The 72,089-nt window shown below is 39.4% G+C and overlaps 3 long non-coding RNA genes across 9 annotated transcripts; 2 read left to right on the top strand and 1 right to left on the bottom strand.

Annotated features, from left to right (window-relative positions):
* The first annotated feature begins 23,876 nt into the window (after window positions 1-23,876).
* LOC127386327 (uncharacterized) lies at window positions 23,877-56,452 on the top strand. Of its 7 annotated transcripts, none has more exons than XR_007889858.1 (12): window positions 23,885-23,928; window positions 26,060-26,243; window positions 27,739-27,866; window positions 33,872-35,309; window positions 37,738-37,917; window positions 43,039-43,167; window positions 49,424-49,527; window positions 49,920-50,004; window positions 50,752-50,969; window positions 53,843-54,048; window positions 54,139-54,304; window positions 56,367-56,452. It is a non-coding gene; the product is annotated as an uncharacterized LOC127386327 (long non-coding RNA). The 7 variants fall into 7 exon arrangements; XR_007889857.1 differs by lacking the exon at window positions 50,752-50,969 and adding an exon at window positions 36,904-36,985; XR_007889856.1 differs by lacking the exon at window positions 50,752-50,969 and adding an exon at window positions 30,136-30,191.
* Window positions 56,453-58,449: 1,997 nt separating this feature from the next.
* LOC127386329 (uncharacterized) lies at window positions 58,450-60,403 on the top strand. The gene is made up of 3 exons (XR_007889861.1): window positions 58,450-58,536; window positions 59,193-59,332; window positions 60,317-60,403. It is a non-coding gene; the product is annotated as an uncharacterized LOC127386329 (long non-coding RNA).
* Window positions 60,404-60,492: 89 nt separating this feature from the next.
* Window positions 60,493-70,532, bottom strand: LOC127386328 (uncharacterized). Its single transcript, XR_007889860.1, has 5 exons — window positions 68,202-70,532; window positions 66,951-67,074; window positions 66,145-66,270; window positions 64,716-64,804; window positions 60,493-64,438 (listed from the first exon to the last, which is right to left on the bottom strand). It is a non-coding gene; the product is annotated as an uncharacterized LOC127386328 (long non-coding RNA).
* Window positions 70,533-72,089: the final 1,557 nt, after the last annotated feature.

The raw sequence follows: 72,089 nt of genomic DNA, 5'->3' as shown, positions 1-72,089 counted from the left end.
TAGCACTTTGTGCAGAACCCCATGCTTAGAGGACAGAATTGGAAGATAGTGGCTGAAACTATTAGAGGAAGGCATTAGTCCACAATAACAACAAAGAAATGGCATAGAAAATATAAAATCTTGTCCAGTTGCAGTATGCATTTTCTTATTTGCTCTCTGCTTCCAAAATACTGTCTTAGTGTAAAAGAGCATTAACATTATTTACCAGCTTTAACTTTGGACCAGTGAGAGCAGCTGAGAATTACATGTGCATGAGCCATGTTTGTGCCTCCTATATGTATACAGCTATATGATACAGACAGCCAGAATTCCTGTGAAACCTGTGTTCTCAAGGAAAAAAAAACCCACCACATCATCAGTCCTTGCAGATATACAGACAATACACAGGCACCCATTAAAACTGCTCACTTAGAAGGCGGCTGTATCCTGGCATCTGCATTATTCAAGATCATGGCTTTACTGACTGACAGTCCTCTCTAGCTCAGGTTTTCTCTCAGTATTCTTCAAGCCCGCTCTTATTGCCAGCTTTGAGTTTGAAACTGAAGAATAAAGGTACTTCTCTATTTGATAGTTTCAGCAGGCAGACATTGCAAGTATTCCATTATATTTATCTAGATACAAAAATACAAATTATACTCATTTACCGTATCATATGAAAGATCATTCAATCCTGCAGCTGAATCAGAAAAATCTTACTGTATCAATGATTTGATTTATAAACTCAGTAGTGGCTCTTTTTTGCAAATTGTGTACAAAAAAAATTATATATAGTGTATATATCAACTCAAGTTTTACCATTATAATCAAGATCATTTTGATGCTTATTTCTTCTTTTTACTGCCCCCCCCCTCCCCCAAGCAGGAGTGTTTTAGTGCTTTTCTTTCGTTCTGTCTCGTTGTTGTCTGCAAGTCCTGCATTTTACTAGGAAATGTAATGATCCTAGAAGAAAATGTTAGTGATAGAAAGTAGTTCATTATTATATAAGGGCAAACAATATAGTTTTATAGTGTAATCAGCAAGCTGCTCTGAAAACAAAATGCTTGCTCACGTTTTTGGGTAGCAGTCCCTGTCTTTGTGACAATGGCTGCAGCTTCCCATTGTTAATTGCGTGCTGCCCCCTAGGGATCCCTGCCCGGCCGCTGCCTCCCGCCCGCGGGACCCAGGGCTTCTGAGCGCCTGCCTTTCGCATGGGCAGCTCTGCTCTCCTCTTTGCCTTCTTTGACCTTGATGGTAACTTTTAATTTCTTCCTATTTCAGCTAAAATGACGAGTTGCTTTTTAATTCCTTCCAGGTTAGTTCTGTTGTTTGTTTTTTGGTTGGGTTTTTTTGGTGATTCGGTGGGGGGATGTGGGGTGTTTGTTTTGTGGAGTTTTTTTGTTGGTTTTGTTTGTTTGTATGTTTTGTGTTTTTTTGGTTTTTTAAGTTGATTGTTAGTATCTGTGGGTTTACAGCATTCTGTGTATTCTCAGTGCATGCTTATTTGGTCTTATGCATGAAGTTTTCGCTGCATTATTTGAATGTGATGGTAACATTTTTAAACAGTCTTTTTTAGGAGATGGGTTTTCTTTTTATTTTTTGTTAAAAATTAACTATGTTAATTTCCTTCTCAGAGAAGTTCTGAAAGAAGGAAGCTGGAAACTCCAGTGTTTTACACAGATGTCAGATACCTGATGAGTGATTTCTTATGCTGATTGATGACACGGTTATTTCAGGTAAGTAATAATAAACATAATGCAAACAGGGTAAGGATGTTTCCTTTTACATTGCTCACATAGTTGAAATGAGATGTCCACAGAAAGTTTTTGTCAGAGGAGAGAAGGATTTTGCCAAAGGTATTTATGATCAAAACAGTTCAGAAATAAAAAATGACGAAATGAGCAAAGAGCAGTAGGTTTTGAATAGGCTTCATCAGCAGAGGGGAGAGGTCATCTGGGAAGATTAGTTATAGGAGCTATTAAATCACCTCTGTGACACTGTTAGAAGAAGCTGCTTAACATAATCATGTGCAATCAGTAAAAATGCTGTTTATTATAAAACGTTTTTGATTTTCATATTTGATATTGTTATGTAAGAAGGTGTGGTGTAAGCCCATACATGTTTTCCCGGTCCAAATTACCACCGTTAATGATTTGCGGTGCTTTTCCTGACAACTTTCAAAGCAAAACCTATTTTCACTAACATATGTAAAGGCTTGCATGTAAGTTTTTCTTTATAGTGTAGTTGTAGACACTTGCAACTGATAACAGTGTTTATGTGTCAACTAGTCCTACATCCTCTGCTTCTGTCTGAGGCTTATTATGCTTCTTAATTACACAATGCTAGCCATGTCTTTGAAGTGCTTATCATTTAGTGGTAAGAATCTACAAAAAGGGATTGTCTAGTAATCTTGTCTCTTCAGTTTGCAGTTAGACTGCTCTACGCATGTTTTGATCTCATGTTTGATGAGGACTAGTTTGAATATCTGAAAGTGATGTAATCAGTTTTTTTTGGCATAAGTTTTGGTATAAATTGGTATCTTGAAAGATACCATTTTATAGTTTTCCTTTAGTTTCCCTTTACTCTGCATCATAATCCTGTGAGGATACATGTTCTTGTTCTATCACCATGAACAATATCTAGATTGCCTAAAAAAATCCCCATCTTTTACATTCAATATGGATGTGGAAAGTGTTTTACAAGTGGAACTGGGCCAGAGTTGCCCAGTGAAATGTCTGGATGCCATCTGGTCCTGTGGGTGCAAGGGCAGAACTCAAAAGTATCTGGAGACTTAGCCAGAGGGGAGAGAGTAGTACCTACTGTGTTAGCTCTGGCCTTATTTTTGTTTATAGTGTTAGACCTCTGGCAGAAAAGGAAACTAATTTATGGTGTTCTATATTCCAGCTCTGGGAAGGCAGGAATCTCTCTAAAGAGCCAGGATAAGGTGTATGAAGCATTGTTAGTCACTGTCTTTCTTCACTATAACGCTGCTCATTATTTCAGTGGAATTATTTTCGCCTAGGACTTAGATATAGCTTAATTTCAGGTCTTTTCTTATATTACAATATAAATTAAATCTGTGTATATTACAATTTTACAGCCTACAGAGTAGTGTATGAAATCTCCAGAAAGCTGCTAAATCAAGAACAAGAATTTATATGCGAACTTCACTGTATGCTGCAGTAAATTCTCTTGAGCCAACCCACTCACCCCAACACCAGTGGTCACGTTCTTCCTCTTGCTGATCTCTTTGCCTCGAGCCATATATCAAGTAGTGACATATTGTTGGGACGCTTTGTCAAGCACCCTTAAATTTCAGTTACTGATCTTAACTGGGACGCTCACAAAGCACAATAAATTTCCGGATAAGCTGAGTCAACAAGGGGATGGCAAAGTATTTAAAAATCAGTAAACTTCACTTAGCCTTAACTGTTGTACTGCTTCCCATGCAATATACTCTTGTACCAAGCCCCTTCTAGCAAGCTACCAAATTGCAGAAGACATTGATTTCCACCATCAAGTCTGTACTCTCACTTTTTAATTATTTTCTAAAGTCCACCTTGTCCATAAAAAGTATTATCAGGTCAGAAATGTAGAACTGTATTTCTAAATTTTTACTTCCTCATTATGTCTTCTTTTGGTTATACTCAAAATATTCCTACACATTTGTTTCACCTGTTTTTTGGTGATTTATTAGATGCTTTAGCATGTATTAGGTCTTTCTTTTCCCCTCCTTATCTGGCAGCCAGAAAGAGCTAGAATGAGGTACAAGTGCTAGTAGAGTACATGCTTTTGGAAAGCATTTTGGAAAATAGAATATATTGAAACCTTCTATAATGAATCCTTGTTTGCCAGAAAAAATACTCAACCATGCCAAAAAATTATCTGTGAGGGATAAGCACTTTTCTACCTCCTTCTTTCCTCCCCCATTCCCCATTTGTGTTGCTTGGAAGAGGAGAGGAAAAACGGCACAGATGCAGGCAGTGCTGCACAAAGAGTATATATGGACATTTCAGTCACTGATATTTCCCCATTTTCTGATGCTAATGTAAGATATGTTGGGTTTGCATTTATAATTAAGATGAACAGATGGTGCAGACTTAGTTTAAAGTAATACTGTACATCCATTAAAATAATCTCTGCTGACAGTGATTCTTCACTATAGCAAGACTTAATTGCATATACAACACATATACATCAGAAAGAGCTCGGTCTTTAGCCATTTGCTGCATTAGGACAATATTAAGACAGACGTCACCAAAACAGGATTTGTCCTGCAGATTTCTAAGAGTAACAGATGCATCTCTGGTGACAATATTGGGTTGCTTTAATTAACGAACACTTTATGAATAAAGAAAGCATAATTTCTGAAAATATATGATATTTCTCTTTAAAAAGCACCCATGTTTTGAGGAAGTGTGGCGGAAGTAAATTTTTAACAGATCAGTTTGAAGTTACACTCTTTCTCCCATGGAGAAGTACACATAATTTGTAGTGTGCTTTGGCAAGCTGTAGAAGTGTGTGTCTTTGTGGACTGCATTTATGTTTTAAGTTAGGTATGTTCTTAAGAGTCTGAGTGAAGCAAGTCTTTCAGCTGATATGAAGCAGGAGCAGATCTCTGCATGTGTTCATTTTTCCACAGAAATGATACAAAATATTTTGCAAATTGTTTATATATGGGTTATGTAAAAATAAAACACTGGATTTTCACCTTAAGATCTATACTTCACATGAAATGGAAATTCAGGTTATATCTTCAAAGTGAGTATCCATCCTTCACCAGTTTTATAGAACAGCAGAAGAGATGTTAAGCAACAACAGTTATTTTTCACTAAAGACGTCAGTTACAGAGGTGGTTACATGTTTATAACTCAACTCCTTTCTATTCACTTCTTGTCTTGCCTACCATCCCACATTGGTAGCTATTTTCTATGACAATAAAATTTACTGAACTCTTACCTCCAAGGTAAGGTTAAGCAAAAATATCTCCCTTCCCCCAAGCTTCTTATTTAAGGACATAAATTTTACTATCGTTGTGATCACCAAAAATGAAGTGTAATTAGAGTTTGATGAACATTTTTGCAAGTTTTTTAAACCAAAATACATTTCCTAATCTGTCGAAATGATCAGCAAAGTTATTGTATAGTGGCTGAACAGTACTCAACTGAGAAAAACAGTTGGCCCCACTAGTTTCACAAAATCAGTGAACCCCCATCCTTTGTTGTGTACTTCCATCTGTTGCAGACCTGGGCTCCGTGTTCTCTGCTCCTTAGTGGTTGTCACTGTCCATGAGAATTCCTTGGAGACTGTGTTGTGTGATACTTTGGTTTATTCCTTAATTTTTTTTCCTGTGAAAGTTCTGCTTTGTTTAAAAATATTTAGTTATTTGTTGAAGCAAGAACTTGAACCCTGAGGTCCCATTTTTCACATGAGTACCTCAAACCTCAGGTTAGCAAGTAATTTTTGCTGTCTCTCAGAATATTTAAATATATTAAAACAGGTGGAATAGCACCAGCAGGAGAGATTGAGAGAGTCTTTATCCCAGAATATGAAAACTCTGTAATATGGTGGTTAAACATTCTTCCAGGAGATGCTGTTCAAAACCCTTCAGGCAGAAGAAGGAAGATCTAAAATTAATTTGAACAGAAATTTTGGGTTGGAAAAGGATACAGTTTGGCAGCCAAACTGACAAAGTTTTTCATTTGCATAGACTTCATTCTGGTGACAAAATTAAGACGAATAGTCTTGTAAATATGACTGAGGCATATGGGTAGTGCTCAGTGATAAAGGAAATAAGAAAGGGGAGGAGGAGTGAGACAGGCTGGGAGCCAAAGGACTGAAAAAGGCAGCAAGTTTTACAAAACATTCATTTGACTAATTTGCTTAACATAATAAAGAAAGGATGGTTTTATTTGGGGAGTTAGCAGTAATGATTGATTAGAAGAGTTATTATATTTGCTGCATATGGGATGAATAATGTCTGTGAATGGATATAAAAAATATCTCTCCAAGACTGGAATAATCCATAAGTCTTAGGATGCAGAGCACAAAATACCAACACACTAACATACTAAGAAAGGCTTTAAACAATAACTGAGCAAATCTTGGAAGAGTTCCAAAGAAACGGGGAACAGAAAAGGAACTCTATGCAGAATAATGGGGTTTAGACAATAGAGATAGTACAGCAGACATTTGTGAATGGAGTATTAGCTCTTTAATTATAGTAATTACCTAAGTTTAAGGTCAAGGCACCTGTGCATTGCTGTCGGTGAGAAACTGATTAAAAAATCAGAAGTAACATTTAATCTCTGTGATACTATTAAAAAAAATTCTTAGAGATTTGGATATTGCCAAGATCATTACTTATTATTTATACTGTACCTAGAGAGTTTGACTGAGACAGGTCTCATGTTGCCACTCTGAGATCATTGACATCAAGATTGTCTCTCTTATCACTTAAAATATAAAATTTAAATCATCCACAGGGAGGAAAATCATGAAAAATTAAGACTCACATCCTAATTTATTTCCTTTCCCATTCATACTGACCATGGAAATGAGAGGCTCCATATTTCTCCAGTTAGTAATTCAAACAAGAATATTCCTGGCCTTCTTAGCTGATCCGTTGGAATAACCTCAGATTTGCTGCAAGGGAACCCTATATGAGAAGCAGCAAAGGTGGATTTTGTCACCTGGGCAGGGATGAAGCACAGAGTGTTGCAAAGCGTCTCTGGCTGGGAACAGCCCTATTCTCATCATGCCAGTATGTTCCTTTCTTTTGGAGGCTCTGTGCTGATTTCTGAGCAGGAAAATCCAACTGAGTAGCATTTGCTTCTGCAACACCACCTGTAGCCAGTGTGTCCCACCAGTTTCTGCCAGCAGTGTTGCACTCTGGTTTTCTGCTTGCTGTCTGCCATGTCAGATAAACTTGAATTTGAAACAGAGCAGACACAGATCAGCGAGTTGCATGCACAGCTTTCTTCTCACTTTTTCTTCCTCCCCCAATATTTGGATTTGGATTGCAGATCACAAAGGAGAGCCAATAGGAATGGATATGGGCATTTTCTACTGAGAACAGAGAGGAGACTCAAGTGAAGAATGAGTGTTGAGGGAATTAGGGAGTCAATACATGAGTAAGGAAGAAGGAATAAAACAAAGAGAAGCAAGAAATACTAGAGGTGATGGAGCAAAGGTATGAAGAGGTATTTTAAAATCTCACAGAGATGAGAAGCATAAAGTTATTTCTAGAAAGAAGAAGCAAGTGAGGGTGAGAAAGGAAGTCATAAGAAAGGACAAGAAAAGGAAACCTGGAAACAGAGATGGAAAAAGAAAAGGAGATGCAAAAGGAAAAGTGGAAATTATTTGTTGTACGTTTGTTCTAACTATTGCTCTGCAATGTAGTTTGGGACAGAAAAATACTCCTGTCCCAGTAAAAATTTGAGATTTTCATAGGTATTTTTTAAAGAATTAGGTTTTTTTTCTAAGGAAACACATGGAAATTTTACTTTACATTTTTGTTTTAGAAAACAACCATGATTCCAAGATTTTAGTTTGCTGTTTCTTACCTTTCCCTGTCTTTTTCTTCTGCCTCCTTTTCCTCTATTCTAACAACTTGATTTTGTATCATCTTCAAAAGAAGAGTGTGCTAGAACGAACAACTGAAATGTAATTCTGACAATCTAAAAATTAAGAAAAACAAGTGCACTTGATAAGGAGGAAGGATCTGGTTTTGGAAAAAGTCATCCCAAAAGATAGAAGATAGTTTAAAAGAAACCCAGTATCATTTTCTGATGAAAGCATTTAAGTCACAATTCCAGAAAAGCTTCACTGGGGAAACAGAGGTGTTTTCTAGTTTGTATTTCTTGTGCTTCTGAGCTAAAAGGAAAATGTTGAAATGGCATGTTAAAACAAAAGGAACATTTGGATCCCTTTCTGACCCTGAAGCAAGTGTCAGTCATGGCTATCATTGCAGAGGCAGGTGTCTTCTCTCCACCTGTGGCCTGTGGGTGATAACCAGACCTTTTACATTTCAGTTGTAACTGTTAGGGATAAAGATGTCGTGAAAGAAAGAGAATTAATGTGTTTTTTCACCATTGTAGGTGCTCACTCCCTCTTGTGCTCTTGCTAGTTCAGGGGTCATTGTTTGCATTCACATTTGAGGTAAAATGTGCTAGTGATGATTAGGGGAAAAAGGTGGTCATGGAAGATGAACTGAGAAAATGAGGTGTCTGTGGTAGAGTTCTGGATAAAAGCATGAAATTAACTGCCATCCAAGTCCAAGAGGGTGAGTAACTCCAGTCAGTACCAGCATCACTCTGATTGAAGTAGTGAAAGAACATTGAAGGAGTCTGTTCTAGGTGAGAACAAGCCTGCAGATGAGGAAAAAGATAAGAGGATGTGAGGATGGAAAGCTTTTAGTGAATCAGAAGCACCTATTAAAAATAAATAAATCAATAAATAAAAGTGAAGAACAACAACCCTTCTTCATTTTCTTGACATTTTGGTCAGTGAAATAAAGTTTTGCTTCATGTTATTTTATGAAAGAGATGGCAAAATTGTGCAAACTATGGCAAGGAAGTCAGAATATTTTACCATTAAATTACTTTTACAGTGAAAACTGGACCAGGGCTGATTGTTTTCAATATTATTAAAATATGATAGTTTAACTAGAGCAGTAAATTAAGAATAAAGACTACTAGGATTCTTTGTTTTATTATAATAGAGTTTGGAAACTTCAAGTGTGGAGGTTCTGTGAGTTAATATAGAAGCATAATTAAAAGCATTTGCTGCTTTGAAAAACTTGTGATTTAGAAACATAAGGAAGTATAAAGATGTGAGAACGAATGGAAAAGGAAGTTAATATAATTTATAGCAAAAGTCTAGTCTGGGAATTATTAAAAAAATCTGATTATAAAAGCAACTTGACGATATCCCAGGCTATCTTAAGAACATTGGCAAAGCTTTACTGGTAACTAGATAAATATGTCTTGCATGATTATCTGTTTTGGTCAAGTGACTGGACTACACTATCTTTTTAGGTTATTTCTAGCACATTTTCTGACTGGATTAAAAAAAAAAAAAAGTCCTGGTTGTCTGATTCCAGACCAGCCAATGTTCTTCTCATTGCACCACACTGGCTTTTTAAGGAGGTAACGTGGAACTTTGGGTGTCATTGCAATCAAATTGTGAGCTGCTTATCCCACGGGTATGCAGCTACTTGCTGAAATAGTCCAGTTAATTTAAATATATCTGTGCAAATAATTTATACTAAAGGCAAGAACAGATTCATAACATGGCCATTAGTTCAGGGTTGCCTGGTTTGGGTTTTTTTCTGTCCTAGATGTTATTTTTTTCTTTCAGGTAAGAATTTAATTTGCAAGGATCTTGTAGGGCAGAATTTGCTTATTTTTGTAGAGTGCTCTGAGATTCCGAAGTGGGAAGTGCTAAAACTTCTGAAAGGTCTTTTTACTCTTCCCCATCACTGTAAGCAATGGGATGTAAATTTGCAAAGTAGGCTGTGACTTCTATGCAGTGATCTTACATTGTAGATGACAATACTTGTGCTTTCTGGTGATAGCTACTTTGTTTAGCCAAGGCAAAGTAGAGAACATGGTTCTTTGTACTGGCAGGGAATTACAAGGGTTTGGTCAGACAAATTCCAGAGAGAATGGCTGGCAATTTTTTTATTGATAGGATTTGTTGACAGTTAAAGGTGAGAAAGGACAATTTTTATATGATGAGAGCATTTTTTTTCCTTTTACAATTGACAAATAACTTCACCAGGCAGAAATATAGCAGAATGAATTGTAATAAACACAGTGTTTGTGGTAAATTATCTTTGTTAGTGAGGAAAAAAATCAATGTATTGATTTATTCTTTTAACGTGCAGAATCTAGTTATAGGAAGCCTCATAAAATCATGCTTTTAATCCTCATATTACCTGCAAGATAAGAGTAAATTAGTGAAACTCCACTTCAGATGATAATGTTTCATTCTCTTTTTGCTTCTGGAGAAAAAGCTTGAATAGCAGAAATGGCAAAATCATGTTCTTATTGATTTTGAAGGGTTCTTCAGGCTAGCTGCCTCAGCTTCAAGTCAGTGTGAAAAGAAAAGGTATGTGTCTCAGCCAGCCAGTTCATGTAAGTAAATTTAGCCATTGACTTCCCACAGTACCTCCCACTGACTTCCTGCAATAGCTTTACCTGAGTGAGCTGGCTAATGGCAAAAAGCCCTGGAGACCTGAGCAAGGCACTTCTCTGTAGGGCAAGAGAGGTTAGGTATTTCTGGAAGCTTGAATTCATCTTTGTGTAATTGATGCTGGAAGGCTGCATGAGTGGAGCATTGTTTTCCATCTTTTTTATTATTCTTCCCAAAGATACTGGAAAAATATCCTAATTATCATCTTTTTTATCATCAAGTTCCAACATAATTCCAATGCTGTTTCTGAAGTAACATGGGCTGACACTTTCACTAGCATACTTCTGAAAGTTGTCAGATATAACTTGGCAGATTTATTAATAAAAAAATTGACATTTGGGGCAATGTAGAGAGAGTTGAACACAACCACCTCTGACTCTGTATTGCTGGCAGTAAAAAACCCCATACTTCTATGATGGAAGTAACCAGATACATGTGACTAGTTCTATCTTGTTAGCGTAAATGCACCAGATTAGAGTGGTTTACATAAGTTTAAAGGCAGCATAAAGGAGATAAAAAAACACAATCTGGAGTATTTTGAAAGCACGTAGTCTTATTTTATTTATGCTACTGTGCTGCTGAAAGTAATCCAAACACTTTTGGTGAGGTATTTGTGCATCCTTTATGGCAATATGTGAGAACACCCTTTCCTGGCCTTTTCGCATGCAGCAAAGATGCACAACAGGTTTTTTTTTTTCCCTTCTTGGACTGGAGAATGAAATGGAAAATAAATGTTAGATTGGTTTTAGGTGGCTCTGTTTCCATCAACTGGATTTATTTTTCCAGTTGGAATAATGATGAGAGTCACTATGAAATGATGCTGAAGAAAGTGTTCAGTGGAAAATGCTTCGCCTATTTGTTACGATTCTGCCAGTGATGTTCAGTTGTAAAACAGTAATTTAACATATAGACTAACCAAGAATCTCTGCCAAACACTTATTCACCTATGTTGTTGGCTTAAGTGAAGATACAGATGACTGGGCCAAACTCGATGTTTGTAATGTCATTAGTCATGGGAATAAATGAGATTCTTCATGGTTCATTTTCCTTTAAAGACAGGAGGAAATAAAATTCAGATGAGTTAATGTTGCAGACCTAGAATTTCCTGTATTTTTCTAGAAATCATTTTATATTTAATTTTTCAGGCTTTTGAGTAACATGTGGTCTTTAAAGTACCGTTTAATTGAAAAAGAACATAAGCATAACTGCACAGCTTGTTTCATGTGGTTTTAAGTATAACCCTATGCTTCATAATTTTTCCGAAATACTTCCTCAAGATTTCCAGCCTGGTTTAAACAATTTTTTAAGCATTTGTTTGATTATCTTTGCTCTGTTGTTGGACTTCTTTCAAATTTTTCGTTCTATTTGTGGCATGTCATAGTGTTGGTTCCCATTTGAACCAGAGAGTACAGCATTTACAGCAGTAGCCAATGTCTGTTACACTTCTCTGTGTTGTATTGGGCTGAACAGAGGCAGCTATAACCAAAAGTTCATAGCTTCAGCAGTTTTAGATCAGATACAAAGGAAAAGATTTCTCAGCAACAGTTCACAAATGGAGGAAAGGGTTTTCTAAAGTAAAATTATAAGTGTGCCTTAAGGAGTTTATTTCTTTGTCTTTCAGCAATTACTTCCACAATTCTCAACTGCTTTAGATACAGTATTTTGTATATTCTAGTTTTGTTCCCTGACAAATTTTGTTCAATAACTGATAGCAATTCCAGATCTGTAACAATCAGGTCCCAGATACAACTGGCTTTTATGCTAATGGCTGTGTAGGTTTTTCCTGTTTTCCTTCTGCCTGATCCTAGTTCTTATTTTGGCATTCCTATGCCTCATCTTTTTGACATGCAAAATATCTCTATGGTGTGTTTGTGCATTTTTTGAATTTTCCCTTCAGCTGTGCTACAATATACATGCTGTGCTTAGTACATTGAGAATTTGTTGTGCTGCCTCTGTCATCTGATCTTGGTTTCATTCATTTCCAAGATAGTGTAACTTCCATGTTTCAACCTTCCCATCCCCTTTCAACATTTCCCCAGAGAACTGATCAATACCTGCTGCTTTCCCTTTATTCAGGTGATGGATAGCTTTGGATAGCTCTGTAATCTTTGTGGTCCTTTTCACTATCAGATTCTCCAAGCACTGACCTTCATACAGGAATTCTTCAGATGGCATTCAGGAACCATGCCTGTTTCCAAAAGGTTAAAGAAAGTCCTGGTAGGCTCTCTTGTTACTTATTTAGGTTTTCTGAAACAGAGAAGGCAAAACATAACAGAAGTGAGATATTTTGAGTTCTGACCTCTTGTAGGGTTCCACAAAGCTTCACCAGCTGGGTGTCATTTGATCTACTTCAACATGTCTGTAATCTGTACTTGACCTAGTTTTATGTGTGATCCAGCCCCTTCCAACAGGTTAGTTTCACATGGCTGGGTGTTTAAGTATTTACAGGAGATGTCTAAGAAAACAAGGCATTTACTGCCCAGAGAACATAAGTTTGGTCTTGAAGCTACTTTCTGGTGTTCCAGAGTGACTCACACAGGGTCAGAGATGGGAAAAATCTTCAGAGGAATTTTTCATAATCCCACAGAAAGCCTCATGGTTCCCCCTCCTACTCTGAAGAAGTATGAAAAATAAAAGCAGATGTGTTCCCTGCCACATAGGCAGTCATGTCATTCATACTAAAATGGAAGGTAGAATATACCTACTTGTGCTTAAGGTCAGGGCCAGCAGACAGCACTATCTTGAACTGAAGGGAGGGGAAATAATGAGCAAGTTTTATTTTGTGAGGGAGTGGGCACTGCCCAGACGATTCTAAATCTGAATACAACAGCATCCAGTTTCCAGCAGAGAGGCTGCTGGAATTGCCTAGGCACTGGTTGGTAACTGACAAACCTGAAAGAAAGTAAATTATTTTAAATGAGCACCAACCCTCCACAACACCTCTGAAATGGTTCACTCAAATGTATTTGTGATTTACCTTTTAAATTATGCTCTTTTTTATTTGGGATCTATTTAGTTCACATTAATTTTTAGAGCTGTCCCTTTCTATGCACACTGTACATTGTGTTTACTTGTACCCAGCTGTGCACATGCTTGGGTGCATCATGGATTGGTCTGTACAGTAGAGTCATGAAGTATTTATGACCAGATCTTAGTCTCAGATGGAGAAAATTGCACAAAATAGGCCAACAATGTGTCATAAATATGACTAAATTTTGACTTAAAATAATTGAGCTGACAATACACAATAGTACCAGAGCCTGTAAAACCTGCTGAAGTGACTTTGATTTTAAAAGGACCTTGTCAGCATAACTTCTGAATAGCAGCAAATAAAAGTGAAAAGAAACTTTCTGGTGGAGCATGTGCTAATTTTTAGCACAAATTCCGCGACACTTTTCTGTCATGGCTTACTTTTGAAAAGTGAGGGTTCCTCTGTTCTCTGGTGACATTTATAAAGGACTTATTTTAAAGGACTTTTTCAGAAGACAGTACCCGTTTTTATATAGAGATAGATACTTACGTGTATGCTTTCCCATGTGTTTTAGTAAATTTTCAGGATGAAGAAATGTTGAGCAAAATTAAATACTGCAATTTTAGGTTTTTAAACTGTTAAATAAATTTATAGTTAATTTCTTTTTTTTAATTAGAAACTGGAAAAATTTAATTTCTAAGATGTTTTGTCTAAGAAAGTGTTTGGTTTCTTTTTCTTCAGGTAAAATTCTGTGAAATCAAGATAAACTCCTGAAATGCCAATTTAATATTGCAGCGAAAAAAACCCCACAATACAGCCAGAAGTCTCCCCTGATTGTGTGAGTTTCAAAAGAAAAACAAGTTTCCAGTCTTTGAAATGCACAGCCACTGCCTGACTTGTGTGGTGCCTGGGAGCCTCGGATACTCCCAGCAGCAGTATCATTGAGAAGGTAGAGTTATCTAATTCAGCTTGTTTTACTTCTTTCATGTGTTAATATAATTTTCCCCTTCCTCCAATGTTGTCTTATTTGGAACTATCTGTTCTGAAACAACAGAAAGTATTGTATTAGTTCAGACTATTTGTTAACAAGAGCTTCAGCTGAAAGCTGAATTGTTTGAACATTGCTAAATATTAAAGCTGAATAGTTTGAATGTTGTGAAATACGATGCAGGTCAGCAATGCAAAAAAAAAAATAATCTCTTTTGCTGTCTTTCTAATAATTGTATTGCTTTGCATGGGTGCAGAGAAAAGCTTGAAAACATGTTCTGAGTAAGTGTTAATATATATATATATATATATGTCTTGCATATCTTACCTTGTTACTTTAAAGCCAATTCTGTTTTTCAGTAGAACATAGAGCAGGCATAGATTCTAGCAGAGTTTCCTGTTTCCTCATCTGTAAGACCCAAGTTATATCTCAATGCCAGAACAAGCCATCTTCCTCAGATGGCACTGAGTCCTCATGAGCTCAGGAAGAGCAGAGAAGTATTCTGGAGAGCATTGCATCTGTAGAGAAAGAGATGTTTAGCTTCTGGCTGTCTGCTGCAGTATCTTCTGCTTCCTGATCTCATCAGATCTTGGCCCTCTGTACTGAAATGGACACCATATTTAACAGATCTGGAGACTGTAGTTGGCTGAGATGTCATAGATGTAGACACTCGCTTCCAGTCCATCAGGAATGGTTGGTTGAACTCAGAGGTCAAGGCTGTATTGCCAGTTTCAAGTCCAATATTGCAGGCAGGCATGAAAAGAATTTCAGCATGGAGAAGAGGATGTAAACTCAGAGGCCAAAAGTCTTCACATTTTATATCTATTTAAAAAAATATATAGACGACCTGACATGTTACTCATTAAACTGGTGCTATATATTATAGGTATATTTATAGGTATAAATTTTATATTTACTGGAAAATTACAAGGTGTTTCTAAGTGATGGCTTCATGGCAGTGCTAAAGGCTGTGGCTGTGATTGCCAGAGGGATGAAATGCCCATTAAATATGGCAATTTTACTAGCGCTACAGGATTTCTGGGTATGTAGTGAATTTAGCCATGAAAAATCTGGGTTTTGGCAGAAACGTGCACTTTGTCCTATATTCAGTTTATAAATACCACTCAAAATATCATTGTCTTTTTTTGTGTGTCTGTATGTGATTACTCTCAAGATGGGAAATGGGCATTTCCACACAGCTTGAAAGCTGTGATCCTTGAAAACCCATCTTTTATTCTCAGTCAAGGTTGACTGGAGTAGATTACACTGCAGTACTAAAAATACTAGACCACAAAAAACCTTGAACCATTACCATAACTAAGCTACCACAATAACGTTGATTAAAAAAACGCCAAAAACCCCAACAACCTAGAATGTGGAGTGTCAGCTCTCTCATGTTTTTAATAAACAATCACTTTATCACTATAAGAGAATTTACTTATTCCTCGCAATAGCACTAATATTGTAGAAGTAAAGCAATTATATTTAAATGACAGAACTAAATATTATGTCAGAGGTATGAAGCACATAGCATTGTTGCTCATTTCTTGAAGAATAATTTGCTTTGTGAAAGCTACATTTGCAGGTTGTGAAGCCCAGCAGGGCCTTTCTGTCAACTATCTTCAACTTTCAAGTCAATTACATAATGCAGTGCATAGAGCTTCTGTATTTCACGTGGTTATGTACACGTTAGGTGTGATTTTTCCCTGCTCAGAAAAGTTCTTAGATCCCACTCTTCTGCATACTAATGTAAATCATCAAAAACAAGGAAATGAACAGTTAAGCCATTCAGCTATTCAGCTACACTCTACTCACTTGGCTACTTCCATTTTGGTGCTTCCCACACACACATCTCCATCCTCCACTTGAACAACCCACAATTATCTTAATAATTAACCACTATGTTTATAATAATGGAACTGGGAGCACCAACTACCAGTTTGCCTTAAACTTCCCGTTCAATGTCCATGTTTTCAGTTGTTCATATGAATGAATTTCAGATTCTTAATAGAATTTAATTACTTGATAACCTGTGTCAGAATGAATTTTTCCAGTGTGTATGCTTCAGTCTGAAATTTTGGGAAAACTGCAACCAAAGCAGTGCAACTGTTTTCAACAGAAATGCTGAGACAAGGTGGGTGATTCTGCTGAAGTTAAAGTACACTGGTGACTGTTTCTTGGAGAATGTGAGAATTTTTAGTAGTTGAGGCAGGCCTCTGAAATGAATGAAGATGACAAACTTTTTGCCAAATCTGTGTAATTCTATGTGTTTCTAAGTGTCTAACTTTTTAGCTACATTAGAACCATTGGTGTATGACGTTGTCAGACTTTGCAGCTCTGTCTGAAATGAGAAAAGTCTGCTCTGAGGGTGTAGGTAACAGAGCAGGACTTAATCATTCAGCAGCAATTTTCAGTTGATGTGAGCTGTGCAGTGGCCAACTCTGGGCCCTAGAAAATAAAGGATCTGTGCTCTTCATTATTTTGTGCATCTTTGTAGGACCCACAAGCTCAGATTATCAGTCACAGATCCCCCAGCAAGGTGCTGCAAACCAGGTCAGGCAAAAACTGCATTTCCCTGCAGAAGACTGACACCAGGGAGGTACAAATGAGAGAGGAGCCCTAAGAAGCCCTCCTGTCATGTTGGTTAGCATTGCTGTGGCACACGGACAGCCTGGCTCTTGCTGTGGTTTCTGGAAGGCAAAGTGAAGATCTGAGAAGGGATATAAAAGGCAGAACATGAAGGCTTTGCATATACTGATAAGACAATTCCTTCCCCAAGTGTGAGGAGCAACAGAGGAGAGAGCATGACTGGGCTTGTTTGAAAGCATTGCAGTCAGAGGAAGGTGCCTTAGCTCATAGACTAATTGGAAGCAAGAGCTGACCTTTTGATTCTGAACATGAGAGGGTCAGTGGTGAGCAGATAGGCCACAAAGGGCTTTGAAAGTTGAGTCATTTGTGTCTAATTCGACTGAGAAGCTACACAGACCCAGACTAGGGGAGGGGCAAGGGAAGGAGATTTGTGTCAAGAGCTTGCGAGAGAGAGGGCTGGGACTGGAGGCGGGAGAGGGAGTTGGGAGAGAGTGAGAAGAGGCTGGACAATCTAACTGAGATCAGCAATAGCAATGAAAGGAGGAGGGAGGATGGGATGTTTGAAGCAACCTTCATATGAATGAAAGCTTGACAGAAATGGCAGCAGTTTCTGAATTATTATAATATATTCCAAAGACATGCCAATTCAGGAGTTCACAATGCAGCTGTTGTTTCTGAGGGAATGAGAAATTATTTTACTCATTTATGCAAAGGACTATTAAAAAGGTGGCAGACGAAGAAAAAATATCTACATAAAAAGGAAAGTTAATTGCTCCATAAAATGACTCACTGAGTGGTTCAAAAGTCTTCTCATGCATAAATATCAAAGTTTTACTGTTTGGATGTTTCTTGTTTGGTTCCTTCATACCGAAAGAGTAATTTTCACAGGACAGTATCTCCAGAAATAGTAGTAGTTGCATAACTGGATGTTATGAAACCAAGCAGATATCTCTTGGTTTTAGCTTCCTGGATTTGGAAAGTTATAGGAAATGGCAAAGGGATTTTAATTTCTATTTGCTGGATTTAGCTGTGAACATTTGTTTGAAGTACTCATGATGTGCCCAACCTTCACTTCACCTTTGGAACTATCAGGGGCATAACCTTTGCTGAGCACTGATCTCAGTTTTCAAAGTTATTGCCTTTGTAAATTACCAGGCTAAATAAGTGTTATGGGCACTGGACTTCAGGTGAGCTTAAATGCTATGCTAAGAAACGGCCACTATAATCATCCCCCAGTTCCCTGTGAAGTTTTCTGTTTCTCATATGACCACATATGAAGACAATTGTTAAAGTGCATGTTGCTGCCTTATGGCTGGCTGGCAGTGTTCTGTTCAATGGAATATGTACTTTTTGATACCACCTCTCTCTTACTGTTGCTGTTGTACTTGTGCTTGCTTTGGTGATGTCCAAAAGTCCAATAAAACATGGGCTCCATTCTCGTAGGTGATGTGCCCAAAATGTTGCTGGTTTTGTAGCAACTATCTAACTGTTCATTTTAGCATGGCTGATTTCAAAAGCAATGTTCTGCAAAGGATCCATCACTGACAAAATTTGCGGAGGTGCCTTTTATGCATGTAGGTGGCTTGTAACAAATCACAGACCTGTTCTTGTATTTCAAAAGCAGCAGCTGGATGTTGTAGTGAGGCAGATGTCTAAAAATCCCAGCTCATCAGCTCCATAGAAGAGAACAGTTTTCCTGAGGGGGTCGATGAGCTACATGCCAGACTTGGGAGAAACCAGGAATGCAGACTTGAATACCCTTAGGCTTTCACATGCATCTTGCATACATGGAAGCATATTTTTTTCCCAACTTTTAGCTTGGAATGTGGATGGGGATGTTCCTCTACATAGATGGGAATTAGAAAAGTATTGTAAATAGCATAAGGTCCCCTATGTTTCTATTTATATACGTATACGTTTTTGGTTTGTGTTTTTAAAATTTATTTTTCTATATAATTAATGGCTAGGTGTGTTTGGGTTGGATGTGTTTCACGTGAAGGTTTGCTTGTGGGCTGTTGCTAGAAACAATGGTTTTATTTTGGTGGATGATTTACATGTATAGTGTCATAGCAGCTCATATTTGCAGGGAACTTTCTACATCCTGTCTTAAAATATTTTTTCATAGTACAGAAGTGATTCAGTCACTTCAAGGTGTTGCCCACGAACAAGGGAAGATAAATTCTCTTCCTAAATGAGGTGGGTTTATGTGCCACAAGCATAATGACTCTGTTAAAAATCAAGGAACAAATTATGTTCTTCAACTGCCAGAAGTGCCTAGTCAGTGCAGCTCCCCATGTTCTCATTCTAGTGATCCTCCTTTGCTCCCCTGTAACAAATCAGGATGAGCGGCTGCTCAACCTAGCGGACTATTTTGTTTTGCTTTCTTGTCCCTCTTTGTCCTCCATATCTCATTTCCCAAATCCACAATACTAACTTCCTCCTGCTCTCTTTGTCTGTCAGAATAACCTGTCTGTGTGGTTCTGCTCCTCTGCTCTAGCATCTCATACAATTACTCAGTCCCCTGCATTACCCCATTATGACCTCAGGCCTCTATGCAAACTTACTAGCTTATTTCCATACACTTCCTTGACTCTTCAGTGACCAGGATTAAAAAAAAACAACAATAACAACAGAAAAAAAAAAAAAAACAGCAAAAAACAAACCAACCAACAAACAAACAAAAAAACCACAACAATAAAATCTGTTCCTTTTTTTTTTTTTTTTTTCTCACTGAGCTTAGTTTCAGAAACTGGAGCAGTTATTTGCTCTTTCATCTTTGCTCAAGACCAATTTTAATTAAATAGGTTTTTTGTAGTAGCAAACAACATTTTTTCTGGCTGCCCCTCTTCTACATGTTTATCTTGCCTTAAGTTGTGCACATGAACCCAGTGAAAACTTCTTTGTTTTAAAACATTGTCCTTGATGGCCCCACCTACTAGTCTGCTCTTCCTTAGCCTTTCACACCAAGTCTTGCTGCCTCTTTTGTATCTATTTAGTCTATACAAAAATACGTATAAATATATTTATGTATTTTCATATAGTTTTTCTTCTATCAATTTGTCAAACAAGCAGAAACCTATAAAAATAACTATAAAAAACACACCTTTATAAAACACTATAAAAAAACTATAAAACACACAGAGACTGTGATTGACTTCTTTTTGTCACATCTCTTGAGACTGGTCAATTCTGATAAGCACAAATCAGGAACAGTTTGAGTAATGCAGTACTCATAATTGTTAATTCAAGCAAATTGTAGTTACTAGTCTATCCAAATTCTTTGATGTGTATTTGTAAGGCCTGTCTGCCCACTGTCCTCTTATTTTGTGATTTTAGCTGGTTTTCCTGATGCTGAAAATTGTTTCTGGTCACCTTTTTTTTAATGACAGAATACACTATTCATGTCACATTTTACTCCTCTTCAAGAATCCCCCATTGTCAAAGGCTTACAGAGAATTAAAATGTAGGTTAGCTGGGTTTATTTTATGATGGTAGAGCAATTTAGCACAGAAGTCTCCTTTTCCTTAGTAACTTCTGAATTAGAATGATGAAGTAAAGTGTCTCCGAAGTTGTCTATACCCCAGTTTGCAAGGAGAACATACTCTGCTATATAAGGAGAAGGCATCTCTTACTAAACGGACTGAGGCTTAGAACATCTGAGTACTCTAATGTTATTTACTCACTGTTGGCTTGGAGCCAGCAATAGAAACTCTTTAAATACAACAGTGAAGAATTGGGCCCTGAGAGACATTGTAATAACAAATTACCCCACTCTTCCCTCCTCAGTTATCTCCATCTGTGAAATGGGAATAGCTGTTTGTCAGAGCACACTTGTGAGACATAATTCATTAATGTCTGTGAAATGGTTTGAGAACATCGAATGGAAGTCTCTGTTGAAGTGTCAGGTATTATTAACTCTGAAATGAAAGCTATTTTATATTGCTGCATCAGGAGCTGCTTGAAGTCTCTTACTCTATACAAATAACAAGTGGTACATGAGTGACATTTCTTTTGGCTTAATAGGATAGTCTATCGACAGTGCTGAAGTTTGTGCTGGTGAAATGACTTTAGGGAGTGCTGCTAACACACTGAGCAAAGTCACCCATTCCAGAAATGTTTTGATCTGGGGAATCAGAGAACCAGGAAAGGAAGAAGGTAAATGAGAAATGCAAGAAAGGCAAGAAGAGGATGGTTGGGGCAGGAGCGAGGGGAGTGTGGTGGAGGAAAGAAGGAAGGCAGCCAGAGCAGGAAAGGTAAGCCGGAAAAAAAAAAAAAGGAGGAAAAAGGGAAAGGAATGTAAAAAGTTACTTTTGAATTAAAATTAAAAAGCAGTTGGATGTATTTATTGCAAAAAAAAACCCCAACAACTTAGATAAACAAGGCTGTAATGCCATCTTGGGGTTTCTGGTGACATCTCAATCCAGCAGAGCTCTGCTTATTTTGTTTGTGAATGTCAACAGAAACCCCTTGATGCCATTGAGGCTCACAGTTGCCTCTCATTGATTCTGTATTATTTCAACAGTGGAAAAATAACACCTTCATTTTCACAGCCAAAATATCTTACACTGTGATAGAAATGTACATGGGCTTATTGAATATGGTCTCGGTTCATTTTTATCTAACTTATGTGTTATCAATGTGGATTAGGAAGATACATTTTCTTCTATGGTTATAAGGTGAAAGACTGTTTGTGAAATATACTGTAGTCCAAGTCTTTGTTAGGCTAAGGGATAAAAACCATTATGTCCAGCTGTCTTTTCTGTTTATTATTTTAAGCACACCTTTTCATTGCAAGTATTACCCCAAGCAAGCATCTTAATGATCCTTTTGATGTGTTGCGTATGTTTTTTCTCATATTTTACTGACAATAATCAAACCAGAATAAAACCCATGTTGTTGAATGAGTGAGAATATGCACTCTTTAGTCATGAGTATGTATAAAATGTATTGGAACTTTGAACCCAACTCTGTAACATGCAGAAAGGTTTAAAATTTTACTGAAAGAGGTTCAAAGGTGACATCAGTGACCAAGTGGTGTATTATCTCTTGATTTCCCAAGAGTTCAAGTAAATACGTGAATTAGATCTGGCTGAGATGAAGTTAATTTTCCCTATAGCAACCCTCATAGTTCTGTGCTTTCGTAGCTAGAAAGGTGTTGATAACACACCTTTTTGGCTACTGCTGAGCACTGCTCACACAAGGCTGTCTCTCCAGCGTTTCCCCCTGCCCCTCGTAGAGTAGACTGGGGGTGGGCAAGATCTTGGGAGGGGACATAGCCAGGACAGATGACCCAAACTGACCAAAGGGATATTCCACAGCACGTGACATCTGCTCTGCAATAAAAACTACGAGAAAGTGAGGGCGGGGGGGACAGGGGAGACATTTGGTAGTACAACGTTGGTCTTCCAAAGCAACTGTTAAGTGTACTTGAAGCCCTGCTTCCCAGGCAGTGGCTGAACATTGCCTGCTGATGGGAAGTAGAGAATAAATTACATATTTTAATATACTTCCCCTCACGGCTTTCCTTTTGCTTTATTAAACTGCCTGACCCACGTGTTGTTTTCCATCTTATTTTCTGCCCCCTGTCCTGCTGAGAAGGAGAGTGTTAGGGCGGCTTGGTGGCCACCTGGTGTCCAGCCAAAGTCAACCCACTACAATAACAAACAATACTATTCTAAAATGTACAGACTGAACTCTCCTATCCTCATGGATTTTGTACAGTGATGCAAAAACACGACCATCAGTTCTGCTGCTGAGACGTACATATTGCACAAATAACCTCTGGTGTCCTGCTCAGATCCAGCTGCTAAGACATCCCAGAACGATGCTTTGTGTTTTTCCCTGTTCCATCTCACCGAGGACCCACACTCTACCTTTGGCAGTCTCCACCCTGTGGTACTGGGCTGCAGTGCTGTTACCTGTCCAGGTATTCTTTATTTTGTGTTTCTATATTTGATACTTGCTGCCTAACTACAGAACTTATTTTTAATATTACAATCCCAAAACTTCTTGCACTGGTGGAGAATTTTGAATACGCAGGCACTACGTGTTCTGGCTAAGGGTATGCATTCAGTTCTGTGAATTGCTTTGAAACCCTATTAGAGCAGGAGAGGGCTCTTATTATTAGTCTTAAATAAATGTGTATATATTGCCTCACATTTTTTGGGGGGGAAAAAAACCCAACTTGATTTCAGAATTTTAAAATTATCCTTCTTTTTCTTGGCAATGACCATTTTATTCTAACAGTCTTTATCAAAACTTTATTGAAAACCTCAAGAGTTATGTGAAGATACACTTGACCTGGAGTGAAGTATCAGGAGTTTTTAAACATTTAACTTATACTGTATATTAGTATGAAACTAAGTTGAGCAGAACCCATTAATGTCACAGTGATCGGTTACCAATGGAAATAAATAATTCATGATGAAGGGAATTAGTCTAATTAGCAGGCAGTTTGAGTCCTTTGATAAAACCCAGCTCTAATTCCGTGAAGGGCAGGAAGTGCTGTCATCAGTCAGCCCTGAAAAGATTAGCATCTATTATGAATGAGGTTAGACACACTAGTGAAGTCATGTGTGTCCTGGAGACAAACTTAATATGTTCCAGAATGGGACACAGTTTGTCTCACCAACACATCATGATTCCTACTGGGCTATTGTATGTAATAACAAGCAAAGATCAGTGCTCCTTCCTATCATTCTCACCCTGTCCATCATTCTGACAACTGTGCAAATACATTTTCCATGCAAAGCAGGGAATGTGCCCTGAATATTTGTAAGATGGCACAAGATGTCAAATAAAATGTGTTACCTTTTCTCAGCAACCTAAAACCAAACAAACCAAAATACTAGTGCCGTAAGAGGGTTTAAAAACACAGCTAGTAAAGATGTGGGGCTTGGGGGGTAGATGTCAGTTTTGAAGTACTTTGTTTTCATTTGAAAGCACTATTGCTATCTGATATAAGATGCATAATAAAGCTATAGATGTAGCTATGCATGACAGAAAGGTTTTTAAATAACTGGTGATACTGTAAGCTTATACTATTGGATGTATATATAGACGTATACTTCCCTCCCTGGAAGCGTTTAAGGCCAGTTTGGATGGGGCTTTGAGTGACCTGGTCCACTGGGAGGAGTCCTTGTCCATAACAGGGGAGCTGGAACGAGATATCTTTAAGGTCTCTTCCAACCCAAACCATTCTATGACCGTAAGTAAAACTTCTGTAAAAAAGACCCTGTAAAATTGCCTTAAATTATGGAAGTGTGGCCTTAGAAAAAGGAGAAGCTTCTTTGTGTTATGTATTTTCATGTGGAAATGTTAACTAGTTCGTTTGAGGGGACTAACTGTGAGCTGTGCAAGCTCCACAGCTCTGTGCTACATGCTGACGCAACATCAGCTGTGTTTCCATTTTTGCTTATGAGCCTTTTGAAATTATATGTTTCCGTTTTGCAATTTGATGCAATAATGAAGAAACTCCACATTTGTACGTTATTGTATTGCCTGTTTTTATTGTAGGAAATTAATTGCTTCTTTTATTTATGTTATTAAGGGGGGAGAAAACAATTTTGCAGTATTTTATCATTTGCTGTAATAATTATCATACTAGTAATACAACGGAAGCCTTAGAAACAGAGTATGCTATGCTCAAATGTCTGAACAGCACTTAACATGCTGACACTTGTGGCTGGGGAATGTCAGTCTTCAAGGCACGTTGAAAAAGGTCACAGTAAGTTACTAATAATATCTCTGATGAGCTGAACATTATTTATAATATAGACATTAAGAGGAAAAGAATAAGTGTAGTCAACACAAGAAATTATTTTCACAGAAACAGAACAATATAGCAACTCAGCTGTACTAAATGACTGTCCTGGTTTGAGCCAGAATGAAGCCACTTTTCCTTTTAATGCTAGTTAAAAGAAAGTTAAAATGGAGCATGGATATTGCATCGTGCCAGAATGAAGTGCCACACCAACTTCAAGTAGATTCCTAGATGAGGTTAAAAAAATAGTCCCTTCTCTGTAGGTTTTGTTGCTCTGAGTTCTGGAAAGAAAGAAGATAAACAAGGCAGTTAACCCTGATTTGTTAATTTTTGTCTTGAAGTCACTGGCTAGTAACAGTCAGGACAAAAATCCAGTTGTATGAGCATTTCTGAGGTTTTGGGGTATCATCTACGTGTGCCACTTAAAAATTGCCTACCGTATGGGCGTGTCTTGGGCTAGGGAATGGGTTCATGCAGCTCATTAAAATGGATTTCTTTATATTCTGTATGTGTGAACAGGTGCACACTGTAACCACTGTTTTTATCACTACAGTGGTAGGAACACGGTGCTTGGGAGCAGAACAGTTTTGTTCTGGAAAACTTGCAGTTAGGTACCGGTTTAAGCAGCTAATCACATGTACCCTGAAGTCACATAAGACAATTAGAGAAAACAGAGAAAGGTAACAAAAACATAATTTTGTCAGATCTCTTGATGTCATTAACTGGCCACCTAGCTTTGGCTTCTGTCACAATATACAGGACCTTCTTGTATAATTCACTGTTATATGTTAACTTTTCCATGGAGTTGAAAGACTGGCTGGTACAGTTTTTTCAGGTTAAAAATGCTGCAGAGTGTAAACATAAGAATTTATCAAAACGTCTTTTGTTCCACATAACAAGTTCCCAGTAACATGTATCTCAGGTAATACTTCAGTAGTGTCCAACAGACAGAAACAGGGCAATGGATTCCTACCTCCAAAAGTTCTTCCGTTTCCTGTCTTATCTAAAGAATGCTGAAGCACCTCAGGATAGATACTTTGTCTTTATCATCTGTGAAGTGCAATATACTTTGCAGCAGCTGTTTGGTTTTTTTTTCCAGACTGTTCACTTTAGAATTCATAGAATACAGCACAAGGACTGGGTGAGGGTTAGTGGTCAAAGGCTGATGATGTCCAGCTTTGCTCTGTAGCTGTGTGAGTTTTCCACCCGACACTACATGGCCTGATATCAATGGGCCTGAGTCATAGAATTATTGAATTATTTGGGTTGGAAGGGACCTTTAAAGGTCATCTGGTCCAGCCGCCCTGCAATGAACAGGGACATCCTCAACTAGATTAGTTCATCATGGACAAATCCAGACCTTTCAGCCAAAAAATCCTAAGTAGTTATACAGTTCAGCTGTATTCCCACTGAAAAAAGATACGTACATCAAGTGCAATCAGAGTATAAGTTCTAAATCTTCTGATCTTCTTTGAATTGTATGTTTAAACAGTGCCCTCTTCTTATTTTCTGTTTTCAGTTCCAGGAAGGTGACACTGGGAAATGGCTAACCACACAGCATTTCTGACTCTTACAGTTTTCTTGCTTTACTACATTCCTGTGAGAAAGTCGAAGTTCTTACCTACTGGGACAGATGGAGTCACTGCATCAGTAAGGAAACCTGGGCAGGTCACAGCAGTTCTGCATCATGTGACAAAGACGACACACACCTCAGATGTCTGTGCCACTATGGAGCTGCTCTCTCACGTTGTGCTGAAAAGGTGATTTCTTGATATTTAAGAAACCAATAAGCTAGTGAAAGAAGAATCTCTCACTGAGAAGATGACACTCCATCTTGGCAGCTGTCTCACCTGTCCCCTCACTCAGGCATCCTTATGGGATATTATCCATTAATCAATTCCTCTCCTTCCTGCTGTTTTGTAACTGGTGTTTACATCTGTCATCCCATGTCTCTATTGTCCTTAATCCTCATGTGTACCCTCCCACAACACCAAGACAGCAAGGTGTTGCAGCAAAGGACACGTCATCCACATTCACTACTAAATCTGTAACATACTGAACAGCCCTATGTTAGTCCATTCTCATTAACTACTGATCTCACTTTTAATCTTGCTGCATGCTTTATTCAGAGGCTCTTGTCATGCGTATCAATGTGAGCCACCTCTTTTGTAAGTAAATGACTGTTTAGATCTTCTTGTAAATTATAACATAGAGCAAAAATTGTCCTGATGAATATAACACATTGGTAAAATGTTCATTCTCAGATCTCTTTAATTCACAATGCTTATAATATACTATGTTACCTAAATCAACTGCTGTCCATTGACCCCATCTCAGATCAGCTTCTGTTCTCAAATACTTGCTGAAGAACATTAGATATTGGTTGCTTCTACTGAAAAGAAACATGGAGCAGAAAAATACATGTCTCTTAGTTTTCCAATTCACCATGAAATTAATATCTACATTTTTTCTCCCAGTAATGTAAATTCAGATGCTGCAGCTCTCACTCAAAAAAGTTGTCTTTACTTCTTGGAGAACAATGAAGAATAGCAGAGAAAAGAGAAAAAGTGCAGATTAAAGTAGTGTTGTGCTATGCCCTGGTTTTAGCGTATGTCTGCCTCAAACCAACCCAAGTTTATCTTGAGTAGATAGAGCAACAGGAAAAGGGCTGAAGTAAGATTACAGGAATTTTCATCAGGAAAGTATTCAATTCTAAGAGCATTGCTGGAAGCATATTAAGCTGAGCTAACAGCAGCATGACAGGCAAGAGAAGGAAGGGATCATGGAAGGGGTAATATTGCAGGGATATAAAGAAAATGGTTGGGATATTAAGCTAGTAGCACACTCTGGAGGAGCTACCCCAGTCAGGTCAAGTCCCCAGTGACTGGAAGAAAGGAAACACTGTGCCCATTTTTAAAAAGAGTAGAAAGGAGGACCCTGAGAACTATCAACTTGTCAGCCTCATCTCTGTGCCTGGGAATATCGTGGAACAGATCCTCCCAGAAGACATGCTAAGGCACATGGAGGACACAGAGGTGATTCAGGACAGCCAGCATGGTTTTACTAAGGGCTAATCCTGCCTGACCAACCTAGTGGCTTGGTTCTTGTTCATCCAGCAATGTGAAGTGTGGTGGAAATAGTTACAGTAAATTAAGCTCTTGTGACAAGTATTTAATTAAATAATCTTATAATAATTCTATTATTTTATTTGCTGATTATTGGCTCAATTTCTATTTTGGGGGTTTTTTTTTTCAGCTCCAGCTCTTTCCCTGACAATACCTCAGGCACTTTTCTCTGCTGTTGCTTTTCCTCAGACTCACGGCATCACCCAGAACCTCCTAAGAATGCCACCAAAAGAGGCAAGCAGTGAAGATCCACTAGTGGTATGCTCCTTCAGTTACTACACTCAAATAGTAGGTTTCTGTCTGCATTTTCCATAAAGAAGTGAAACAAATAGGAATTGGTGCTTATATTTATCAGTTGTACACAAATCCTGCTTGTCTCAGTTGTCAGATGTGCAGCCTCTCTGATACACAGCACACTGCAACATTCTGACTGAACTTTGGTTGTTGAGGTGTTTGTCTCTACATTGAGTAAGAACATGATCTTCTCTTATAATAATATGAGTGCAAATTGTATTTTACCAATGCACCAAAATTTTGAAGCTAACAAACCTTCTTTACACAGTGTATTGTAATTTCTGTTCCATAATTAAACCAGAACCCCTCTTCTGGACAGGTTCACTCAGTTTTGCCTTTCCTTGAGTAATACACCTTCAGACCCATGCCTTGTTTTGATGTATTACAATGATAGACTGAAGGGTTCATGTAATATATCATCACAGTCAGCTGTTGCTGGACGCCAAGGATTGAGAGACTGAGCCAGCTGTTTTTCTGATCTATTCTGGTAATGCATCACCAGATGATGGAAACGGATAATGTATTACTTCAGAATGACACTCAGAAAAGAAAGAGTCCAGAGGTGCATGTTCTGTATAATGAGGCATTGAAAGTATGAAAGAGGGCTGCAAACTCCTGGAACAAGATGTTGGTAATAAATCAGGTTTCTATAGTATTACATTAGCAATGTGGCTACTGAGGTACACAGAAACTGCTTTATGTAATCTGACTTCCAGTGCCCCTCTGTGATGCTGCTTTTGTGTAGATCAAAGGTACCCTTAGGAGCAGTGTTACCTTTACTTGTTTACAACTTAACAGTTCACAACGCAAACCCAGAACAAGGGACAGGCAGCATTACAGAGTCCCAACAAATTAAAAGCATTTGGATTCCTCCTCAGTTTGGAGCACCAGTAAAGCCTCTTGGACACCCCTCTTTTAGTGAACTGCCCATCCGTGGCAAGGGCAGTACACTTCTCCTTTGCCCTTGCTGGGGGCACTGTGTCCCAGAGCAGCAGACTGGGCTGGCTCACAGCACTGCTGTTGGGATTGACTTTTTCTGCGTGTTGCCTGAAGACAAGGAAGGCTCCTCTGGCCATCTGTTTTCATCTTTCCCCTGCAACACACACACAGACTGAAGTCACGCAGTAACTGATCGCCAATTATTAACGTAAACTAAAAAGAAAATTAGGGAGCGATTCTGAATATTTGCCTGCAAAACTCTTATCTCCTGGGTAAATTGGGATTGTGGATGTGTAAAAAATATTTCCTCTGAATTTATTTTTAACATCAAGGCTAGCAGAAAAACTGGAAAATTATTTTTTTAGAATCATGAGCTACATCTCTACTGGTAGTTTTTCCAAATATTTCTCTTTTGTTGAAAGCAGTACTGTATAACTTTGTATGTGTAAACTTCATTATATCTTTGGCAAACCTCTAAAGATAAACAGTCCTGCCCTGAAACTTTACTCCTTTATGGAAGGTTTACACTGCAAGCAAAGACTAAGTATGTTTTATTAACAGTAAGTATACTGTTCTGTTCATAGTCTGATGTAAGTCACAGGACTATAAGATATTAAATATGATTTTGTGGCATGTGATTCTAAGTTTAAAACATTCCAACCTCCTATATACAAAGGACCACATCAGTACAATTCATTCTGCTAGCTCAAATTCTATCAAAGATTTGGGAAGAGAAGCTTTGCCTGGCAGACTTCATACTAGACGAGATGGGTTTCACAGCCCATCCTGTTCATAGCCACCACAAGGCTAGCATAAACACTTTGCCGTGTGCCATAACTTATCCTGCAGAACAGGGATTGTGTGCTCATATCTGATCCATTGATGGTACTGTCATTTACTATTTTCATTTCTTGTACTCCAAGGAGCTGGGTGTTTTCAACCCATCTGCCTTTCGGCTCAAAGCCAAAGCTTAGCACTTTGCAAGGGCAAGTTCCGTAGACTCACACATGTAATTTATTTCCCACAGTTGATTGTGGGTACAAAATACTGAGTGCAAATGATCTCAATAACCCACCAATGATATCTTGATTTTAAAAAAAGAAACATAAGAATTTTCTGTGCTTGCTTTTCAGACCCCCTCATTTCATCCCCAAGATTATATACATGATTGGCAATCAACCTTGAAGCATGACAGAAAAATTTTACTTAGTCTCTGACTGCTCATCTTTTATTTTAATGCTATTTTTAAAGTATTTTTCTTTTTCCTTGAATGTTCTGGTTAATGTGTATATAGGACAAAAGATCACAGATCAGGAGATACACTTGCAAGGGTCCAATGGAGAGTGCTAGGTATGTGTTCCCACTTTGACACCATTTTGTCACAGTTAAATAATGATCATTAATATCTCCTTGACTGAGACTTCATGGAAATTGTAGTTCTGAACATGCAATCAGCTCATTTATGTCTTAACAAGTGTTACCCTAAGCCAGCATTTGACTGACACTCAACTATTTTTGTAAAATTCACCTTATCTGCTACTACTAGACACTGAGATGGCACTTTTATCTCTTAATTTTTGGCACACAACAAACATCTCCCCGCAGTGTGTGGAAAAATCACAAAATTTGTGTTTAGCTCAGCTTATAAACTTGAACAATATGACACGTTTCTAATCCAAATAATTGTTTAAGTTTATTACAATAACAATTATTGAGCTGATAATAACAATGCATTATTTCAGCTGACAATGTATTTTAGTTCCATAGGGAGTTAAACTGCAAGGCCAATGGATTTATCTTTATAAGAAAATTGATTACTATTAACTATTCTTGTAATTTTTTCATCCACGCACAAAGAAATCTCCCATCGAGTTCATTGTCTTTTGACTGACTGCTGGTAAGAGTTTTCTCTACATATACCTCACAGAACTGGATCCTAGATTTAGTATAAATTCATTGTTGTTTTTCTGCTATCATCTAGATAAGCACCAAAAGCCTATATGTTTTCTTAGCATTGTAAAAATTGGATTTCTGGCTTTGAAAATGCCTCTTAGACATTTTGAAATGCAAGAAAAATTAGGGAGAAAAACAACTGTGAATCTATTACGATTTTACAGGGTAGATTCATAAATGAGAACAAGACATCTCAACCTAGCTACTATTTCCTGTATGTAGCAGTATAGAAGAATAGCTCTACATTAATGAGCTTCCACCATTAAACCAGAGCCTTTGCTATCCTGGTGATATAGAGTTTGGATGTTAGTGTTTCAGCCTCTGATTATTATTTTGGGCTGTAGCAAATAGTTATCTTTTATTCCTAATTTTTATTCTTATTCTAGAAATTATCTAAATGTATTTGACCAACAGAAGGATCTTTCACAGTGATCACGTTTTTGTAAGAAAGCAAATGTACAGAACTGTGTTTTTAAAAATCTTCAGCCCAAGTTTCTTCAAAGTGCTTGAGGTCAGAGCCTAAGTCTCCACTTAACACTTACTTATCAAAACTGTTTATATCAAAACCTGTTAAAAAATCCATACGTTTCACTTGTTTGTCTGCTTCATATCTGTCCTACGTGTGTATCATCATGCTGTGCTGGTGTTCCTTACTATATCTTTACAATATACTTTTTAAAAAATAAATTAATCCAGGTCAAGAATATTATAAAATTATTGGGAAATTTTTATAAGTGTCATGGACATTTATTTGCTAAAAAATACATTTGACACCACAAGACTAACATTAATATGCAAATCACTGGACTATAAAATTTATTTTGGCGCCTCCAGGGCAGTATTTTTATAAATACAGAAACATAATCATGCATCCTCCAGAGGACTAAAAATAATTTTACAAATTTACAACAAAGCCCAAGGCAGTGTCTCCTTTTAACTGTCTGTTTTTAATATAATTTAAATCTTGTTAAAACTTAATTACCAATTCTCTTCTGTAATAATTTAGTTAGAAGAGCTGAGTCCTAAGCCTGCTGTTTGAGACAGAGGACTTCATCAGAGAAATAAAGGCACCAAGGCACAGACTGACAGAACAGGACAGTGCACAGGAAAACTTGACAAAGGAAAATTCTTCACAGATGATGATGAACAGAATATACATACATATATTAACATCCACATAAAGTGGAACTGAGCTGCTGTCTTGTATGATGGTAATATAAATACACCAGATATATAAAAACCAAAATATAATAGTTATTACCTACACATATATATGTATATATATATGGTGATTTATTAATTCATACTGGAATAGCTCAAGCTGTATCCACCTGGGAGAGGATTTGAAGGACCAGTCCCTTCATCCTCTGTCCATGTTCCCCAGCTGTTCTCTATAACATGGAGGCTGCTCACAACAGCTTTAAAATTGGGTAGCTGTAAGTTCAAAGCTGGCCTGGTCCAGGATTTAGGCACTGAGTGAAGGAGGCACGTTTTATGGGGAACTTCTGTGGATCCATGTTTCTTTTTTAAGACTGCATGTCCAAACAAGCTAATCTGTTCTCTTTGTCCATGGCTGATAGAAACAGGTACAATGCCAACTCTACCTCCGTAGCAAAGGTAGGGAGAGGGCCTCAGCTTTGTACCCTAAATAAAGCACCTGGTAAGCAATTTAAAATAAATGTTGCACTGTCCAAACCTTTTTTTCTTTGGACTGATTTACAGAAGATTCTGTAGCTGTTAGTTTTGTATGTGTTTGTCCAAAGATTCCAGCAACATCTTCACTTCCTACATTAAAAGTGAAGTGAAGCGTAGCACATATGACTTCTCTGCACTGTGGTGCTGCTGTGCCCCCCACTCCCTCCTCAATTTCACCTTTGCTGCCAATAAAGATGAGGACTCTAGAAACAGGATAGCTTCTTGATTTCCTCTGTCAGTGCTATACATCCCAGTGACACAGAGATTGCTGCCTCAGGTCTTTTCTTTGTGTCGTGTTTGCTAGCTAGTGTTTAGTAACAAGTGTCACTGTCTGCTTCTCTGCTTTGAACTAGGACACATTTCTGTTAGCCTTCACATCCCACTGAAAGCAGCTTTGCCATGATTTAATTCACCCTTTTTATTATGACCATACTCACAATGAGGGGTGTGCATCCAAACTTCCAGCTATTGCACAATTGCCACTGGGCATAAATTCAAGTGATTTGGCACAGCATCTGGTTGGGAATCAATTCCCATTGGTTCGTTTTGTTCAGTGCATGCATTCCTTTTGATTGAAATGCCAGGCATTTGTGAGCATTACTGATGCTGGTGACAGTCACACTCGTAGCACTTCTCTGTGCTTTCAGATTGTGTATTCATTGAGTGTTACTGGAAATAAGAGATGCAAAATATTAGAGAAGGCAGTATGGTACAGATTTCCCATACTTGCCTTACTGCATTAACAAACAACCTGCTCATTTGTGAATATACAAATTTATCATACTTTTGACTGACACTTCATATGCCTCCATTTTTCCTAAAGTGATAATGCTTAAGTTTTAAGATGTCAAAATTGTGTTTTTATTTAACTGCATAGAATGCTCACAAGTCTTGTGGCTTTCGTATAGAAATGGTATCCTTCAGAGCTAGAAGTATAACATTTGTAATAAGCCTCTTTTAATTTGCAAAACCTTGAAATTTAAATCAAGTGTTAAATAGGCTGTCATGTGCAATTGAATTTGAAGTTGAGGGGTTTCCTGAGCTGGACTATGTTGTAAATATGTTTGTTTCATTGGGCTGTAAATACATTTGCTTCTAATCATTGTTTGTCATGCAGCACATCCACAGTGGGTGTGAAAATGGAGGTGTGGTATTTTCCAGGTTGTTGCTAGTCAGGCAGAATTTATGAAGTAGCAACAAGAGTCTGAAGGTGATCTTTCTAAAGCTGACCCTGCCCTTAATGCAAAAAATGCTGCCTTAGATATTTTAAATACAAGGATGTGTCTCTGTTTCTTGCTCTAAGGTAGAATGATTGGGATTTTTTCCCCAGGTTTAAGTTCTGGATCTATACTTCCCACAACTGAACTGTGTAATCTTATCAGCTTTTAGGTAAACGTTGATGGAGTTGAGAACTTTCCTGAACCTACTCGAGAGGCAACCAATCGACACAGCACCACGGGGCCTCGTGTGTCCAGGGGGAAAAATCCAGAGGACTGGATCACAGAAAATGCAGTAGCTTGTCAAATTCCAGAAATGTTCCCACGTTAATTGCAAGCCCCTTTGCCATCTTATTTCTGCAAAATGTGACATATTTAAACATTGCCAAAGAATGCACTTCTTAAATGTCAGTATGTTTTTAGGAAACACAAAGGCTGCAAGATGTATGTCAAAACCCCAGGTTCCCTAGATGGGGGACGCCACAGAAAATCTTTCCCCAAAGAAGCTTCGGAAATTTCAGTCTGATACGTGGTAATAATGCAACTATGTGACAGCTCTTGAGAATGCTGTCATTGCCAGCCCTGTTTGGACTGGACTGTGTCAGACAACCACAGACTGAAAAAGCAGTGGTCAGCCTTGCTTGCTCTCATGTACTTTAATTAGGCAGTCATGAGAGGAACCAACACCTACTCAAAAATTTACCCTCTTGTTGCCATGTCTTTAAGCCTGCAATTCCCAAATAATCCCCACATGTGAAAAGGTAAAAAAAAAAACGCAAACTCCTGTTTGCTTTGCTTGAGGCTTGGGAAATATGAACTTTTATCATTCTGCTGAGCAGCTGGTGACAGCAGAACTAAAATGCCAAAGAGGTAGATAGTGGGAGTTTTACAGCATGCCTGTTTACGTTGCCTCATCTCCTTTGTGCTAGATTCCTCTGTAGCACATCCTGTCCATTTGTCACCAAGAAATAAGATATAGTGACCAAGAGAAAGTTGCTTCAAGTGAAGGATTAATTTCATACCATGTAAGAAAGATGCCTATTGATACTGCATGAGAGGAACACTTATCATGCTGATGAATTTCATGTAGCTGATAGTGTCAGGCACCAAAGATTCAGTTTCAGCATTGCATCCTCTGCAACTCTTGCAAGGTCTGAGGCCCAGTTGAACACCAGCACACTTTCAAGTTGAAGCGTTGTTTCATTGGATGGCATGGGAAGTTTGAATCCTCACTATTCTGTGTAAGGTTCAAATCCTCAGTCATTCTGTAGTAGCCCTGATGAGATGTAGAATAGACAGTGAGGTTCCAAAGGCTTCCAGTTGTTATATATCAATAGCTGTTACACTGTGAAGAGAAAAATAATGTTTTCATTATTGCTAAATGGATCTTTAACTTATGGGTACTAAATGTCCTAAAAGGTAAGGAATTTTTTTGTGCTCCACCTCCATGAAGGGCAAAGTACAAGCATTTTCAGAACTTTCCATGGGAGGAAAAATATTGTTAATATCTTCTCAATTTGGCAGCAGCAGCAGTGTACCTACACAACCCCTACTGATGGATTAGACCAAGAACAAGACTAGATGACATGCTGGATGCCTTCAGGTGGGTGAAGAATCAGTTATTATGAGTGGTGTCGTGACAGTTCCCAGTAGCAGTGCTGCAATCTTCTTCTAGCAGGCTTGCAGTGTCAAGTGTTCAAGCCCCCACCTCTGCTCTTTTCTTCAGTTCTACACTGCCTAGCTCAGGTTATTTAAAGTTAAATGACTGAAAAATATAAGTTAAAATTTCAAAATGCATATCAGGAAAAAGACACACTTCCCATCATATTACACTGCAAAACTCTCTTCTGAGTTAGGAAGTAAGCATACCAGCTATGCCTTTCTCTAATTTGCTCATGTTTTAAAGGATAGAGTAATTACGAAACCTCTCCAGATGTCACTATCCATATCTTTGAGAATATAGCCCCAGTCTTCCAGTAAGAGGGGTGACTGGGAAATTCTTAATGGCCATAAAGTAACAACATACTGAAATTAAAAAGTAAAATAATTGACTGTCCTAGCTGACCATAAAACTGCTGAAAGCCTCCAAGGGGTATGGGCTTTTCAGAGGTCTGTCTTCCAGAATGCTTTCAGCCAGTGGCTGTTCAGGGCTGCACACATGTCCTTCTGCCCAAGTCCCATGGGGAAATACAAAGCATGTTAGGAAACCTTATGTGTGAAGACCATATCTTGGCTACTGCGTAGATGGAGTTTTAGTTTATCCTGACGTATTAATCATGAACAGTTTTGTAATCAGTTCTATCCCAGAGATTATTTATGCCACTACTTGGAAAACCCAGTTAGATCTACTGATCAATGAAGAAATAAGACAAAACAAGTTGTTGCTTGAAATTAAGCATTATTGATTGACCCACTAGAGTTAATACCTCATTTAGATTAAACCTTTAAAAGTTACATTTCTGCAAAGTAATGAATTGAAAATATTTTGTTACTTTAGTTTCTTACTGATCTATTTCAGAAAAATGACAGTCCCTGGTGAATAAAAGAAATAAATTGCTGCACATCTCAAGTGGAGTGCATGTTAGTAAATCAGTCATTAGTCCAATTAAATAAAATTTGTCTCCAGAGATGAATTGTTTCCCATATCCTGGAAGAGCTAGAATATCCCCAGGATCACAGACATTTAAAACAGTGATTGTGAAACAGTATTTTAATATAAAATATTTGCATAGTTTGCGTGTAAAATGAAAGCTTTGTGTTGTTTTTCTTTGTGAGGCTGTCGTTAGCAAATTTCTAGATTACCCAGAAGACTTCTTGAGATCAGAGAACAAGCTTGCATAAAAAGATCATGCCTAATACTAAAGACACTCAGAACTTTGGGCTTAGAAAAACCGCATTATCCATTTGAAAATAGCAATAGGAACAATGGGAAAGCAGTATCCTGAGTCAGTCTGAACATACTGACATCAGTGGGAGTTGTTCATGCAAAGTAAAGGCCAGAACTGAGTGTTATATGTTATATATGTCATATATAAAACTGCAGTATTTCCCCAGGTTGTCCTTTAGCATTTGTAATTACTTTTTTTTTTAACAAAGGTAACAAAATACTGAAATATGTCAATATATTTTGCTTTCTATGTATATGAGGTCACTTATTTAATTTTCTCTGTACTAACACATTGTTTATGTTCCACTAGTTAAACCTCAGAATACTGTGGTTGCATGAGGGAGATATCAAAAAAGGAGTGGGATACAGCAGAAGGACATGGAGCTAATGGAGTGAGTCCAGGGGTCAAAGATGGTCACAAAGATGGTCAGAGGGCTGGAGCACCTCTCCTGTGAGGACAGGCTGAGAGAGTTGGGGCTGTTCAGCCTGGAGAAGAGAAGGCTCCGGGGAGACCTTACAGCATCTTCCAGTAGTTGAAAGGGGCTACAGGAAAGCTGGGGAGGGGCTTTTAATCTGGGTGTGTAGTGACAGGATAAGGGGTATTTGCTTTAAACTGGAGGAGACATTTAGGTTAGACATTAGGAAGAAATTTTTTAGTGTGAGGGTGTTAAGACACTGCAACAGGTTGCCCAGGAAAGTTGTGGCTGCCTGATCCCTGAAGTGTTCAAGGCCAGGTTGGAACAGGAGGTGTCTAGTGGGAGGCGTCCTTGCACATGTAGGGGGTTTGGAAATTAAGTCACTCCAACCCAAACCATTCTATGACTCGGTGATTCATAGAATCACAGAATAGATTATATGATTCTGTGAAAGAAAGACTTGTATTTTCAGGTCACCATAAACTTCAGTAAAGGGAGGGTTTGGAAAGAACAAGAGATTTAGTGTCAGAAGAAATATCCAAACTAACATTCAAAATAGATATGAAAAGCAGTTTTGAACCATTTTTTCCCTTTGCTGGTACTGACCCACAACTTATCAAGCTTTTTTTTTTTTTGGGGGGGGCACATATTGAAATTTCCCCAAGCTTTACCTTTATTACCTGATTAGTAAATCTTCACACATCTTTCCCTTTTTTTTTTTTCTTTAGGTAGACGGATTTCTGCAAAAGCACGTCAATTTTTATAAGGAATACATTTCTGCAAGTATTGCTAAACTGTAAAAAAAAATATCTCTGTGACCAAGAGTTCAACTCAAAATTCATGCAAGCAAAATTTCAGCTGCTGCTGCACACAGTTCATGGGCTGTTAACATCATTAGAATCCCAGAGGTAGGAGTTAAACTGGTGTAAATTTCTTCCGTTGAAAATTTTTAAATTCTGCTTCTTTCAGCTCTTTTTTTAACGCCAAGAATTAACTTCATGCTTATAGCCATGAAAAAGTACTAGATAAAAAATGTTTTGAATGTCATAAACTATTTTTATACTGTGAAAATGGGTTGTCTACCATGGCTATGCTTCATTTGGAGGGTTCTGACCTTCCAAAAATAGCTCTGCAGTATAGTCTCTGCACAGGGACTCAGAAGATCTGAATTTAATCCTGGTTCTCTCACTCATCTGCAGGGTGACCTTGGGCAATCTGTGTGCCATTTTCCTGCTTGCTAAAATGAAAATAATAATAGTTGTGGCCTTTCCAAAGCACTTTCACAGCAGAGCATATGAATCAATAACATCTTCTCCTTAAGTGTGCGAAATAGCAGAGGAAACTCTTCCCACTTGCATTAGTGCACTTTTAGCATTTAGAAATGTGCATGGGAGGGAGAAGCTTAGAAGTGTTCCCCTAATCAGTAAGTTCCCAGCTGATACGCAAAGGAAAACAGCACTAGGATAATGTACCATTTAGTGTAACAAGGTAAGAATAAAACACAAGTTTTCAATGTGATTATGGTGGCTACCAGTGGAGTCATACTGTATCATATTGCTGGCTTGCTCACTTGTGCTCCAGTAGAGTAGTATAAAACATATAAACAGTTCAAAATCTCTACGTTACTTTCAAGACTTTCAGTTTTCCTGGAGACATCTCAGTTCAGATAGAAGAGGAAAACTATACTGAAGCTCTTTGGCCATGTGTGGTTGCCTTGTTCTGTATGTGGGGATTTTCCTTCCCCTGGGGTGCTGCTGTAGCTTTCCCCAGCAGGTAACCAGCACACGTAGTCTTGGCACAGTGTGGTTTACAAGGATGGCAGCAGGCACAATTTTTCACTGGTGTCCATAGGCCTGCTGACCTTCAGTAGAGCCTTTTTGTGATCATAGAATCATAGCATCATTTAGGTTGGAAAAGACCTAATATATAATAATACATAATGTAATGTACATATATAATACATAATGTATTCCAACCTCTAACCCTACTCTACCATGTTCACCCCTAAACTGTATCCCCAAGTACCACATCTACATGACTTTTAAACATATCCAGGGATGGTGACTCAACCAGCCCCCTGGACAGCCTGTTCCAATGCCTGACAGCCCTTTGAGAGAAAAAAAATGTCCTAATATCCAGCCTAAACCTGCCCTGGTGTAGCTTTAGGCCATTTCTTCTTGTCCTGTCACTACTTACTTGTGAGAAGAGACCAGCACCTGCCTCTCTACAATGCCCTTTCAGGTAGTTGTAAAGAGTGATAAGGTCTCCCTCCCCTCAGCCTCCTTTTCTTTAGATTAAATAGCCCCAGTAAGTCTGGGGCTATTTATCACCTGATTGTGGTATCACCTGATTGTTCTGTAAGTGCTGTGTAATGGCACTCAAGATGATCTGCTCCATGACCTTCCTGACGCCAAAGTCAGACTGACAGGTCTGCAGTTTCCCAGATCCTCCATCCAGCCTTTCTTGTAAATGGGTGTCACATTTGCCACTGTCCAGTCCACTGGTACTTCCCCAGTTTGTCAAGACTTCTGGTAAATGTTGGAAAGAGGCTTGGTGAGCACATCAGGCAGCTCCTTCAGTACTCTTGGGTGCAACCCATCCAGCCCTATAGACTTGTTTAAGTGTTGCAGCAGGTCCCTGACTATTTTCTCTTTCAGAAGGTTTGATTCTGTCCCTTCTCCCTGTCCTCCAGCTTGGGGGGCTGGGTGTCCAGGGAACAACTAGTTCTTCTAGTAAAGACTGAGGCAAAGATGACCTTAAGCACCTCAGCCTTTTCTTCATCCTTTGTCACTAAGTTTCCCCCCTCATCCAATAAAGGATGGAGATTTTCCCTAGTCCTCCTTTTGTTGTTGATGTATTTATAGAAACATTTTTAATTGTTTTTAATAGATGTAGCTAGCTTGAGTTATAGTTGGGCTTTGGCTCTCCTAATTTTCTCCCTGCATAGCCTTGCTTTATCTTTGTAGTCCTCATGAGAGGCCTGCCCCCTCTTCCAAAGGGACCATAGCTCTCTATTCAGCCAGGCTGGTCTTCTTCCTCACTGACTTGTCTTTTGGCACCTGGAGATAGCCCACTCCTGGGCCTTTAGACTTCTCTTTTGAAGTCTGTCCAGCCTTCCTGGACTCCTTTACCCTTCAGAGCTGCCTCCTAAGGGATTTTGTCAATCAGTCTCTTCAACAGGCCCAAGTCTGCCCTCTGGAAGTCCATGGTGGCAGTTCTACCCCTCTCCTTACTTCCCCAAGGACTGGAACCACTATAATTTCATGATCACTATGCCCCAGATGGCCTCCAACTGTTGCTTCCCGCAAAAGTTCTTCTCTGTTCACAAGGAGCAGATCCAGGAGGGCACCTTCCTTGGTAGGTTCCCTCATGAGCTGCATCAGGAAGCAATCTTCCACACACTCCAGGAACCTTCAGGACTGTTCTCTCTGTGCTGTATTGTATTTCTAGCAGACATTCAGGAAGTTGAAGTCCTCCATGAGAACAAGGGGTAGCAATTGTGAAACCTCTCCTATCTGCTTATAGAATGTTTCGTCCACCTCTTCATCCTGGTTGGGTGGTCCATAACAGACTCCCACCAACCTATCAGCCTTGTTGCCCTTCCCCCTGACTTTTACCCATAAGGACTCAACCCTGTCATCACCCTCATTGATTTGCAGGCATTCATATGTCTCCCTAATATAGAGGGCCACCTCATCACCTCTTCTTCCTCATCTATCCCTTCTGAAAAGTTGGTAGCCATTGATCACAGCACTTCAGTTACGTGAGTCATCCCACGAGTTTTCTGTGATGGCAGCTGTGTCCCTGCAGATGGATGAATTATGTTTAGTGGTGTACATTACTTGTATGTGGTCTCTTAGGAATTTACAGCAGCATTTATAACAGGCACTGCACAGGTCCAGTGCCATCTACTGTGCAGCATAAGTGAGCCCTGGCAGTAATAAAAGTATTTTAAACCATATGCTTAATTCCATTAAAGATACTGATGAGCTTGCACTGTTCAAATTATTTTCAGGAAATTATTAGACTAAAGCAATTCCCTTTTGGCAATATTTAACTAATTCACAACATTCTGTGAGTTGCAGCTGGTCTTTATACTGTTTGTTAGTCTTACCTGTAGCAGAGCACTACCTGTTGCTACTGAGCCCACAGGTTCTTCCTGTTGATCTTCCCTCCACTTTTCCCACCACTGCCTGCCAAGCACTTCATTGAAGTGGAGGCTTTGGGAAGATGTATGAGAGAAGAAGATGGGCACTGAAATGCGGCCTTCTTCCTTCCCAGACCACTTGGAGCTTTGGCCCTGGGTGAGAAGGAAAGCCTGTGGCAGTTAGTGCCCATGCGCTCTAGTTCCATGCCCAGCATAAATCACTTGTTAGCCAAAGGACCAGTGTGTCTTCTGCTAGGGTAAAATGGTGAGATGATGTCCTATGAATTCAACTGGAGCAGTGTACTGTATTTTCACTTGCCTCTTATAGCTCCTCAGCTGGGAGCTGCTCGCCCTGAGCTGAGACCCGGTAACAGGGCACAAACTTTTCCATGTGCTTTCTCAACAGTGGCATTAGGTGACATAGCTGTGTTGCAAGGTGGCCCCTTCCCAGATAAACAGAAGTAGCTTCCAGGCCCAGTGCCTAAGGAGCCATTCAGAGGGCAGTGGGTGAATGAGGACACGTCTGTCAGGAGTGGTCTGACATGGTCGCCTGGGCGACCTTCCCTGGAGGGCCACTATGGAGGCACAGGGCATGGATGGCAGCAGCCCATCCCATCTCCCCCAGATTGGGGAGATTGGCTGCAACACCCTGTGGCTCTGTGCTCTGCAGGCACGGGAGGCAGTGTTGATGATTTGTGCTGCACACGTGGCTCAGCCACCCCTGTGCCTCTCTGCAAGGAAAAAGGCACTGCAAATGCAAGAGAGAAAGGCTCATAAAGAGACAGCTAAGCAGTGTAGACCAATGGGCTTGCCTTGATTCCCAGGAAGCATAAATTAAAGTCAATCCTTTAATAGGCATTGGAGTCAACCCGTCATGAAGATTGCTTGCGTATTCCAACCCTGCCACGTATGCAGGAGTCAGTGGGTAGTTTGTACTGAGCTCAAACCCCACCCTTTCTATTCAGAAATCCCACTTATTAGTTAATTAAACTGCCTGAATGCTTCCCAGAAAACACCGTGTAAGTATCCAGTAACGTGAATTACAAATATTGGGATAATAGGTAATACTATTAGAGTATCTCAGCATAAAATAAAGTAAGATTGTAATGTTTATCCTTTTTGCTTGACATATATGCAAAAAGGAAAATTTGCTGTTGGGTGTGGTACAATGTTTATGATTAAATGCCTAATTCATACTAGTATGTCAATCTATTAGTGTGCTGTTAATTCAAATGTTACTATGATGTATTTTGTCGCCATTAGCACATTTATCACAGGTAGATGTGAAACTTAGCCAAAGGTGTACATTCTCATTAATGATGAGCAGCCTATTCATCTTACTGGAGTGTAATTAATGTTAGTTACAATACTTAATTTTTCACTGTTTGTCATGGTGCATATTTAGCATTTCTTCTGTCCTTTATCAATCTGCTCTCCCATCATATAGGCACATCAAAAAGATGTATGTAAGTATCTGACCTGCTTTGATGCCTGATTTTTATACTTTTCCAAGAACTCGAGTATTTTTATTCTTGTACCACAGCCAGCACTCTTAGTTAAGAAACAGACTGCATAGTGTTGTCCACTGCTTTGGGTTCTGGGTTGGGGTTTTTTTGCATTTGTAATGTAAGAACCAGGTAATGAATTAGGGGACACAGTGAAGACACTGATGAGCACTTGCTGTCATGTTGTGCTGTGCATTTGTGAGATTGTAATGGTTCCAATTGTTCTCCTGGATTTTCAATTAATTTTTGTACCATTAAGAATGCTAGTGCTATTAAACATGTTGTATGAGCTCTGAAAACAGTACAAGCATGGTGTATCTGAAAAGTGTACATTATTAGGTAAATGTGTTACAACAGCTTATTGTTCTACATTGCAGAGCACTGCTTTGTCAACAGTGTTATTAGCAGCCACAGAGCCAAAGTACAGTCAGTGGTTCAGTGTTGCAAGAGTGGAAGAAGTTACGGCTAATATGTCACACAGCGGATGGGAAACAAGCTGTGCAGAGGTGGGTAAAAGGGAGTGAGTACTAAACACATCCTTAGATTTGCTCCCCAGCATGTCAGTAAATCCAGCTGTGCTGGAATCTTAGGATAAGTCCATACTTCTGTATTGGTCCCAGGAACAACACAATCACTTAAGCTGAACTCTTGGCATCAAAGCAGTTTTATTTCCAAAATTCCCATTAAAGTGGACTGAAAGAGAACTGATGCTTCCATTAATACTTACTAAATAAAATTCCTTGAGAAGAACATATGAGCAGGGTCAATCAAATGCTTCAGGTCTCGGGTTCGGGGGATGCAGAATGGATTGGGGATGCATTTTCTCAAAATTTTTAAGGAACGTTCTCTGAGAACAGTACACCAATTCTTATTCATTAGCCTCTTAACTGGTGGACTTCACATTTATAAGGCATTTAAATAATAATCAAGGTTAAAAGAATTAGCTGTTATTTGCTGTGAGATTACCTCGTTTGTAAGCATTGTTGGATTACTGTTCATGCCAGACATGAAGCTGATCACATCTCCACCATAATGAAATGGGTCTTAAACTTTCATTCAAGCCAACAAGGGCTTGTCATTGCTGCACAACTATCTGGAGCTATTAGAAAATCCTTAAAATAATTTATTTATATGCTTAGATTAATCATAATTTCCTTTTTGACCCACAGAAGTGAAGTATAAGGCAAGCAAACACAGGGATTTAACATATTTCTATATTAAAATTCAATTTGAACAAATGGTAAATAGTTGAGTAGCAAACTAAGAATAAAAATACCAAACTAGGTTTAGGCATTTTTAAACAAAATGGTGGTCGCAGATGCTCCATGGAAGTACAATAATCATCTGAGATGAACAGAATTGAGAAAAAAATTTCCATGGTACCAAAGCAATGCTTCACAATGAGTTCTATTTCTATGACTGCATTGGAATCTTTTTATTAAAAAAGAAACTCCTTCTTTTGAATTTTCTATGGCAAAAAGACCAAGTTTTCCCTCTACCCATTTCTCAGTCCTGAGTCATTTGAACAGATGGAATTGCCAAAACAAAAATATTCTAAAATAGTGACCTTAGATCTATTTTAACTGAGAATAAATACAAAGAAACTACAAAGTTGCTTTTAACCTTTATGGCATTACAAAACTAGTTATAAAAACAAGCTGTAAAACACACCAAAAAGGTGAGCATTTCACTCCATTTTGATTTGACCATTTTGCTTTCAAAAGGAATTTATAAAAACCCAGGAACAATGAACATTTGAACTCAAAATGGTCCTGGTTTATTTTTACTCCAAAAGAAGAAGTCTCAATAGAAGTATTGATTTTCTAGCATTCATCCAATATTGCACAGAAAGTGGATCTGACCTTGCAATCCCTAGTGGAGACAAGGAAGCAGTCATTACAGTCATGGGTTCCCATTGATTTTAGTGGAATTACTTGCCTAAGTGAGGGTTTTCAGGCTGTGACCCAGTGTCCCATTAGCCGTAACACCAAGCATGCACTGAGGTCAGTTCCACTCAGTTCAGAAGGGTGAGGTTTACCTTTCTGTTATATATTCATCCTATGGTTTCATTGTACATATTTTGCATTTTCTGGCCAACAGAGCCTCGTTGGGTGAAGAGTACCAGGCTTCCTTCAATCTTGAGTAGTTTATTTACTGTATCTGCCAATGTCATTCTAAGCTCAGAGCTGATGCCTGCTCTTACAGCTCACTCTTCCTTTGGTTTGTTTTCTATGATGGAAAAAAAAATACTTTGGGCTGGGTGCTATATCTCTTACTGTATTTTTTTAAACAATTAGTACATTTTTGAAGTCTCTATGGCCAAATGAAAAGGAGACATTGGTGTACTTTGCAAAGTAAACACACAGTTGTAGATAGAAAGCTAAAGCCTATAAGCCCTTTCCTAAACATAGCTCCTCCTTCACCTTTGGGAGGTTTCTTGTGCCACATGGCTCCTATAGGGAGGCTACTCCAGAACCTCACTGCTTGGATGGATAGAAACCTCCTAATTATCACTGTAAATATCTTCACAGCCATTCCATATGTGTTTGCTCTTGTGACAACCTTGTCCTTTATCTCAAATAGTTCTTTTCCTTCTTCAGTATTTACTCAGTGATGTAGCTATGGTAAAGATTCACATCTCTTTATTTCATTAAATGTGAGGAAAGTGGAGGAGAGATGTGCAAGAAACAGGGTGACTACATGTTTGTACAGTGTCTTGCACAATTGCCCAGTCATGGGTTCAGGGCTCCATAGGCTGACTTCCTTTCAGCAGTGAATAATAATGACCCTCCAGAGCATGTTGCCTGCTTTATTCTGGATGGACACCATTAATTCATTCCATTTTCACTGAGTTGCAAAGCTTTAGTGCAAGGATACTAGCAACTGATTCTTTCTGTCAGTGGTATTTTCCAAGAAATGAAGAAATGAAATATACAGTATATTTCAGTTTGCAGTGATCATTCTGATGGTCCATTTGCAATGGAAATGAGCATATAACATATTCATGTGTACAGATAAGGAAAATGACAAACATTAACAACCCTTGTTCTATTCGTTTGTAATATTCAGTAAAAAAAAATTCCTTCCATTCCATAGTTTTTAGTTTTGTTTCAGTAGCACAAGGCTAAACAAAAAAATACAAATTAATGGATAAAATATGCTTGATTACTTTCTAAGTAAGTTTTCTGAAAATGACTATAATCTAAAACACAAATTCTTTGTAAATCTATCTACTAAAAATGTGTCATTCTGTGCCAATTTTATTTTATTTTTTATATTGCTTTATATGTTGTATCAAAGATAAAATTGTTTATGAAATCAAACCAGAGAGAGAGAGAGTGTGTGTGTACACACATTCTATGACCAAGCAGTCTTTGATGTGCTACTCTCAGCCTGTTTAAGTGGGCTTCAGTGTTTGCCTTATCGGTGTCAGTCAGTTTCTGCACAATTTAATCTGCCACTAAAAGGAAGTTTTTTGCACTTACGGTTATAAAACAGTGTGTCAAGGATAAATCGGTCCAGCTTGCCTTCCTTAAAATTTTAGACACAGCCTGAAAATGCAGCTCTTTTCTTCTCTCATCTCAATGGGATGTTAACCTAACAATCACAGTTTAAGATGAGGAAATTGTTTTGAGCAGAAATAAATTGTCCTGCCAGTATTTTTTCATGGAGTAATATTAAGCTGGAGTTCACAGCTTATGTTGTCTGGTTTTGGAGGACTAAAGTGAAAGTAAGAACATGTAGAAAAAGAAAAATAGGAATTAAATGTAAGTTCTAGGTAGTCCAAGCGAGTTGAAGCAGTTCAGCAATAGGCATCCCAGAAACCTCCAAAGAGGTTTATTCTCCAACTACCTTCCCTGGTGCGTCAGTGTCTCCTGCCAGAGCTCCCTAAGGAATTATTCTCTGTGAGTGTGAAGATTCCCTTTTTTCCTCTTTTGATGAGGTATCTAAAGATATTTGGCTTTACCTTACAGCTTATATTTGCTGAACAAAAAAGGAAAAAATATCTGTGTTTTTCTCTGCAGCTGCCAGGAAAAAGAAGTCCATTATTTGTGGCTGATATGGGAGCAGGAGAGGAGGGGTCTTTTGTCTGCTGCTGCTTCCCTGGGGCCTGTAGCAGAGGCTGCTGCTGGCCGGGAAGGGAAGGGAAGGCTGGAGCAGCCACGGCTGCCTGCTGCACCCTAGTTTCCCAGGGAGGCTCACAGGCTGGGCACAGTCGTGTGTGTGACATTTGTACCTTTGCATACTGCAAATCAGATCTCTAAACTGTGAAAGGTGCACACAGTAAAGAGAAAATGAGCTGCCCCTCAGAAATGCAAAGCTGAGGTTGAGCTGCCCACAGCCCCCCTGCCCGCCCTGGCAGGGCTCCGGGGCACCCGCTGGCATCTGCCCAAGCTCTGCCAAGGTGGCCGCTGCACAGCAGTGCCACAGGGGTAACGTCCCTGTGATCAGATGCTCCCTGTTGTGACCCTGAGCAGGTTAATCACATCACCCATCTTTAAGGTTCACACTACCACGATATAATAATTTATGTGGGCCCTCAAGGGTAGATGGAGACATCACGTATTGATCACAAGGAATCGCTGCCACTCAGTCTTTCTGTTAGTTTCCATCCCCGTGATGTGTTTCAAAAAATGTTGTATGATTCAAAATTACACCTGTAAAACCTACAAGTAGAAAATTACTGTGTGCATTTATCTTTAATAACAACCTTGTGCATATTTATAGTACTAGTTGAGTAGAATGTGTTATACTAGTTTATTTCCCAGTCTGTTTTAAATGATATTATTCATTAGTAGTAGTGAAGTGGCATGACGTTTTTTGTGTTGCTTGTTTGTTACAAAGGTTCTTAATACCTTTTCAGAATGAAAGGGGATAAATGCTCACACACATATGAAACTGTGCTCATAAGAGCACGGAGCCTTGTCTTAGGGTATTAAATTAGCATTTGGTACTGCTCTGCTTTGTATGTTTTTCTAGCAAATGTTGCAGCTACAAATCACTATAATATACCTGTATTCTGGTTCTTCAATTCATATAGCATTTAAATCCTGCCAATACTGTGTCTTATAAATATAAATACGCGATTTAATTTAATTCAAGCATGCAACACATAATTTTTGTTATGATTAAAATACGCTATTGCAATATGGTAGCTGCCGAGGGCAAACAGGGCACATCACATTGCCAAGCCGAAGGGAGCGCAGGCACAGCTCTGCAGGCTGGAGGGCGGGGACCGGCCCTCTGAGCCCACCGCAGGGGGCGGCAGCAGAGCCGAGCCGGGAGGGCAGCAGGAGCCCCGCGGCTGCCTTGGGGGGCAAGGAAGCAGAAGCAGCACAGCCGCGGGTGGTTTTACTGCTGCCCTGTCGTGTGCTGAAGTTGGCTGATGTGCTCGAACAGTTTTGGGAAGGAGGAACTGCCCGACAGCAGCAACTCGAGGGATTCCTATCACGCGCTCTCAGAATGGAACAAAACAACACAAATAGACCCTCTGCATAATCACTCAAAAAAATGTTAATGGCCATCTTTAGTAACATAGCAACAGCCAAACCCTTGAAAAGAGGAAGTTTTCATTGAGAAAGCATTTCATTTTAAACATTGAAATTTGGTATAATATGGAGTATGAAATAAGTTTAGAAGGGAAGCTGATGATTAAGAAATGCAGTGGGCATTTAATAAATGGAGGAACCGCAAGATAATTAACTGGCATGCATAAAGATTCATGCTTTATTCCAAAATTTTAATTTTGCACATAAATGTGCCTGATGTAGGCAGCATTTAATCACCTAGCTGACAGGAGTAACTACTTTCATTTAACCTTGACTGAAGATCATGAATTCTAACAGGTTTAATTGGATACATCATTTAACAGAATGAACAGAGCAAATTTTTCTCAATTCATAGGTTCTGATTGACATGCACCAGCAATAAGGCGTTGCACAATTAAAGCTGATCTGTATTCCTGGCCTGGGCAGCAATTGCCATAGTGATGTGACACTGTTTGATCACTGTGGCACTGAAACTATACTGAATTTCCCCTTGTTTTGAAAAGGGCAATGCTTTAAAAAAAGAGAGAAAGAGATTTTGGCACTTTCATTTATTTTTTTTTTTTTTAATACATTAATCACATTTATATGCACAAACTGTAAGGGAAGGAACTTGTCTTGTTATCAGTAACTCAGGGGAAAGAAGAAAAAATGGTATCTTCTTTTATCCCTTTAGCACATTATTTACAGAAAGTCAAAAATGTGGAGAGTCAAATGAATTGTAACACATTAAGGGCTTGACTGTTCTGGGCTTCCATCTGAATAGGGAGTAGTGCTGTGAGGCTCTGCTCTTCACCTGCTGTTTGAGATCTCTGTCCTTGCCCAAAGCCATTCCCCATGGCTTGCCAGCTGCGTAGGAGTTCTGAGAAGGGGTGCTCATATTGTAAATGAGGTAGAAAAAGATGAGAGGGAAGAAGTGGTACCCAACAGTGAGTTATGTTCCTTTCCTGACACACAATAGTTCATATGATAAAACCATGAAAAAAAATTGTGGAGGACCTAGCAACTTCGAGTTCCCCATGTGGTGCCCGTCCATCCACACGCCACCACTGTCACTGCCTCTGGCATCTTCCACAAGTCCTAGGTTTGACCTGTATGAACTGGAATCTTCTTCCAGTCTTTAACCACATATGTATATAGAGTTATATAGTCTATGTGTCTGTTGTCCACTTATATTTTCACCTCAGATGCTACCTTTTTTTTTTTTCTTTTACAGTAAGATTTGCTGAAGATTTGTGGTTCCTGAGTGATCTGCTAAAAACAACTTCAAGCAAGTTCTGCTCCCCAGCTGAACTGCAGCAACCATGCTCCACACAGCAGGTAGCTTTTCTGCTTTTTCTCTCCCCATCCCCTTAGGTTCAGTGCCTAAGTGCTGGTCCTTGATCTCACTCTAAGACCTATTGCTGCCCATTTGTCAGCCATCCCTTGTGTATAGACAATGTATATACATATCAAGCAACAAGCTTTGTAGGGGTGCCCGGCAGTGGGAGACGGAAGTCTCAGGGAAAGATAGAATCCTGTTGCACCAAGGACCTGAACTTTAAAGTCAGGATCACTAGATGAATTTTTAAAGCTTTTTCAGTCATTTTAGAGGCCTCTAAAATCAATTATTTATAATATCTTTGTCTGTCTGAGGTATTTCCAATATCATTTGTTGTATAAAGCAAAGCTACTTGCCAGTATTATTTATCACTCACTAGCATTTTTAATAGTTTCAGGTAAATCCTTGGGCCACATCCCCAGCCTCTGCAGCCGCATACGCCTTGGAACCATAGCAGATGCTTGTCTTCTTGCATGGTGAGTTCCTAGTCAGTGCCTGGATGTTCCCTGTGGAGGAAGCGGAGCCAGGATTTGGCTGGTGTGCCTCACTCAGCCTTGCTGACAGGGCACATTTCCAGCAGCAGCACTGCCTGCTCTCCTCCGGCAGGGAGCACACGATGGCAGGAGGTAATCTGCCCTGCTCTGCTCACTCCTGTGGGCTGACAGGTGCTGCAAAACTCCAACTAGACCCTTCTTTAAAGAGCATCTTGGGGCCCTATTTAGAAACATTTGTTCTGTAAGTTACTCTGTTTCTAAATCTTCCCAGTAAAACCTCTGTCTGTCCTATCACCCAGTTCCTTTTTATGTCCTGCAACACACGCAGATGCTGCCTCATGTTCTCCTCGAGGCAGGAAGCAGTAAGGTGTGCTGAGCAGGTCATTACTCTAGGGAGACTCCCAGCCATGTCCCCGGTCATCCCCATGGTGCACTGAGCTGGTCAGCAGCACAGCTGGGATAAAACATAGCCCTCTTCCAAGAGCCAGGCTCACTCTGACTTTCCCTGGGAATACCACTGAGTTCAGCAGACCTACATGGACACATATTTGCTGAGTGGAGTTTGCTGCTGGGGGGATCATCTTTCACATGTTCCACTGACCGTCTGGACAGCCCCAGGCTCCTGCGGCTAGCCCTGCCCACGTGCACCCAATGGCACCTCTTCTCCAGTGCCTCACTCTGTTGGGATCTTCCAGCACCTTTCTGATCTTTCCTTTGTTATTTCCCCAGCCAGGTTATCTTCTGCCGTCGGCATCATTTGGGGGCTTTGCCTACGACTCTCCAGAGTTGTATGTCGCTCTTCTCTTGTCCTCATGCTCACTCAGCCATGCTGAATTATCTTCCACTCCTCCCTCTGGGAATAACTAAGGCTTTGACCCAGCGGGACTGGTTGTGTGCTTAAATGCTTTGATGGACCAGACACTGAGCTGCTTGCTCCCAAATCTAAGGTGACTGGGGATTTCAAGCTTTATTTTCAGAAGCAGTTTGTGCACTGGGAATCACAGTCTAACTGAAAGTCAGCAAATGACACTGACTTGTGCATTATCAAGTATTTTATCTATCGTATTTAAACCTTTCTGTTCTCTTTAGTTTCCAGATAGTCATCTTTGCAGATCTCCTATATAGTATATACAGCTGTAATAAGAAATATATTCTATTTCTCTTTATTTCAGAATCCTCTGGCAGAAGGTAACATTTCTTTTTTACTGATATAATATCAAGTTGGTAGTTTCATTTTGAAGGATGTTCTGAGCAAGTGGGGGAAGAGCAGTCACATTTTCCCCCCCCCATTTTTTCTTGAATCCACCTTTGGAACGTGACATAGACAAAATTCTCAGCATGGTTACTGTTTACACCTCTCTTGAACTGTGCAATTTGACTTTCAGAAATATAAAATGGGACTGCAGAATGTTTTTATGTGTTCTTACAATGTCCAAAGTTGTTTCTTACTGTTTTTATTTGAAGGAACTAGACACAATCCTGGCTGCCTTAACCACTGCCTTTGAGAGCTACAGCTGAGAAAATCCACTGCCAGGAAGAAGTGAATAGAACTAACAAGGCTATTGAGCTGGCCAACAGATTAGTGAAAGGTCTGAGGTGAGGTCCTACAGGGCAGGCTAATGAAGCAGCCTACAGAAAGCACTTCTTTGTTATACACTACTGATCTGGCAATAACAGAGGCACTTAGCAAAGAACCTGATGAGCTGAAAAAATTATGTCATTATCATTCATTTTTTTCAGAATAGAAACATGTTTTTGACCTTTGCATTTTCTTACATTTTGCCTCATTGTGGTACATATTAACTGTAAGATTACCTGGTAACTAACCTATCCACGAACATTAAGAGAGGAGAAATAGTCAATTGTAGATATTGACAATAAAGGCAATTTATTAAAATGTGATGACTATATTTGTAACAGTTAAACAACGCTAATGATACTGCCCTGGGTTGGGATACATGGAATATAATACAATTTGCACTACTTAGTTAAGCGATATGATAATTCTCTAATTATCTCTCTGAGATTTGCAGTGGGTATTTCAGGAGAGAATAAATAATGGCAAAGCCATGAATTATCAAAAATCCATATTGTCTGTTGATCCAGGCTGGCTCAAAGGAATCCATATTCTCTGATGGATTTTTCATTTATCATTCATCTACTGATGAGGCTGCTTTTTATACACTCACGCTTTTTACAGATTCTTTATTTTATTGTAACATTCACTTAGGAAATCTCTTGTGGTGCCTCACTGCCATTATAGGTTTTTTGCTCTTCTGCCCAGTACTTTCAAGCTGAGTTTGACAACCAAACATGTAGTAACCAGTAAAAATAGAAGATCCATTTGTTATTAAGCAAAATTATATGGCTGAGTGTGACTAGTGGAACTTAAAATATAAAACAGTGCTTAGAGTTATTTCCTGAATCAATAGAAAGGATTTATTGACTAGAAGGGAGGGAGAGCAGTGCAGAAGGCCCATTGTTTCTGTTTAAAGAAGCAAGATGAATGCATTTAAAATGTTAACATGCTGGCTGAAAGTGTTATATGTTCTAGTGATTAATAAGGCCTATAAAATTAAACCATGTACCTAATACAGAATAATAAAATAAATAACATAGCAGACCTCTTTAAAGTGTGACAATAAATGATTGTTCTGAGGTATCTGATAATAATGTTTTCTTCCACCTAGCGTATCATACTGTTTGGTTCTACCATATCCCTCCTGCTGGGGCTGACAAGTGCTGGAATAGCATACATATAGAGATGAAAGGCAAAGTGTGTGTATGTTGGGGGGGGAGGCATAATGAAAAATAATCTAAAGGAGGAAACAGAGATGAAAGGAAAGAAGGAAAGTTGAGCCATGAGCTAGATGAAGACAGTAAAACGAATTTTAATGGAAAGCCCTTCAGCTGGTACCTCCCAGAGCACCAGCTCCACGAAGAAGGTGGCCAGCTTGACAGATTGGTGATGGGAAATGGAATTCATTCATTCCTCTTGTTAGCTGTGCCACACTCAGCCAAAGGCAGTAACAGCCATATGACAGCTATTTGGTGACTTATAGGGCAAAATACCCATTTCAGTCTGGTCTGTGCTAAAACAATAGGTCACTGTTTACTCTTGGCAAACAGGCTAATACTGACACTGCTGAACTGACAGTCCTGGCTGTTCCTTTGCCTTATTTTTTACTGAGAAGACACTCTTATTTCCCCAATTGTATGGTTAAGTTATTGCTGTGAGGAGAGTTGCTCAAGAAACAGGAAAATAAAATTGTTTGAAACATTTCTTATAGTAAGCAAATATGTAAAAAAATATTTATTAACCATTCTTTATAAATATACCTTTACCATGACACTAATAACAAATAACCAAACCTGTGTGTTTTCTTCTAGTTCTTAGGGAAAGCGTTGACCAAACAGCAGGAGAGGTGTTAGTGTCTAGCCAGGGTCCCAGGGAAAAGCTGGCACCAATTGTCATGTTGAATCTCTTGTTGACTTTATGGTATAAAAGATCCTGTGCAAAAGTAGAAACTGTTTTTTCCTGCCTTCTCTGAGTCCTGGCATGGAAGGACTGTTTTGGGTGGTTTCATGCTACTCTGTACCAAGGAATTCTTTACTTCTGACAGGTGCCAATTATGCTATGGACATCTGCCCTGAGGCATTGAATCAAGATGACAACTCATTTTATGTCAATCAAACAAGAACCATTTTCAATAATTTCCCATCCAGCTGGGACTGAATTTGCACAACTGATCTGTGTATTAGAGACATTACCAATCCACAGAGACATTCAGAACCATGATTATGTTCTGTTTTCCCACAGAAACTCTTGCATCTGCACAAGAAAGCAACAACTTCTTCCACTATGCAAGAGGATGCTGACAACTCAATTTTGGTCAGTTACTGCCAAACTCAACTTGCAACAGTCAACTCATGTCAGAATAGAAAGGGATTTTTTATGTCAAGGCTTGCCACATGCAAATCCTTTCTTTTGATCCTCTAATCAGTGTGAAATCTGTAAAGTAATTTGTAAGTACTCACTACTGTTCAGCCACAGCATTGGGCTGTTTTTTTGATAAACACTCAGTAAATGAATGTTTCTTTAATTGTTTTTTCTAGGTAGGAAACAAGAACTGGGTTTATCGACAGCTGTATTAGAAACAAGAGAAAATGAGATGCAGAAAGGTGTTCCAGACCACAGTCTTTCATTCCTGTGATAGTTCATTTTCAAAGTGGTACTGGCATAAGCCAAAATATCTGCCTGCATTGCTTGAAAAGCAATAAGGTAAGTGAGAACTTGCATATAAAACCTTCTTCGTAGTTCTGTATTTTTTTTTAAACACATGGTGGATCAAAAAAAATCTAGCAGCTCTTCCATTCCCCTTTTGACCTGTTAAATCACCACATTGCTTATGTGAACTTTCTTCAAATACTTTAATAGAACAGTATATTTGGAGGCAATGAATTGGTAAAATGTTCTTCTGGAAAAGACCAAAATGTGCCCCTTGCAAGTGTTTGAAGTACATTTGCTAGCTAACTGGAGCTAGAGGTGACAACTAACCTACAGACTTTGGGAATATGGTTAGCAAGCCAGAACAGTAGGCAGGCTCACCTTCTTCTTGTATTCTGTTGAGTGCTGTGCCCTGCTGTTTGCATAAGGGGACCAGCTTTTCTTCTTCTGTTCTCTCCCCACTACTGTGCAGCAGGGCAGCACAAAGCAAGATTTAGTGCTTGGATATAGTGTTTGCTTGCTAGCAATTGTTATAGCCAAGGCTGCCCTGAGACTTCTGTCTTAACCTGTGGTTCTTCTGTGTTCATTGTGGTTTTGTTGTGTTTTTTTTTTTTTTAATCCTTTCATCTGAAATTTTCATGTTTCTTATCTGCTGATTTTTTTTTCTTTTTTTTTGCAAGCTCAATAAAATGCATTCATTTGTATTTGAATTATGCAAGGAAGGGGCTGTGGGGAGAAAGGTCTTTCTTTTCTTTGCACACTTGGAATTCACAAAAAGAGCTGCATATTACAAGCTGAAACTTTCCAGGTGGCTAGTTTTGACTGAAGGATAGTCTTCATGCTAATTACAAAGAGAGAATGACTGAAAGAAAAATTAAAGAGAAAAATTAAAAATTACATATATTGTGATTAACTCATTTGTTTTGTAGGTGTGTCATACAAAAGTTCCATTGTGAACCACTTAGAGCACGTTTAAAGCAACAATTTCATTTAAGTTACCCTGAACTACTATAATTATGTAATATCAGTGTTTTGTACTGCAATTTCACTAAGAATATTCCTACAAAAGCTGCCTAAGCTTTTACTTATGCAAATGTGGAAGCTCACAGTGAAATCAGTGCAGAATCTCATGAATCATTAACTTTGGCCAGACAGCTACCCTAGAGTGGGGGTGGCGGCAGGCGGTGGCGGCAGTTACTGTCCCTGTGTCCTGGGTGTCACTGAATGCCAGGCTGTTATGGAAAAGAAATCAAGGGTTTTGGCAGAGTGTTCCAACTTACTACACTGGCTGATAGGGACATGAAACTACAAAAGCTTTGGTATTCTCTTTTCCTTGCTGTATTTCTGTATACTAGTGGACATAACAGGTTGTATGTCATCGGATCAGCCCTGTGTGACTCTCCACCACCCTGAAGGACTGCTTCAGCACAGGGTGCCTTTGCAGGGGTGCTTTAGGTTGGATATTAGGAAGTACTTACAGAGGGGGTGATAAAACATTGGAATGGACCTCCCAGGGAAGTGGTGGAGGCACCGTCCCTGGATGTGTTCAAGGAAAGACTGGGTGTGGCACTTAGTGCCATGGTCTAGCTGATGTGGTGATGTTAGGTCATAGGCTGGACTTGATGATCTTAAAGGTCTTTTCCAGCCTTGGTGATTCTGATTCTGTGCAGCAGAAGGTAGGAGTACTAGAACAGTCTCCCATCACCACACAGAAAAAGATGCTGTCATGTAACCTTCTGTGTTCTCATAAAACACCTGGGAATAAAATAAAAGAGTGTAAATAAAGCAACTGTAATTTTAAATATCTGAAAGCATAACTGGCAAGGGTTCCCACAGTAGTTGCTAACCTTGCTCCATAGAGCATACTCCACATAGAGTAAAGATGAGTTCAGAAATTCCCTAGCTCAAAGTTTCCAGTAATCTCTTGCAGGCAAAATAAGTACTGTTGAATTCAGCACAGGAATGCTAATCTTTTCCCCTGACTTCTGAGTGAAATGAGAAGAAGTAGCATGTTTTTCCCACTGATACTGTTTATTCTTACCAAAAACATAAGTGAATGCTGAAACGTAACAGCTTTTGTAACCAGGAATTTAAAACTTAACCTTTGTTATTGCAGGTTCCCATTCCAGGAACAGAAGGTCTTGATCCAGTCACGGTGCAGCTGGATGATGCAACGATTGCTAAATAGAAAAGTGATGGCAGTTCCTAGCAATACCATGGCAAAAAGCCCCCAGTCTTACATCCATAGTCATCACTGGCATATGCTGATCAACCCTCAGCTCCAGGGAGAGCTCCATCGAATTGGAGAAAAGTTAAACCTGGTTCAGATTGAAAGTTACCTATTTGAATCAAAAGGGGAAAGAGCCAGCTGGCAGGTACAGGTGAGTGTAAAAACCTCTGCTGACAGAAACCTCTGAGGATACAAGGCAACTATTTTTTTCTGTACTGCTCATGTTGCACAAAGTGTTTTCTTAATGCCCCAGGAACCATAACAACTCTGCTAGTGCACTGTCTGGAATGGGATACAGAGCACTGGCATTGTATCTCTAGGCTTTTGTCAGCCCTGTGCTGGCATGACTTTCATAGTTGTGTTTTATACAGCAGGTGTTTCTTGCTAGAGGCCCTGTATTTGTAGACAACTTGGAAGAAATGATAGATCTTCTATTTCACCCAGTGCTTGCAAGTTATTTGTGTTCAAAGTTTTTAATGCTCTGTTATTTTTTGCATCAGCTGTCTCTCTGATTCTGTTCTGCAAGTATTCCAAGTATCTTTCCATGAAAGCTGTCTTCCTACCCACGTATGGCAATTATCTTCACTCCTGACAACTGCTGTACCCTGGACACTTTGACTCTAGATGGATTTTTACTTGGCAATTTGACACCTTCTTGCTGTATTTACACCCTTGCATGCACCATATATAGTTAAATGATTGCATTTTGAGTGCTCCTTTCTGTCTAGCTGAATAGTCCTCCCCAGCACACCACCATCCTGATGTGTAATCACCCAGGAGACATAATCATTCACTTAGAATAAAAATAATTCTCCTACCGTTTGCTCTTTGCCTCCATTCTGCCCTTTTTCTCTGATTTATTACACTATATTCCTTATGGAAATATTTTTACATCCGTCCCCTCCATTCAGTTCTTGCACCCACCCTTCGAGAGAGTGTTTTGAACAGAAAAGGCCAGGATGAGTGGGTATCTCATATACTCACTCACCTTTTTATTCCGGTGTCATTTCCCCCACCTCCTCATTATATTCCCAAGCCCTTTCCCTCCTTCTAGTTTAGCTGTACCTACTGCCCCTCCTACAGCTACCAGGCATCCCCCCTTCCCTCCTCTGCCCCTCTAGTAAATGACAGAAAATATTTCCTCACAGCCTCTGCAACTCAGGGTTGTCTCTGAGTATACAGAGATCCTGAGCCCCAGCCTGTTACTTTCCTTCCTTGTCTAAGCTCTCTAAATCACTTGACTTCAAGCAGGTTGCCACAGGACAGCACTTAGCTCCAGTGCAGGCTGGAAAGAAAGTGCTATTAATGTGCTCAATTCCTTCAGCTCCAGTCTTTGCTGCTTAGTTATACTGCAAGAAAGTATTTTGTGAGCCAGAAAACTGAAATTATTAGACTTTAAGCATACTCAAAACTACTGTGAAAGTCCTTAATTAAAAAGTTCAAACTGAGAAGCAAAACAAAACACTGTATAATTCAGCTGTCACAGTGCCTCACTCAGTACCTTCCACCTCTTCTTTATCACTGCCTTCATTTTCTCATGTCACTTTGCATGATGCCAGTTTTCCTTGTTCTGGTGAGTGTTGTGTGTGTCCCCAGCTGCCACTCCCACACTGCACTGACAAGCAGAATGCTTCATGCTGAGTATGACCTAGTGATATGCACCAGCCCAAGGTGGAAAATAAACTTTTATTTCTTGCTCCACCAGGAACATTTGATTCCAGGATTTCCATACTGTGTCGAGATGCAGGAAGTGGCTGCTCCTCAGTAAATGCTGGTTGAAGCTCTGAGCCTGAATGGATGCTGAGGTTTCGCTCATCCTGTGGCAATATGCTGTGTCCTGGGACAAGGACTTCTGCACATTTTCTCCCAGCGTGCAGGAGGACAGAAATGGGACCGTGCTGACACTGACTGCCAGGCTGCTGTTCTCGCACTCAGGGATGCTGGTTTCACCAGATTTTTCACCGATTCTCCACAGCAAGCTTCCAGATTTGCTCTCTAAATGGGACTTAGACCTAAAGAAGTTGCATCAGGTTCATTGTTACTCAGGATGCGTGAGGTTAGTTTGGAAACACTTGGAAAGCCTAGACTGCTGACATTTCATGTGTGTCTGCAGCAGCCTCACATCTGTCACAGGGTCCCCAGGGGAGCACTTGCTCATGCTGGAGACCTCACAGCTCAGCACACCTTTTATTGGCTTCAGCAGGCTGAGCCTTATACACAAATACACACCTCACTGTGCTCAGAGGAACACACAATCTAAGCTTGTTTCTGCTACTGTAAGTCTAGAAACACTTTGCTGCATCCCAGGAGATGGCTCTGGAGTCACAACACAGCTAGGAACAGAATCATTTTGGTGTTCCCAGATACCATTCGTTAGCCCACAATTAACACTTGTATGCAAACCTGCTTTCCATTTTCAATCTATTAAATCTACTTACGGACAGTAGATGCACACAGCTGAGCTGTGGATACAGAGGGAGTAATATACCCATGACAGAAACCCGAAAAGTTTCAGGCTTCAGAGAACACAACACAGGACTGGATTCAGCTTTTCAATTCATAAATTACCTTCCTCGTTACAACCAATCACAGCAAAACCCCACACCTGAAGCCACCAAATTCTAAGGTATTTGAAGCAATGCAAAACAAATTCACTAAGGTTCAAAATCCTATGTGTACTTGTGTCTTTGTGTTGACTTTTTGTATCTTTAGCAGCACCCAGCTTCCCTGCCTGCCAAAGTGAGTGTTAATTACTGCAAATCAAACAGCAACTTCTTCAGAGCACAGTGAAGTCTTTAAATACCTCCACACGCAGGTGGCACAGCACGTCGTGTTCAGGTGATACATTGCAGGTATGACTGGAATTTGGGAACATTTTGAGATGTGATAGTTTGGGTGTCATCCTGGTATTTCTGCTCAACAGCTAGCTCTACCAACTGGGGATTAGAGCCCCATATTTTTCTTCAGGGTAGGAGATTGGCTTGTATGTGGCTCCTCCCAGAAGTAATTGTAGGAAATTGTCGGTCATAGATCCAGATGTTCAGTGTGCATTTATTGGGGTTGACTAGGAAATAGTTTGCTGGTTTTTCTTTTTTAAACCTTCCTGTGATGTACAGAGTACAGGTCACCAATTCATTTCTTTATCCTTTTTCTAGTAATTGAAGAATTAATTACTAAATTCTAAGCTTACAATGAGTTTTAGGAAAATGGAAAAAATCGAAGAAGATATATGTATTTCCTTTATTAATATGGCTTGATTTATGGATTTGCAAACTTACCACATCAGCCTGAACTCATAAAGCAGAAAAATTACTTCAAAATTAAGTTGACAGTGCTGTAGGACAAATTATGGATACTTTTTTTGGGTGCTGACAGTAATTTATTTTGGGATATTCTTCTGGCTGAGAAGCTGTAAACAACAAGTCTCACAGCAGCAGAAATTAAAACAAACAACTAAAATAATTACATCAACTACAAAATAATCCTTTTGATGCTGAATTTGGCCCCTTTGAGACTAAAATATGTTTATTTTTTTTGAATTTTATTTCATAATCTGTATTTTTCAAATCACTCATCCATGGTGAATGTATCCATGTGTATGTGTCTACTCCAAGAATCACTGCGTCTCCATTATGAGAAAAGTAAAACAAAACTTTTTAAATCACCATAAAACTCTTGAATTTATTTAAAGTACAAGCTGCAAGAGGGGAATTTTAGTATTCTATTTCACGTGCCACATAAATGTAGGTTTCTCTAGTACATCTTTCCACCACTCCTTATAGTGCTTGTTAAACTTGTTAAAAATTGTATTACTATGTATTACTATGTATTACCAGGACTATGTGGAGCTGTTTGCATCTGTTGGACCATTTACTCAAGAGACCAGCAAAACCACAAACACCAGCAGTGGAAGGATTAGTGAGTAGGACACCTCACTCAGACACATTTCCAGCTTGGAGTGGCCACAGTTGACTGCAGTAACAGCTGGCCACTGGATGTGTGCTTCCCCAGGAGAAAGTCAGGGAAACTGAGATGTTAACAAAAGCAGACTCCATAACTGCGTGTGATATTCCTTCCTGCGGTGGTGATGCACATGATTATGTATCCTGCACAAGCAGTTACCGAACATGCAAACAGGAAGTGGATGTTAAACATCATTGCATTATTAAATGAGAAATCATATCTAATTTAATTAAGAGATAAATATACCCTTAATAGTAAGCAAATGTTGTCAGGTGATATTAGTTGTACTTGCATATCTTTTCTATCACCAGAGCACTTTAAAAACCTTCTCATTTACGCAAAGTATGTCCCTCTGGAATAGGAAAACAAGGCTTTGTTCAGATGGTCAATGAGGCAGAGTTCAAAGGACATGATCAAATACTATCAGCAAGTCATTAAACTCAAAATGTGTGTTATTAATAACATCATTAATGAAATCTCTTGCAAGGGTTGTGTTTTTAGCGATAGTTTGAAGGAATTTAATGGAAAATTATGACCCATCTGGCTGTTTTTTCTATCTTCAGGCTTGCCCTGCAGTCTGCAAAAAGGATGTGGAAATGCTCTTGAAGGTTCATGTAGTTGTCATGCATGAGCTGTTCTAATGACTGAAAGTAATATATTTCCAAAGAAACAAGTCAGTGATGATCCAGGCATTAACAGTAGGTGTTTGCCTTGTGTTATCATCACACAGTCTTTAAAAATCATCAGACTTACACAAAACTCGGTGCTTGTATTACCACTGGAAAATGTCTTTACTTACTGTAAAGATTGTAAAGAAACTATTTCAGAGAGAAAACTGTAGAATATTTAGAAAAAAGGAAGAAAACACTTTTGGGGAAAATAAAAGCTTTCAAGGATTTTTTTTGGAAAAGGCACAGTTCCTTGTGACAGTGTGGAGCTTAAAAAGAACTTATACCAATTTCACAATAGCCACATTTGAATGGCAAGCTATGGGGACTCACACCATTCCAGACAAGGAGATTCACCTTGCTTTAGAAATCTATACATTTTAGACATATTTTCCATATCTCTATACTTTGTACTGTCATTTACATGAGTTAAGTAAAGACTGGTAGCAGTGCTACTGCTCAATTTGAACTGAACAACCACAGAAGATAAAGAGACACAGAAAATCACCCCTTGATTTCTGAAGAGTTAAATTGCTTCGGCAAAAAAAGTGTCAAGTTCCACTGCGGTAAGCTCTGGTGTCTAGTGCATTTCTGCACCTGGTTGTTCTTTCTTAACCCTTCTGCTTCTTTGGGAAAGAGACATTTGCAGCCTAGCTGTTAATCAAAGAAGGGGACAATCCTGAAATGCTTAGTCACGCTTTTATTGTGATTTTTTTTTTTTTTTTTTTTACTGAAGTAGTAATAGAACCCTTTAGTTAACAAAAGTCAAAAAAGAAAGGGGTGGAGAAAGTGGAGAAAGATTATATAACATGTAGATTTATATTGCTTTTACATCTAAATTGTTTCCACTATAATGTCATTCTCCTGGGGTGGAGGTTTCTATATGTGTCGTGATGCTACAGATGTTCTCACACACTACGTGCAGCTGCACTAGATGTCATGGGCAAGTGTAATAGCAAGATGCTTGCTAAGGGCTCCTTCTAGTCTTTGTCCACAAGAAACACTGAGGCAGGACCTACTGTCCAATGGCTTGCTTGGTTTTCTTTATACAAACTTCTGAAACACTTCAAAAATCTTTTGGGAACAGCATCTTTTGTACTAAATTCTGTTACACCTGTAAATACAGCTCCATTTCCTTTGCTGGAATGATTTGTCATCTGTGTCAACCAGTATGGTTAACACTGCCAGTGGTTATAAAACATAGAAGCAAAGATAGATCAACAAGGTATAAATTAAGTTTTGCTATGGAAAAATCATGTGTTTTTTTTTAAATAAATGCACCATTTGTTTACTATTGTATTGGAGGTATTTTAAAACATCCTGACTTCAGCACATGGTGGAAGCTCTGCGCATATGTGAGATATGAAGTCATTATCAAATTGATAGAAAAGTTACCAAGAAGCTGATCAGATAATTTTAGCAATGTATAGCAAGAGTTTCTGAGATTAAAGATGTGCATCTGCAAACACAAACTGCCAAAGAAAATGGCATACTCTAAGGAGTCTTTTCAGAAGAATGCCAGCAAATAACATTGAAATATGTAATGGATACGTGAAGATATTAGTTTCCAGTCTTTAGATGATTGCTTAGCTTAAAAGTTAACCAGATATGACTGTGACATTTCTCCTCCTGTTGCTAATCAATCTCTAATCATATATAGAGGATCTAGTTGTGTTTGTGTACCAACTCAATTCCAGAAATTATTGTGAATTACCTCACGTGTAAGACCTGCCTGATAGAGTGAGCATGTGTGTCTGTGTGTGTGCTGTTACCTTAGCTCGACCCTTCTAGGCTACACTATGGTCTCCTCCAGCTATGTGAATTTTTAACTTAGCTCTAAAACCTACAGCTCTAATTTTAATAATCACAGTATTCCTGCTGATTATGCAAATTATACTGGCGATGAAAACCAAACACTTTTCTTAGCTGGTCTCCTGATGGCCATGAAGAAATACAGGTCAGTCACACCTATATAGATTATCCTGATGCAAAAGAAGACAGGAAAGTGTGAATGCTTCCAAGATCTGCTGCTCAGTCATGGTTCTGCAGTCAGAGTCTGCAAATCCTTGCTGAACTCTGCAAGTCACAGACTATCCAAATGGACTTAACAGCCCAGTAAATGTGATTTCTGGCATTGTTAGTAAAATGCAACAAGGTTTTTATTGACATGACAGTGCAGTCAGCAATTCCCTGGGTTTGTCTGGGGGTAAGTACATTTTAATTTGTTTTAGCTGTGATAGCAATGTGTACCTCCAGCTGTGAGGTACTCTTGACAAGATTTGGTTTAGTCTATCATAATACCAAATGGTTATTCGCTGTGGACTGACCTGCCTATGGCTCTAGAGTTGAGTCACAGGGAAGAGTGCAGACACAGATGATATAAAAGCAGTCATTTAATCACAGTAGGCTGATAGTGTTAAGAAAACATACAAAATGAAATCCAAGCAGACACCAGACTGAGGAGGAAGACATACCCTCCCATGAACACTCCTCCCGGTGATGAGTCATCGTAATACTCCCCCATTCCTTTGGAGAAATACCAAAGTGTCAGTCCTCAGACTCAAAGGAGCACTGGAGGAGTTAGAGAAGAGGGAAAATTTTGTGTAGCAATTTTAACTCTATTTTTAATGAGGTCTTCCTGTATTCATTAAGCAAATGTGACTATTCGACGATTTAAAAACATTAATTGGACTAACAATACATTATTAGATCCATCTAGAGTCTGCCTTTTGCCAATGCCCTTTTACCAATAAGAAGACTTTGTAATACTACATCTTAACTTTGTCAATACCTTTAAGGACCTGGAAGCTGAAATAAACACCATAAAGATCATTGAAGCTCACAAGCAGTTTTGACCAGTTGCAGTCAATGCTGCCGTGCTTTATTTTCTCATGGACAAGCTGAATAAAATCAATCCAGTGAATTAGCTCTCACTCAAGGTTACCACTCAGGAAGAATGTGTTTGTGTGCCACTGTTTTAATCTACTGCTAGCACTGGTTCACACTTTCTTTCCCTCCTGTCACAGGCTTTTACTGCTGTACTTCACAGGGCAGTGCAGTGAGCAAAACCCTCTGACAACATGAGGCAGAGTGTAACGAACCTGACCACTTGTGTAACACTCTCAACTATCATTTACATCAGTCAGTTTGGAAGGCAAAAGCTTACCTTCCCAGCCCAGTTAGCTCTCCCAGTACAGCACGAGCCCCGCACAAGCTCCCATTTATCACTCTGTGTGCACTTGCCTGTGCGGGTGGTCCTGCAGCTGACAGAACACTCCTTTGCCCAATGGTTTTCAGGTCTCGCTTGTGTTCCTTCCTGCTGGTTCACTGTAGGAGGGAACATGGAGAGTTTTGTGTACTTCTGCTCAGGTCTCCTTCTGTAGCCTGAGGTGTTCATGCTGCTAACAAGCTCTGCTGAGCCCCTGGAAACTTCCTCCTCAGATAGTGAATGTCAGTCTGAAATGTTTCCTACAAACTGAGCTTGCTCTTGGTCAGTCCAGACTGCTTTCTTGTTAAGGAGAGAAAAGCATGATTTCATAGACACTGATGTGGCTGGGAGACACCTCTACAGCTGATTTTCTCACTTTTCACAATCCATCCTTACCTCAAACACCAGGAACCACATCTGGTTTCAAAGTAGCTCTTCATGTCCCGAGTGCTGCTGCCACATGTACATATTCCTCCTAGAACAAGCTGAATGGAAAGAATATTGTAGAATGATCTCTGATTTAGCTTCAAGTGCCATCTTTTCCTTCACTACATTTTGTCTGTGAGAAGTATGCTGAGTCTTGTGCAGCTGTGGTCTTGCTCTTATTTGGCACAGATCTCTTCTAAGTTTTGCACCCATACCAAGAGTTTCCTTCTTCTCTTTGAAATGAGTGATAAATGGGTACAGAGCAGAGGAACCCAGAGCCTGCACGGATGTGAATCAGGAATAGGATGAGAATGCTAACCTAATAAAAGAGGCTTCTTAGGCTTCCAGTGCATGTGCTGAGCCAGAAAGTTAAAACCCAAATGGAGAAGGAAAAGGAGGACAAATAAATTAAAAATCAGCTTCTAACCCAACTTCTTTTTAGAGCAGAGAGTATCTACTGTACTGAACCATAAATCAGCCTACCAATGAATTCCTGCCCTGTCTCCTTGAGGTCATCTGGAAGTCACCTACAAGCACCTCACACAAGGATGTGCACAATGGCTGACCCCAGATTAGTGCCAAAGACCTCCTGCTCCAGTTGAGGTTGGGGTGCTCAGCATGCTCACCACCATGCACGGCAGGACCCTGCCTTTATTTGATACATTTTTGATTGAGCTCTATAAGCAAAAAACAGTCCAGACTTGGAACAAACCCACTATATTTATCATCTAAAAATTAACTGGGGTTAAACCAACTGCCATTGTCAGACATGCCAGCCTTCAGAACAGGTCTAGCATTAAATCAGGAAAGTCTATAGGGAGTTCCCTTGGATGATTTGATCAAATTATGCTCTTAGAAGTTCATTTCAAAAATGTCATCCTGGTGTAGGAGGAAAAGAAAGAAAATAAGGCAATGAAATTAATAGAAATTTGGAGAAATGAAATGTTGTCTCACGTATTTTGACAATGTAGACATCAGTAGGTTTGCCAGACAGATCAGCTTCAGATTTTAGATACAGCTTCAGCAGTATCTGATTTGCGCAAAATAGGCTTGTCTAAAGCACCAGCTGCTTGCTAGCCATTTTCTTGGCTTTTCCCTCTTTAACCATTTTTACTAGTTTATCTACATCATAACAGCCCTGGCCATGCTTCTCCCATGCTTAAGGTCCTTTCTCAGTCCTTGGGAAGAAAGCTGGCATCTGACAACACTGTCACTTTCTGGCCATAGAAGTGCTTTAAGTAACAAGGCAGGCAGCAGCAGCAAAAGGGGAAAAATCGGAGTATGAAGAAATGAGAGACCGCTCAAACAATCAGGCATAAACAGCAAGATGAAAGAGCATTGAAATGCTTGAAAGGCTGGGACAGAGAAATCCCACTGCACTTAACAGTTTAATCATTACCTTGTTATTCAAACAGCCCCACTGTAGGTGCCTTTCCTTCACCGGCATCTGCTGCTGCACCGTGACTTTCAACAAGACATCAGACATAACTGGGCATAACTGGAGGATCCACGGGGTCTTCAGCACCTGCAGAGAGTTATAAAGAAGAGATGTTCTCATTGGGTTTTTGGATCCTAAACTGAGTTTTCTGGACTGGAAGGTGTTTAGTGGTTTTCGTGGTGTTAAGACTTTTTACTTGTAATTGTGACAAATAGACTGTGAAGCTTACAAAATGTTTTTACAGATTCTTTCAAAATGGACTCATACTTTAATACTAGCTGTCTAGCCTCACACAACACACTATGACTTGATTTTGCATTATGATGATGATGATGTACTACAGAACCAAGTAACACAGAGACCGGTGTTCTGAATTCAGGTTGGAGAATCAAAACATCCATCCTCTTATTTTCCTAAATCTCTTTCTGATCCAAGCACCCAAATATCTTTAGTCTGGTCATGTTCCACACCTTGACCATATGGTCCTCTACCAGAGAACAGAATAATTAGAGGCAATTAAGGCACCTGCCCATATCCATTTCATCTGTAGATCTTTGGAGGTGCAAACAAAACACTGGATGGGGAAGACTTGCTAATGCTGACAGTGCTTTAGATCACTTGATAATCTTCTTCCTGTGCTAGTTATTACTGAATGGAAATCAAATGCATGCATGTTGGGGCCAGGAACAGATGGCACTTCTGTTCTATGAAGAAGAAACAGGGGCAAAGGGGCAGCAAAGTTGAACCTCCCCCCTTCCCTCTCTTACCAGGATTCATTGTGTTGCCCTCCTGTTACAGTTGGCTGTGACTCTTTCTTGTTATAAAGAGATGTCAGAAGTTAGAGAGAGACAGACGATAACCTTAAATCCTTTACTGCATTTTACCAGGATTCTGGAAAAAAAAAAAAAAGGGAAAAAAATTGGAAAAAAAAAGCAAACCAGCTGAAGGAGTTGGAAAATGTCAGTGAGGCATTACACAAAGAACTTGATACATTTGTTGACCTTACTTCTTCCTCCACCCTTCTCCTCTAAGACGGATTTAGTAGTAGTGGGTGCTTAGTGCTAAGAGTGCTTTCTTAAAAATAATTTAGATGCTATTGTCTGTCTGCCACTTGGAAAACATAGCTGTTTCAATAAGCTCCTGCTGAAACTGAAAAAAGAGGGTTTATTGAAATGCCTCAAAAAATGCACCAAAATTTCATTCTTTTCCTTGTCGGCTGAAACACGTCTTGTTCTTGCCTTTTCAGTCTTTTGTTTCATTTATTTAATTGCACTTTTGTACTCAAGGTCTTTTAATTCTTACCCCCTATTTTACGAATGGCATGTGTGGATATTAAGACCTGAAGCCAGAGATGAGAGAAGCGTTTTGAACTGACTAATTTGCAGGCAAGAAATAAAGCTCTTGTAAGGCGGTCCCAAGGGTACCTTCACCAGGAACACTATTTGAAACAACATGTAATCTGGTACATTTCAAAGGCAAAACATTTCCTATTCTAAAGTATCTTCGTAAGTCAGGGCTGGTTTACCTGTTTCCAGAAAATAATAAACTCCACCGGGGACAAGGAAACTCCTTCCTTCCCCTCTCAAAATTCCTGTTCTTTTTCTAAGGGGCAATTGCAGCCAACAGTTTATTTCTGTCCTATATTTTGCTGCTCTGATAGCTTAAAACTCAGGACTCGCTTCTTAACCACAGCTGAACCACACTTCCAGATTAAATACCAAGTAACAGAACACAGCACAGCCCTGTACAACGTGGTAAATGGTGTGCAGCTCCCTTTTTGCTTTTTTTACAACAGTAAACAGTCTTACAGACTTTAACCATTTCACTATATACATCTTTCATATGACTATTTTTTAATAGAAACTGCTCTTCTAGAGAAATAAGAGTTAACTGACTTTGAAATACAATACTCTTTCTCAGCACAATTCAGTGTTTCTAGCTTAACTGACAGATTAAAAGGCTTACACACAAAAGCCCACATTTAATTTGTGGAGGCAGACATTTCAGAAAAGCCTTACCTTTAGAACCTTGTCCAAATTTTGGTGAAGGTTTAGCTGGTCTTGCAAGCTGACACACTTCATCATCATCTGTGAACAGATTCATGTACCATGAGGAATGCTTCTAGGTGTGTATAATTCAAGCTTATGACATACAGAGCCTGTATTACATGGTTTTAAAAGCTTTAAAATGTTTTAAATTATGAATTTGGCCACAAATAAAATCCAAGCCTTTGCAAAAATAAACACTGATAAGTATTACAAATATTTTATATTAATTTCACAGCCGTTCTGTCCTAAAGCTTTAGTTACAAAAAAAGAATCATGATTCCTGAACTCTGAATTTACACTGATCACTGTTTCAACAGTTACTTGATCTTCTCACTGATTTTCTCTGATGGAGAGAAAACAGGGTACAGTGTGTCTATAATAATGAGCCTACACATTATTTTTTAAAAATCTAAAACTTTAGTTACATTAATTTTCAAAATCCCTGTGCTTGTGCTCAAATGTAGTGGCTCTACATAACATTTTTTCAAGTGTGGACAACAACAAATAAATGTTGTTACCTGAACAGAGACACTGAAGGCAGCAGACAGACCAAGATGACTTGTGCTGTCAGTTTACATTCCTAACCTCAGCCCTCTGAAGGGCAGATTTTGCACTGTAACCCTAATGTGGCTGCACTTGGATCTCTACCAAATAGAGATCATGCTTAAATATTGTACCCCATAGATGGGTCCTGCACCTTAACTATTGTTTTCCCCAAATCTCTCTCAACTGTATGGGAACTTTGCCCAGTTGTGACTTGAAACAAAACATGTCCAGTATTTCACTTTCAAAGAAGGTAGTGCTGTTCTCCAGTAGTGTTCATGTCCTGGACTGGTGTTCTTCTCGATTCTGAACCATCAGATTAGTCTAGACTAGAACCTTTTACTCACATCTATAAGAAAACACAGCATTTATCATGAAATAAAAGAGACTTCTACCAAGTTAGTTAGCAACACCACTGGTCTTAGATACTCTGACTACTACACCCAAAGAAATAAGAGAGGCCTTCCCATCACCCCAGGTGCTGTCACGTGTTAAGGCACAGACAACACCACATCTGAACACACGCTATCTGATGAGAGCTGCAGGGCTTGACTCGGGCAGCTGCCTGGCTGAACACTGCCTGCTTTCTGAAACAGGAGGTAGCTTGTCTGCACTCCTGCCTTTCACTAGCACAGGCCACCAACCTGCCCTAAGTGCACGTGAGCAAGAGATCAGACCCCACTGCCTGGACATGCTGAAAACTCAGTATCCCTCCTCTGACCAAAGCACCCACCTCCTCGTGCCCCCCTCAGGACTTCTGCTCAGCCTCTTGTACTGACAGCATGTAACGTTAACTTTAGTGATACCTTAATTTCATTTCTTATTTTTTCTTTAGATACATTGCTAATACATCCACTTTGGTGTGCACTGAAATATTTATATATTGGCAATAGGTAGGGATTCCAATAGCAGGAATTCTGGGTTGGTTTTCAGACACAGCAGTATTTTGCTAATACAGAATACCTCAGCAGAAAGCAGTAGAATATCCTAGCTCAGCTGATTTATTGAAACTATATTTTTGAGGTCTGGTAGGTGTTTTTTACTTTAGTGACTCATGCAAATGATGCCATTTAAACACTGTGTGTAGAAAACATGTTTGTTTAAACACATCATCATTTGACTTGAAGTAGTACAGTATATTGCTCTGTTTAGGGAACAAGTCTGAATTTACCATTGACTCAGGAGAACTTCACAACGTATTGATGGGTCAAGGACAGGAAGCTGTAGCAGAAATAGCTATGGAAAAAGCATCAAAAGAAGGCCACTGGGTTATACTTCAAGTAAGTCAAAGCTCTTCATTACATCAGTGCTGCATTGCAGTGTTAAAAATTGAAGCTTTTCAAATAACATGTGCCCAGATGCAAGAGTACTAAGTAGTGATTTAAAACTTCCTTTGTCTTTGCCAGAAGGGAAGCACATAACTTCATCTGTATATGCAAGTATCACTGACTATCACATCAAATAGGAATTACAACTATCTTGTGTGTAGGGAGTCAACTAACGCATTTTCCCAAGCACATGATATCTGATTTACTAATTTATTACCCATTAAAAAAAAAATCCTTTAGTAAATAAATGTGTAGCAAAAAGAATTGTTCTGCTGTATAATCAGATGAATAGATACAAACAGGGAAGATTGCTGTCATTATGCAGTATATTGTGCTGAACAGATGCATGCGATTTTTTTTCAAATATTGTGCAATATCAAACTGCTTCCTTATGTCTGGGTTTAACTTGTATCAATAAAATGTTTCATATTTCAAATCAATAGCACCCTGGGAGGCCTATTTTTTTTCCTCCCTTCTCCCCCCCCCCCATCTCTGAGTATTTATTTTGTAGCAAGGTGGCTTGACACATTACAGAAATAACTGAAGAAAGCCAGGGAAGGAAGTCAGCAGAGCACTCGTTTTCGAGTGAGCCCCTTCTCCTGAAGAACATCTCATTCCAGGGGTTATTTGGGAAACCTCCTAATAAAATAACTGACATGCCACTACCTGAAATACTGCCTGATCACCATGCTGCATTGGATAAATTTGACTAGGCGAGTTAAACACAACAGAAATAAAACTTTAAAAATGTGACTACTAAACTTCTCATGTTAAAGCCACTCGGAATGGTGAGGTCACTAAAAGCCTTTACAGGACATGCAATGATAGAGCAGAATGCACTTCATTTCTTGAGACAACCACACATCTATCACAAAAAAAAAAAAAAAAAAAAATCAATCAAGAAATACTTCTTTCCATTTTAAAGCTCCACGTATAGTTTCTTGTTTAAAACATGTCTGTGTACATGGGAAACAAAGAATTTTGTCACTACAGATTATCACTGTAGTGCAGAATAATAATTTATTTTGGTTTAGTCTATCTTAATTTGATTAATTTTTTTTAAAATGCAAGGCCGTGGGTTTTTGTGTCTCTGGAGTATCTTTTACATATTCTGAGTATGTTGTGCACTGGAAATAGGTCTTCAGCTGAGGTAAATCTGTGAGGTTTGCTGTGGCAGTTTCTATGGCTAAGGATTTGGTCCAAAATGTTTGGAGAGTACTTAAGAGGGCAGAGTGCTTTGGCTACTAGGTTATCATATTTCCCTCTGTCCTTTTAAATCTATGTTTTGGAAGACTTCTAATAAAAATAAATTCTGTTCCTGACTCTCAAAAGATACACACAAATAGAGGTGTACACAGGTAGTAACTGGAAGCTATGATCAAAGATACGGTCAAAGACACCAGGTATTTCTTTGGAATACACACACGTACTAAAGAAAGAGCAACGACCTGACTGCTACGAAATTCACCAACTACGAAAAAAAATAATTGTTTTTCGACTGTCATTTAAACAGTATGTCCCAAAAAACCTTTGTAAAAATTACAAAGGCTTTTCTTCGTTTCCTCTTGTTCAGAATAATCCCTTCCAGCCATAAGAAGGGGGACACTGCCAGCCAACTGCACGGAGGAAGGAACGTCACCCCAAGTGCCGACAGCCGCACGAAGAGACCCACCGGGGCCGCACACGCTCGTCACGAACTTCTGCCGGCGGCTCGTCCGGCCGGGCCCGCTCCCCGCGGCGGCCCTCCTGCCCGCGGAGCCGGGGACGGCCCGAGCGGCCCCTGCGCCCCGCGGCCGGGCCGGGCTGTGCCGGGCCGGGCTGTGCCGGGCTGTGCCGGGCTGTGCCGGGCCGGGCCGCACGGCGGGGACGGCGAAGCCGGAGGCGGCCGGAGCGGCGGCGGCGGCGCGTTCCCGGAGCCAGAGCGGCCCCTGCCGGCTGCTGCCCCCGCCGGCTGCTGCCCCCGCCGCCGCCCTGCCCGTGGCGCGGA

Source organism: Apus apus, chromosome 6 (assembly GCF_020740795.1).
Source record: "Apus apus isolate bApuApu2 chromosome 6, bApuApu2.pri.cur, whole genome shotgun sequence".
In the NCBI taxonomy this organism is placed as follows: Eukaryota; Metazoa; Chordata; class Aves; order Apodiformes; family Apodidae; genus Apus; species Apus apus.
This window is presented reverse-complemented; position numbering and strand designations above follow the sequence as displayed.